Below are 69607 nucleotides of genomic sequence, written 5' to 3' on the forward strand. Positions count from 1 at the left end.
TAGCTTATCACTCTGAGAGAGAGAAGACCACCAATGATCACACTCACACATATATAACATGATGATGAATCACAGACATAACACCAATAGAACATCAAAGGATGAAGCTGGTCTGACCTGTTGCTTGTATTGCTCCATGGCATCCTCGAGGGCTGCAAGGAAGTCTATGTTCTCTTTCTCCAGCTGCTCGACCTGGGCTTGAAGCTGGGTGATGCTCTCCTCCCTTTCATTTTCATGGCTCCATTTCTCCCCTGTAGCCTCTGGGTCCTGGTCCTAAACCATAGTTATTATGTATCATCAGTCTAGTCTAAAAAATACAGTCAGAAACATAAAGAAATGCAAATAATAATAATTATGTGTTGTAGGGGGAAACAGTTACTATAATCGAACTAATTGATGTAATAAATAATTTAAAATATAATAAATAATCGATTTTGGGGGGAATTGTTTTCCTTCCAAAATGTTAAGAAATAGTGAAAATAGAAAGTAAGCTTAAATAAAAACATTTTTTAAAATGTTTTATTATTTTTGCAATTTTTTTGGATTGATTTGTTGATATATATTAAAAATATCAAGAATATATTTAAAAACGTGCTTCAAGATTATTCAATCCTATTTTAAAATTGCCTAGAGGGTGGGTCGACCGCGGACCACGGGCCGTGGTCACAAACGTAACATTCGGACTTGCGAGGTGCACCGTTGCTCCGATCCGCACCAAACTTGGCACAAGCACTGTTCAGGGGTCTGCCATGAAAATAGTCACAAAACAATTTGTGGCCCTGCAACAGTGTTTAACACTTCAAATGGCCATAGCTCGGTGAACATTTCTCTGATCCGCAATATAGGACTGGATTTGAAGGCCTGAAAATCGAGTCATTGATAGAATAATCGCTAAATAATTGATAGTTGGAGCCATATTTGGTGGTTGCAAGGTAGGAGTATTGATGGGTTCCCAGATTGGGAGTATTATGACTGTCACCTGATTCTTTAAAGCAATCCTTCCCGTCCTTAATGTAACACTGTCCTCAGTAGAGCTGTTGTCGATGCCGCTGTCTGGTCCAGAGGCAGTGGTCAGGCCGCTCCTCTCCTCCTCCACAGAGTATAGCCACTCCTTCACTCTGAGACTTTGTTCTGCACTCAGCGCCTCCTCGTTCTGCAACTCATGCAGTAACCTGAGTGGGGAGCAAGGTTATCATAGTTAATGGAAATTAAATTAAGTGAAATAAAAATAACAAGGCTTTACAAAAAAAGATAACTGAAACGGTATTGTATGTTTACAAAACTAACAAACAAAAATCTGAGAAAAGATTAGTAGCCTAGTATTTAGGGTGGATATGAAATCTTTTATCTGTGCCAGTTTTAAATGTGAAACTGTAAAACTCATGTCTTGTTGAGTTATTACACAATACTTTTTTCTAGCGTTAATAAGAAATAAATAGAATGTGCATCTGAGGCTGTCTTGCAACTGTTATTTTGGAGTGCTGTTTTTTTTTCCACTTTGTAGGTTTCTTGAACTTAGTTGTATCTTAAGCTGAGCAACCACTACCTAAACAAAAAGGAATCCAGAGGAAGCGCACCTGCTTGTTTCTTACATTTTTCTATCCTTTTAGATACTCAATACTGACAAATGCCCCATATTATTACAACAAATTAAAACTAACATTAAAAATTATAAAAACTAAACCTAAGCCTTTTCAAAAAACACAAAATAAACTAAACTAGCAAACCCTCTTTAAAATCGAATTAAAAGTAATTAAAAAGTGAAACTATAATACCCTTGGAGGGGAGGGCAGATAAAAAATGTAAAACATTTTCATGGATAACAAAAAGCGAGGAAATGAAAGAGAACGAGTTACATATGTTTACCCATCTGACCATACTAACATTATGGGAAATCAACAGAAATGTCCCTCTAGTTTCACTTTGCATTCAGCGCTGCCATACAGCACAATATGAGGCACCAAAATAATTTTAATCTTAAAATGTGTAACAATCAAGCTGTTTTCTTTTTTAGAGGCACATTACCCCAAATGTATACGAACAAATTCCACAGGGGTTAAGCAGATACTAACACACTAAAGAAGGTATCAATAGTATCAATTCAAGAGACAATTTGTATCAATACCACATAAACATAATAGGAGTTAAAAGATGGTTGAGTAACATCTTATATACAACAGTCTCGTTGCTGTCCGGCAGAATTTTTCCGCTTTTGCATTTTTTTTCCATACATCAGTGCTATTGAACACCTTTTACGTCTGTGTGTTGATTAAAAAAATATTGAACCAATGAAAAGTATTAAAAAGTGCTTCTGACAAAACCAGCTAACTCCATTGGATCCTCAAACTTTCTGCTAAACCAGCTTACTCCACCAAAGGTGGGTGGAGTTAGCTGGTTTTGCTGACTCCAGGCTCCACCCCCTTTTGACCTCCAACCTCATTGTGAGCTTGGAGGTCCATTTAGCTGCACTTACAATGATGAACTAACTCCACTTTTTGTTTTGTTTTAGTCATTTCCTGAAAAACATTTTGGAGTTAGCTGGTTTCTGCCGGACAGCAGACATATACAGTAGTAAATAATGTGGTTATGCTGTAACCTGTATGCAGTATCTGTACAGGTCCTGTAGTGGGCACTCTGGGCCTGCAATCTACTCATCTCTGCCTCTCCATGTCGAGGTCTCCTGTGTGGATCGGCATGCGAAATGATTCGGGTCTCAGATCGCTGACGGTTTTCCAGGGCTCGGCGAAGGGCCTTGATTTGTTGCTCCAGCCCCTCCACCCTGTCTGGCTCGCCCTTGCAGTTCACAGTAGCCCGGTTCTGAATGTTCCGAGCTCGCTTGGCATAGTTCAGTGTATTCAGACTCTCATCAAAGTCTGCGGAGGAAGGGCTGATGCAAGCAATCATCAGTGTTTTAGAGTTTCCTCCCAAAGAGTCTTTTAGGATCCTAAGTGAAAAAAGCCACATAATCAAACAAAAATAATAACCTCCAACACTGGTAAGATACATACAGTATATGACCACTTAAAACTTAATAAGTTGTTGAGCAGGGTCCCTCATAGGTCTATATTGTAATTTCTGAACAATGTACCTGGTAATCTTGGAATCTCTGTAAGGTATATGGGTGCCTTTCCTCTTGGGGTCCCCCAGTGCCCCTATAACATTTCCCAAAGCCAGCAGGCCACTGTTGATCTGAATGCTCTCCTTCAGCCTTTCCCCGGTGTTCCCTGTCCGCAGAATGCGCTCCGACCCTGCCAGGTCCACAAAGTGGAATTTGGAGTACAAGACATGTGGCCCAGCACCTGCAGTGCTCCCAAAAAGTCGCGAGCCACCCCGACGCTGGTCCATATGCACAGTGAAAATGGTATGGGAACGGCTGGAATGGGGATTCATTTGGGTTGCTCCTGTGTGCCTGGCCGTGTTTCCCGACTCCAGCAGGCTCAATACCTCATCGAGACCTTCCACTTCACACTCTTTCACTCCACATAACACTACAAGGTTATGCGCATGCACACAGAGACACAGACAATCATGGTTACTGTTGTTGACCTGCACAACATTTCATTATCAACCAAGTATAAAACATATGAAACTTGTTGACATTGATCCTTACCTATGTTGCCTTTATCCTCCCTGATGTTAATTTGCTTACTGGCAGTCTCCACTTCCAGTAAGTCCTTGAACTCCTCTTTGTAGACCTCCAGGTAGGAAACACGGACAGAAAAGTCTGTGAGGTCATTCTCATCAAGCAGCTTGAAGACCTCTGCAACAGCTCTGGGGATGATGCCCTGCTCTTCATCCCTAAATGAAGCTACACATGGAACAACATGGCCTTACTGTATATATTCATAATACCTAAAGCAAGGGGGTTTGTGCTACTTAACCTGAAGCAGAGTCAGGGTGAAATGCTTGATTTAACCACTTGCCATCCTGGTGACCCTATAAAATCGTCCCCAAAAACATTGTATGCTAAAATACCCAATCTACAAGCTCCTAATACGTTCGCGATGTGACAAGTGAGCTTGTAGATCACCTACTTTTGCTATTCGTCATATGAGCAAGTGCATACAGAGCTTAAATGGTTACAATTACAAGTAACAGTACAATGTTCACTCACTTGTGCTTTCTTTCAGTTCTGTGGCCGTGATCCTCAAATACAATAACTGAAAAACTGTGTTATCCTCCTTCTATTGGTTGTATCCTCTCTCTTTCTCTTCATTATGCATTTGTCCAGTGGACAGCATTAATCAAAACAATTTATCAGTGAAATGCTTAAGTGTGATTAACATAATGCATTTCAAATGATTTTTTTCATAACCTCTTTACGTAGAGCTGCATTCGACTTCAGAGCCTTCACCAAATGTCAATGTGGGTGTAAATACTGCCTTTGCCTCCCTTATTTACTAAAAGCAACAATAACCGCTTAGTTTAGTTCATTTAGGGAGATTCAACCAATCAACAAAAAAAAACACATAAATGAACAGTGGGGAAAAAGAAGGTCCCAATAGGTCAGAGAGAAAACAAAATAGAATTATTTTTAACACATCAATCAAACCCAGCCATGTATCAAACAACCACACCCTGGCCCACCAGAGAGTGGTGCCTTCAGGTTGCTTTCAAGTAGTATAATTTGGAAACAATCAAAGTATAAATCCTTTGCATTATGAGTGGAAAGGGCAGCGCATAACATGTTGAGGATAAAGCATCAGCGTCAGCTACAGTGTAAAATCCTGAATGTTCATTTAAATCTGGAAGTGAACAAATGTCACCAAATGTACTCATATTTGTACACTCTCTGAGTTACAAATGGATGAATTATCCCGGAGGATTTTACTATGCAAGTAGAATGCAATAGGAGGACAACTAACACCAAGCTTTGAACAAATATCGTCTCAGGCTGTTTTCTAATACAGGTGTTTACGCTAAGGAATGACCTCTAAATTAGTAATCACTGCCATCAGAGTGATTACAAATTCCATGATGGGGCTCCATGATTTCCTGCTTGCAGTTGGGAAACAGGTTAATTACACCCACATGCACAGGCTATTGCAATTACTACTCTAGAGCATGTGTGTCTGTGACACAGAGATTACTCCAATGCTCCAATTCTAATAACATTTGGATGAAACTTCACACATACGTTGAAGTTCGACCCAGGATCGGAGTCAGTATTCATTAATAACTACACTATTAATTTCCACCAAAGGCAATGTGAAGCAATGTGAAGAAGACGTTACAGCTTTTGGACTAGACAATATTAGGCAAATATCCTGATCTCTGTTTGCTTGACGGTGCACCCGTGTGTCGATCAGACGGGGCTAGGCTCCATCTCGCACGCATGCACGCACGCACAGAAAGAGAGCGATAACTACATTTGGAAATCAATCAATTCACACAGCAATTTTGCATCTGGCCTGCCCACTCAAGTATGTGAGTAGGCATCACTCTGAGTGTCATTCTAGCTATTTTTTTTACAATAGGCCAATAGCCATTTGGGACAACATGTTTTTTGTTTACAACTAGTGGTCTGTTTATTTGGTGCAATCAAATATAAAAACAACAACATCAATGTATCAACTTCATGCGATCGTTCAAGCAAACAGACCATTAGGTGAGAAGACGCACTAAGAGTGTGTGGGAGAATGAGAATATGTAAACTTACAAATATTGGCTTCTCCAACTGTGTACGTCTTGCCTGAGCCTGTCTGACCGTAGGCAAAGACTGTGGCATTGAAACCCTGGAAGAAGGCCTCTATTAGCGGCTGGACTGACACAGTATAAACCTCCTCCTGGCAGCAAGCTTCTTCAAACAGGAAGTCACAAAGGAAGTGCCGGTCATGGCCCAGAGTAACACGACGCTGTTCTTGGTCCACGGTAATACAGCTCTCGTGGCTGTGCAGAAGCTCTTTGGGCAGCAGCGGACGCACTCGGACAGCAACCTGAACAGCGGTGTCCTCCCCTCTGCTCTGCCCACTTGGCACTTTGGGAGACATATCTGCTGAGATTCACTCAGCGTTCTTCGCTGCGACTGCTATGAACATATCATATTCAGCCCACTAGAAAAGAAATACAGATATTATCAGTCACCAATGTCTTTTTTAATTATGTCAGGTCATGAAATGGCATTGACTGAAATTACTGAGCAAAGGCAGTATTAAAGATGGATATACAGTGGAGTAGTGATTCTCAAACTTTGTATTTATATTATAATTCAAAGACCCCCACTTTGGTTTGCATTAGGCCACAGACCGCTATAACCCTGAGTGTGTACAAATGGAACCAAATGGATCCCTATGGTCTGTAGTTCTGAGTGTACAAATAGAACCACCAAACAGAACCTTAAGGATCAATTTGGTGCCATTTCCACACTCTCTTGAGTTACAGACCCATAAGAGTCAATTTGGTTCCTAATCCTTTTGCTGGGGAACCCCTGGAACTCCCTCAAGGACCCCTCGGTCCCCAATTTGAGAACCACTGATGTAGAGAAGACAGCTCTTTTGTCATTAGATTGGAGATTGGAGATTGGCGGTCTGTATACCAATGTAACAGCATAGCACCACAAAATATACAGACATCTCTAGCTGCAGTAGCTAGGCAACAATCATTGCCATGGGAGCATCGCATAAGACCATGCCAATTAAATTTGATATGACATGGTAAAATCATGGCAGTTGACTTCCCAGATGAAATGGTATCATCTTATTCTACAGTACCTAACTTTTCCTTCAACATACTGTATGTGTACATGTTTTGTTTATTAAGTGTAGAAATAAGCAATTTTGAATGTAAATATTTCAGTCAATATAACTGAAAACACACACGTTGCTTTTGGTTTAGGGAGAACCAACATTTAAACATTATACATATAGCTTAAAGCAGTACCATGTAACTTTTTTATTAATAAAATGTAATCATGTCCAACCGTTATTGTAGACTACTAGAGTGTGGTGATACAATATAACTAATTGGGGTATTTTGTGTCCCTGCTCTTCTATTGAGACATTTAGATTGTGTCAAGGGTCATGCCCCCCCGGGTCATGCCCCCCCCCCCCCACCCCCCCCCAAATAGTTTCATCAACATAAATAAAGATGCTAAGATCACATAATGGTGACATGAGCCTACAACCAAAAATTCTCCTCGTATTCAAGTCATCACGGGGTAAGTAAAGAACAGAAATACAGTTAATTTATTGTGAACTCATTTAATCAAGAGCATCCTTATCCTTGCACCCAAAACAGCGACCTACTGGGTCACATAATATGACAGGTTACTGATGTCGGTGTAGCACCTAGTAGAGCCTGTGCCCTGCCCTGACCTCCCTCCCTGTCATAGGATACATACGTGCCATCGTCATGTTACTATTCTAAATGATGTGAACGGATTTACTTTAACGCATTTACAGCATCATTCATTTACGTACCGCCGTACGACAGTGTCGCTTGTCGAAGAGCGCTGATTTAAGCTTGTAGACCACCTCTTTTAAGTCAAGCGACACGGCGATACGATGGAGTATACATTGAAGTTTAAGATTGTCTTTGATCATCACGCACCATGGTCAGTGTTGTCCGCTTATTATAAGCTATTTTGGGCTTGTTTTTTTCTGTAAAGTTGCTTGTAAAGTTGATTTTGTTTAAGCCAGTGGTTCTCAAACATTTTCATGTCAAGGACCCCCAAATTAATATATATTTGTAGACCCAACCTTCTGAAAATATTTTGTGCCAGATCCCCCACACAAGATTTTGAGGATTTGAAAATATTCCATTTTCACTTTTACAAGATATTTCTATGAAAATAGCATAGCATATCTATAATCTCAGAACGAAGATCGGCTATTACCAAATAGCCAATGTTATATAGGGTTAGAGTGCTCATTTGGGCTTGTTTTCATAAACCTGCTTGCTTATTTCTCTCGCACAATCTGGCAACACTGACCATGGTCCATCATGATGGGGTTCGCCTGCTAACTAACAGTCAGCTAAGTTGGATGATGACAATCAATGTAACTTGTTAAATAGCTCGGCACCCAACCTGATTGTTGGTCTATGACTACACGACATAACATAAATCAAATGTGACTGACATACTGTATACTACATACATGTACTGTAGCTAATGCCAGTGGTGGGGAAAGTACTATAGCACATTGGTGAACGTTTGAGGTATTTTGACTTTACTTTACTACTCCACTACATCTCAGGCAATTATAGTACTTTTACTCCACTACAATTATTTGACAACTTTAGTTACTTTGTAGATTTTGATTATTACAAAACATACTCCACTTCAGCCCTATATATATGTCGGCCATTTGTAGCAGATCTACAAGCTCACGATGTCTCACGATGCGAGGTATTGTGAACTTGTAGATCTGCTATTTTCAAAAGATTTTTAATACATTTTGAACTTGTGAAATGGGACATTCTGCACAATGAGTACTTATACATAGTACTTTAAGTACATTTTGATGCCAAAACTTTTGTACTTTTACTCAAGTTTATTTTGAATTCCGGAGTCACTTTTACTTGTAACAGGAGTATTTCTAGTATGTCAGATATTGATACTTTTACTTAATCAAAAGTGTGAGTACTTTTTCCACCACTGACTGTATGTAGCTAATGCTAGTGAACGTACCTCTCCTGGGCTAACGTTAGCCAGTTAGCAGCTGTCTCAACAACAAAAGCAAAACAAGAGCATGAGGCGGTCTAATAAACAGCCTTTGAGTAGAAATGCTGCTGCCTCTTGCTTGTAATGCTGCAGCTAAACCGCACATTTAGGTCAATTAGTTGACTTATCTTCAATTAAAAGCAAACAATACTCACTTTGCTATGTTGCCAACAACATAGATCCTATAAACTGTGCTTCGGCTGCTGAAGAGAGTTTTTTAGAAGTTAGAAACAGGGGTGGAGCTTCACATTGGGGGTTGTTGCCATCTGATTTAGTTGTCATCTAGTCCAGGGGTCCTCAACGTTCCTTGGACTGAAAAACGTTGAGGACCCCTGGATTAAGGACCCCTTAGCTGAGAGAGAGTTGAAGCAGGGACCCCCACTACATATTGGATTAAAGACTTAACTTTTTCATATATTTCATGGATTCATGTTCATGTGTGTTTTCAGACATTTAACCACAAACTTGACCTTTCACTCTGTACAGTGCTCTGTGTCTGCTCTTTTTTTCCTTGTGTTCCCTCTACACCAAACCTCTTTGCCGAAAATAGCCGATTGATTGAATTTTTTATTAGGCAAAAGAATGTAAAACAACACAGTTACATTTATAATGCTTTTGTCTAAAAGGTCCGACCAAAAAAGTCCCGTTGGCGCTGTGAGCTTGTAGATCTGCTATTTTTCCCTATTCTCTTCAAAATAGGGATGCTAGTGTTCAATTCAAGTGGTTAATGTAAATAAACTCTGAGAAACCGTTAGGGGTCCCGGACCACCTGTTGAAGAACCCTGATCTAGTCAAACAGTACAGCCTGGACAACTTTGATAAGACATTAAAGCCGTTTATGCAAAGATTAACAGATTTTGCAAGATAATGACAGACAATAGACATGAGAACTGTCAATATGATATCCTTATTGATCAGTTTGGATGGGCCAGATGTGCTTAAACAAACACATTGTTGCTCTTTGAAAGACCACACATAATTTGAGTTAATCTTTTCAACAAACTGATAGGAGAGTTCTGATTACACATTCAACTAGGTGGAAAAGGTAGGCCTATTTCCTTTAGAGCATAGCTTGCAGTGAAAACTCCATATTAGAAATACCCTCTTTGGGTGTGTATAGCCTAAGTGTACAAGTACAACTGCCCTTAAAATAAATGAAATGAATATTCTCTTCAATCAATAATGTAAACAAACGGTTCCAAAATGGTTCTGTTATGGGAAGCAAACAAAGCATCATTTTGATGAATGATATCACATCGCTTACATTGTTTCTAGGTTTCGGAGAGACATGTGCTGTCAAAATTAACATGTATGGGCAGTGGTGGAAGAAGTAGGCTACTCAGATTTTTGTTAAAGTAGCAATAAAGTTATGCATGCAATAAAGTTTAAAACATTTAGTAAAAGTACAGAAGTATCGGCACCAACATATACTTAGAATAACAAACGTTTAAAAAAAGCCCATTTCACGATTGTAAATAGTAATGCATCATGTGTTCATTACTTTAATGTTGCAGCTGGTAAATGTGGGGCTATTGTGATGCTGGGTAGCTTAACCACAGAATTTAAAAGAAAGAAAGAAAGAAAATGTGCATAAGATACATAATACAGGTACAAGGTACTGCATTTAAGTATGCCAAAAAATATAGCAGGTGCAAATATACAGTTTTACTCAGTCTATTGGGCTTATTATCAAATATCCAATAATTAAACGTAAGGTTGGACAGGTCAATTTACCCCTGGATGCAAAATAATGCATGGGAAAAAAGTAAAACAATCAAATATCTAAAGTGCAGTAGGTAAGTATGGGTGAATGCCCTGTTTGTACATATTCACTGAATACAGACTCAGGGCTCAGCCCCTGTTATTCTTGGATCTAATTTATGTTTGGATAGCCAACCTCCTTCACAGAGGGTCCATTACTTGAAATGTATATTAGAAGTAAGTAATGGTAAGTAAGTTATATTTCAATATAAAAATGTGCTCACAAACAATACAGAATTTTCTTTATGAATGCATGGAGTAATAATACAAATAGACTCCTTTGTTAGTTTCCGTCCAAAGTCTCGATTGGGACTGTTATTGAGCAGTACATATTTTGGAATATTGAGGAAGACTATGATTTGTTGTCTGAGTTCTGTATTTACAACAACAAAATCACAAGTCTTCCAGAACATTCAAAACAGATTTGGGATATTTCACATTTATGTTTCGGGTAGATCCAAATGTCACCCTTTTATGGATTAATTCTTGAAAAAACAGGAAGAAACAGAAATTCAGAAAAAATACAATACAGTATTAATTCCTTAAAGTCAAAAAGTAATGAAAATCTTCTATTCTAACTATTGGATGTTTTGATGGAGTCTGTCCAGGACCACTTTTTTGTGTTATCCTTTTAGCCTCAAAGTCTGAGGCTAAAACATGCTGTTTGCATTTCTGACTAATAAAGTATTCTTTCTTTTTCCTTTATTTATTCAGGGAAGCCCATTGAGAGCAAGCTGTCTTTTTAAAGGACGCCCTGATTATAGCATGAAAACAAGTACAGTACAATACATACAAAATACAATACATAATGAAAAACAATAACAAACATTTGAACTACATTAAAACAAATCACAGATGCAAATAAATATAGGTTTACATGAAACAGGTGCAGTCACTATCTAATGTGTCCTCAAGAAGCACCCTAAATGTCTCTATGGAGACCAATCGAACCTGAAGTTTGTTCCATCAATCAATCAATAACCCTGGGAAGACTTAATAATGTCACACGGCTCTAAATCCCACTGCCCTTTCCATTGAGGGGGGCAAATTATGTTATTTGCTTTCAACTGTCACCTGTGTCCCACTACAGTGCTTGAGGAAATTGACTGTCAATTCCAGAAATAAAATTCTCAGTCCAATAAAGCACACCATTGAACAATTGGACCTTGTAAAGCAGCATCCCATACACAGTGTAAATACATGACATTACAAAGTAACAGATACAGTAAATTATATCTGCATGAAACGTAATGTATAGGCTACCTACCTACTCTGTTGCATGACAGTGTTGTGTATAATAGGCGTAAGGATACCCATGTAAAATACTGCTGCTAATATAACACATGTAGTGAGGTTACATGTTAGGGTTATTTAATACAGATCTTCACATTCAATTTTAATATAGGACTAGAGGTTCGGGCCACTATGCAGCCCTCACATCTACGTTGCACCGCCGATCCGACCGATATGTCTTGAGTCATACTGTCTGGGCTTTGTGAGAGTACCCATTGTACCCATCTGACTGTGGCCCTTTTGTGCGAATATATGGAGATCTCATCTATCTGTGCCCCCTTTATGCCCATATATGGAGATCTCTGTGTCAGTCCTTGTCCCCTTTATGCCCATATAGGAGATCCCTGATGTCATCAGTAGGCTATATGCCCATATATGGGCATATCGGTTGGATTGGCGGTTCTGGACAACTGGATATCCTATTGCCTATATGGACATATTGGTCGGATATCTGGACAACCACATATCCGAACGACTCCACGGCGGGCACCTCACTCCCTCCTGTCTTTGCCAATGCCTGCACTGAGTTTGAAGTCGGTCGGTTCCATGTATGCACATGCCCATATATGGGGCATAATCTCCACCTCCCGGCTGTTCCAGCCTGCAGCAATAATAAATGTGATACAATTGTGTTGTGAAAGGACAAGTAAACATTTTAATACATTATTACACACAATATATTATACTCCATGTCTTCTTTATAACAAAATATAAAACTGCATAGAAACCATAAAACATATGTTGTTAAAAATACTTAAACATTTTAACATACTCTCCTCAACCCCCTGATTTTAGGGGTAGTAAACGGGGTTGTTAGAAAATGGTAAAACGTGGGTTAAACCTATTTTCATTATAGCCTTTTAGAGATGCTCAGTTGCTTATTTGAAACCACCCCCAGAAACCACCCCCATATATATGTCGGGAGCTGTTTGGAGCTGTGGTGCTGAAAACAGAGTTCGGCAGATGCGGGCGTGCACCGTGCAAGTTAGAATAGAAGAAACCATGATGGAGCACTAGCCCATGCACCCACTGTATCACGAAATGTCAGTTCTGAACTGACTCAGTTTTAATTGCAAGTGTAGTAGCCTAGCCAGGTCAGACTGTTTACCTTTGCCTATTATTCTTCACCCTTTTAAACGAGCTAAAGTCTTAAAATGTAAAATGAATACAAATGACTGGTGATCTCTCTCTCTCTCTCTCTAAAGACATGCGCATACATTATTTTCTCCTTCCTATTCTTCTGAAATCAAAATGTAGCCTATACTTACATTCTGCAGGAAGGGTAGGCTACGTTGCTCATCAATGGATGTCGAACGATAACTTTAGTTCTGAGCACATATCTATAATTAAAAGTTATTTCAATATACCTACCGTAGCTACTTCTCTGGCATGGTCTCTCTCTGTGTGAGTGTCGCTGAAGAGGATGACAGCTCCACGTCTGCAAGGGTTTCCTCAGCCCTGCCACTTGAAACAGCTCGCTCGACAGGTGGCCTAGCTGTCAATCCCATGAAGTTATAACCAAATAAGAGAAAATACTTAAACAACCAACCAACCAAAATCTCTCAAGTATAGGCTATAAGATGCATCATACGTATAGATTGTCATATCATTTCCTGTTTTTCTAACTTATAGCCTATAGATGTTGCTCTTCATAATTCAATTCAAATATGCTGGTTAGATCAAATGCAGAGGACAAATTATAGGTAAGTTTGTAAATATAATTTACTTGAAAATAAATGCACTCTTCACACTTAATTATTGGCTTTGGTCTTATTGGGTGTGACTGGAATACCTTACAGATAGGCCTACATATCTATGTAATTATTGGCTTTTGAATAGGCTACCTTACAGATAGACCTACATCTCTTTGTCACTTTCCAAGACACACCATTTTTACAAAATATGGGAATTGGGAATATTGCATAAAATGAAAATATGAATTCAAGAGAATATCAATTTCAAACTTTGTGTTTGTGCTTTGTTTGTTAAGTGACAAATATATATATATATATATATATATATATATATATATATATATATATATATATATATATATATATATATATATATATAGGCCTATATCAATTTTTTTTTAACAAAAAGGCCTCTGGCTCCATAGACATACGTATATGTTCAGGGGGGTTGGTTGTTTGCCCTGCCCTGGTTGGGAAGGGAGCTACATATATATATATATATATATATATATATATATATATATATATATATATATATATATATATATATATATATATATATATATATATATATATATATATATATATTTGCCAAAATAAACTGCCATAAACTATAACAATGTTCTCTGATTGAATCATTGAATCATAAAAATGACACCGGTTTGATGTCTTACCACAGCTGTTGTAAACAGAAAATAACATAGGCTGTGTTAGCGGTCACACCAGTGTATTGATTTGCCCAGTGCCACTTGTGGCGTGTTCTAACATAAATCCACAGATATTTCTGGCAGAAGAACTAAAATTTAGTGACATCCCCTGGTGGTCCATGTGATGAATGTAGAAGGTGAGAAGACACACAGAAAGAACCCTCACTAACTCATGGCTCCTATAGCACTCAGCACTGCCTGATGTGTGCCTCTCAACACAATGTTTGTATTTTGAGACACACTTAAGTGCTGTGTTTTCAGCCACCAAAGTAGAAGATTGTGATATTATTATATTTTTAGCTCAAATAATGTATGTCTGAGGACAGCTCAATCATGCTATTCTGTTTACCTTTTTAATTTATGGCCAAAATATCTTACAATATGCTACTGTTTGAGACCATGGATCAGACACCGTCAATTAGTCAGGAAGAAAATGAACCTATTCAGCAGTATACTGTCTCTCTCATCATTTGTCTTTGTCAACTACAATAACACAGTCAGAGCCTCATTCACCTCATTCACCTCATTCACTCTCTGTTAATTGGGGCTATTGTTGATTTGATTGTTCAAATACTATGTGCTATAGAGACAATCACATTGAACATGAGGTTGTGGGGTGGGACTGATGGCATAAGGGCATTCTCTGAATGTTTAAATGGGTAATGTGTAAGTTATTTAATTTTCCAAGCCACAGTAAATACTGAGATGCTCCACAGCGTTATCTATTTGAATGTGATGGTCTAATACAATGAAAAGTAAAATCTAGAGATTGAAGCATAAGAAATGCCATGCTCCATCTTCTTTGAACTCCTGCACAGTAAAATCCAGATAATTAAAGATTTTTAACATGTGCAAATAGATCCAATTATCTCTGGGACCCCAATCTACATACATCTACATGGTCAGTGTTCATTTTACTCTGAGAGTGTAGGAGCAAAATCCATGTGTAGGCCTACACTCTGGGTTACAGAAGCATAAGGGTCCATTTGATTCCTAACTATCAATCATTTAGATTGGGATCCCCTGGAACCCTTTCAAAGACCCCAGGGGTCCCTGGACCCCATATTGAGAACCACAACACTTGAACTCCTCACAGGGTTGTCAGGACAGTCTGTCTTCGTTGCCTTGCCTCGATGGTGCACCTATGCAGCATTTCGAGTGACCAAGCCAGCTGTTCTTAGGGCTCTAAGAACATGCATGGTAGTGCAATGCACTTCTATAGAAATCCCATAGTGTCGATAATTAGACGTCACACCACTAAAAGCCAATGACTGTATGTGTTGTATGGAATGGCAATATTATCTCTCTTGCCACTGCAGCAGAGAGGCCCTCGGAATGTCCGCCATGGCTGATGCCCTCATCCTGCATGTCGGCTAGACAGAACTCAAGGCACAGTCTTTTATTCACCCCCATGATAGAGCGATGCTTGCATCTGTGCTCTCTCCCTATAGTCACTGCTTTATCTGTATGTTAGTAGTTAACCACATGGTGGACAGTGAGTTGTGTGCATCTGGCAAGGACCAAGGAGGCCCCCATGTCAATCAGAGCTTGGCCACGGGTTAAACCCCATATAATGTGTTGACTTGGGTCCCCCGGGTATCTATACTAGGTCCCCTTCTTTTTTTCCCCAATACACAAAATCTTTCTCAAAAACAGCCGATCCACAAGCTTACACTGTATCGAAATGTGATCCATTGTGAGTTTTTGCTATTTTCGCAGAATGTTCACCTATCATGACATGCCTAGAATAGGGACACTATATATAGGGTTCATGCAGTCCAGTTAGTCCCTCGGCTTGGTCTATCCAACCAAGTCGATGTTCTAGAGGAGGGAATGAGAGCCATCCTTCACACACACACACACACACACACACACACACACACACACACACACACACACACACACACACACACACACACACACACACACACACACACACACACACACACACACACACACACACACACACAATTTTTTGAAAATGCAAACTTTAAACAGGCAAAAGTCATGCCTCGTTTGGCCGAAAGTCGTGACACTTGCTTACACTTGTGCCTTGACTCATGAGGAACACATCTATCGCTTTGACCAGTAAGCTCCGCCCTTAGATTTTCCGCAATTTTGAGCAGTTTGAAAAACACTTAAACCCAGGATTTTTCAGCTATTTGCGTGAAACTGTATCATCTGTGTGATCTCCTTTTTCACAGTTCCTTGTCTGTTGGTCCAATGGCGTCTCCCTTAAATGAGTGCCTCACATTCTCAAGGTCGCCAGTTCAAGCCTCACTTTACACATGACTGTATCAATGAATATATGTGCAAATGGTGAAGATAACCTGAAATGCATATTTGAGAGTATGTTTTTTCAATGTATGACATACTTCATTCTGAAAATAGCCGATCTACAATCTCAAAACTTTTCAGATAGCAACGTGTTTCTGAGCTTGTAGATCGGCTGCTTTCACTGTTTTCGGTTGCGAGGAGACATACAATTTCTCTATTGGTAAATGGTTTGTGAACGAGTGATCTTAGTGTTGGCTTGGTTCATGACACAAGGCAAGAGTTTATGATCTTCAACAGACAACATCAGCCTGGACAAAGATATAGCACTATAGGTAGTGTTGCAGCCTATTAGTCCGAAGGTTGAGAGTTCAATTCCTGTTAATGGCAATTTTCATCTCTCTCTCTCATCAATCTCTCTCACCGTTTCCATGTCTCTCTTCAATCTATTCCGTTTCCATGGCGCGCTCTCTCTCTCTCTCTCTCTCTCTCTCTCTCTCTCTCATCAATCTATTCCGTTTCCATGTCTCTCTCTCTCTCTCTCTCTCCAATCTATTCCGTTTCTATCTCTCTCTCTCTCTCTCTCTCTCTCTCTCTCTCTCTCTCTCTCTCTCTCTCTCTCTCTCTCTCTCTCTCTCCAGTTTCCATGTCTCTCTCTCTCTCTCTCCAGTTTCCATGTCTCTCTCTCTCTCTCTCCAGTTTCCATGTCTGTCTGTCTCTCTCTCTCTCTCTCTCTCTCTCTCTCTCTCACTGGCCCCGTATTATCGCTGCTTGCAGCTATATTTATTCTTGGTTTTGATTACCATAGTTGCTTTCTCTAAAATAAAATACAAATCAAAATGAATCACTATGCCACCAAAGCCATTATAATGCCACTGTTTGAAGATACTGCAGGGCAACATACTTCAGTCTCTGATCAATGAATTATTTCTGAACAAAGTCTGTGAATATCTCTTCATCAGCCAGTAGGGGGCAATGTAGTACCATGATTTAGAAATACTAGTGGTACTCACAACACAACCAACATCCTATCCTATATTTATACACAGTCAATGGTTAGGAGAAATTACACACCATCAAGATAGATCTGCCTTCTTGATTTTTCTTTCCCCAAGATGGTTGTTGATGTTACTGATAAAAGTTCAGATCAGATATTAAAACCGGGATAAGAAAATGAAGCCTGAATTGCCATTCTTATTCTCACATGTCTTAATAACCTAGCTGTTTTACAGTATACCTGCTCTGCTGTGGGACTCCTCTATGCACAGGCAGGGTTTTGTTGCTCGGCCATACCAACCATACCTCACACAGACCTCCCATTGTAACAACTGGGCACTGCTACCATGCATACTATCCCCTCCCTTCCGGTTTGCCCTCTCCGGATGGCCCAAAGCCATGATCACTTCAGAGCCCTGTCTGCATCCATTCAAGGCTCTCCCAACCTGGCCACACTCCTTTGTTAACTTCAGACCAGCGCATTGGTATTTTCTTTCACTGATACCAATGGTGGCCAAGTCTCACCTTCAAAGACAGTAGGGGTGGTTTTCTTATCACTGCTGTAGAGTTTTGAGATATTGATTTCAGACCCTAACTCAGCGCTGGCACTCAGGGGGAGTTTTATCTACATCAGCGTGACTCAGCCACATCTCTGAGAGTCACAGATAAAGGGATGCAGATGGAAGCCCATACATAGAATGATGAAAAGAGTGAACGTAACATGATAATGTAGATGGGGATAGAAATGAGAGAGCAGTGGAGGGATGAAAAGCATAGGAAGGCACTTCAAGGCAGTAGACTGTAGACGCCACGGCAGGTTGCTCTCACAGAGCACCTTGAGTAAATGAAGCTGTCAGCTCTCCACACACAACGTATATATATTTATAAGCATCTGTGTGTGCTAGGCAGCATATAGTCAACAGATGGTAAAGAAGTATGATTCAGAAATAGATAGAGAGCGAGGGGCTATATGGTCAGATGGTGGTCAACAGCAGAGCTGTGGGGCTTCAGAAATTGGACATGCCACACCGCCTTTGTCTCCCTGAAGCACAGACAATGTGGAGACACACGCTGTCGTTCAACTCTCCTTTGCTTACTTGCTCCCTTTCAATGAGACAGAAGATGGAGAGATAGAAAGTGAAGAAAAGTAAGAGGTCTATTACACAGCAGGAAGAGAGCCACTGGGTCAATTTGGCCTACTCTGCACTACTCAGCCAGTGAGTGACTGGCTGGGTCAGTCTCCTTCTATTCAAAGTCCTCTATTCAGCCATCACTCTTGTCTCAGCCAGCATGTCAGCCACAGCATGGAACCCCTTCTGTGACTTCTTTCTCAGAACCACACCAGTAGGGGCTTGATGACAATGATGTGCGTTTGAGACTGTTGTGACTGACTGCCTGCATCACGGTTGCATTTGCAGTTTACAGTGATATATAATAATATAATAAACTTAAAAAGGGTTAGGGTTAAACAAACGTTTACATAAAACCAAAAAACAAACTGCAATCTGCAACAGGATCAAATTATGAAGGCTTTTCACTAAAAGCATGTTTTAAGAAGGGATTTAAAAGAAGACACTGATGTACCAGCACCTCAAGCAGGTCTTTCCAGCGCTGAAGGATTCTGACAGTAAAGGAACGGTCAGCCTTTGTCTTCAGCCTCGACTCAGGAACAACCAGCAGGTTCCTACTTGAGGACCTCAGGTTGTGCTGTGCACAGGCTCAGAAAGAGTTAAGGACCAAAATGCCAAAATGTAACTTAAAAGTAATCAGTAAAGTAAGGGATATGTTTTTGTTTAAAAGAAAATAAAAGGCCTGACAGCCCGATAGTAGTATCATTGCTATATATAGAGTTTTTGTTCATTAATGGGGTCTTCCCATAGCTCTTTATTAAACAGAAAATATATTTTCAGTGATTGATGTGATTCTGTTCAATCTCCTGATTGGATAGAATGTATTAAAATGACATGAAATTTTATTTTCTGGTCACTAAAGAGCTGGAGATATAATACTCCTGTTACTGAACAAACACTATAGCAATGATTGCTATTGCTATCGGAATATTGAGCAATTTAATTTAACACAAAAAAAATCAATCCTAAACAGAGATCATCCTAAAACTGCACACACAAACATAAACACACAGGCAGCACACACACTTGTCCTTTTATCCTTGTGAGCTATTTCGACTAATGGGCACGTTTAGCCCACTGACTGCGTACGGCTCACAGTATACTTTACATTCTGCTGACCAGAATTTACCAAAGCATACTGTGGGTTGTTTGATTTTTGAGGAAGCCACTGAATTCAGTTCATTTCAGTATTAAAACCAACTTGCAGAGATTTAAAACTTGCTTGAGATAGGTAATCTAACACACTACTGATCATTATTTTTTGTCAATGTTATCGTTGTGTTTTAATGAATTTTAAAGTGTGGATTGATTTCAAAGGTCTAGCCAAAAAAAGCCCCAGATGAAAGAATTGATCTATAAACAAAATTCAAAGAGCAAAGACTTACTAACCCCACAATGATGTTTAACCAACATCGACTTAAGTATTCATGTCAGTTCAGTTACATTGTAATGACTTTGGATAAAATGTAAACAAATATAAAATCTGCAAAATGTTTATATGTACGATATATTATGGCCAAAGCTGTGAATAGAGAATTACATACATTACTTATTGATGCCTTCTGGTGCATGCATGCACGCACGCACGCACGCACGCACGCACGCACGCACGCACGCACGCACGCACGCACGCACGCACGCACGCACGCACGCACGCACGCACGCACGCACACACACACACACACACACACACACACACACACACACACACACACACACACACACACACACACACACACACACACACACACACACACACACACACACACGTTTTTGTTCAAACATCATGTCAAGGACCCCCAGATAGATAGGTATTTGGCCGTGGACACCCTTTTGAAAATGGTTTGTGCCAGGGAACCCATAAGAGAAGTCTTGTCAAAAAAAATCTAAAATAGCAGATCTACAAGCTCACAACGCCCCTGTGGGTCCCTGGATCCCACTTTGTTAACCAGTGCTCCAAAACATCGCACCACAAATCTACACTTCCTCCTGAAGGATAAAGTCAAGTAACTCCAAGTCATCCTGCCTACTTGGCTTGTGAGACTGCGTGTGTATCGTGCGTATTCATGTGTGTATTTGTTTTTGTGTGAGTAAAAGGTAACGTCATTCATGCACTGTAAGGACATAGTAGCTCTTTGAGCAGAGCGTGTTAGGCTGGCTGTCCGCTGAACAGCACACCTCTGTACTGCAAGAGACCAAGTGCTTCCCAGACCACAGTTTGCATACATCAGAATTCTCTTACAGTATACTATACACAGTAAAATCCTCATACATGGTTACAAATGGATCAATTAACACAAACGTTATTACTGTGTGGCTCACAAGGGTCGGAGAACAGCACATTCTAAAAGTAAAATAAAATAAAAAACAGTTTGTATTGTTTTCATGGTGTTTAATACAGGTTATTATTTGTATTAGTAGAAAGCATATTATGAGCAGGGTTATATTGAAACAGAATATAAATAAAAGATACAAGAGTCCTCTTGAGATCACTTACTATACAGTATAACATTTTTATTTTAATGGCAGGGCTGCATAGCTCACTGTCTCAAACTCTCAAACTAGTTCTCCACACCCGTCCTTTTTCAGTCAGATGCCAGAATGGTGCTCATTGGACAATTCTCATTCCTGCTGCTGTTATATGTTATTTCTTTCTGCCATGATAATTGGTACAATACTTGATCCATCCAAAACCTCTGCTCTCATTTTGTATTCATTTTTTGTCTTCTGAGACACATCCCTTTCTTCACCTTTGTGTAAGTCTCCACATACACTGCCATTAAGACAACTGTTCCTGTATGCATTGCACACAACTGTGCAAAACAGCCACGCTGTTGCTCCACCTATTCAGGTTTACCTTGTCAAATTTAAAATGGCCATTACTCCATATTAGTCTATCACACATACCTGACCTACTGTAGTGAAGAGCCCACAGCCAAATGCTGTGGGTAGCATTTGGCTGTTTAAGCTGTTTAAACTCCATAAACTGTTTAACCAATGAACCCTGGTGTGAGTACTCATTCTCTTCCTCCACTTTCTCTTTGTCCTATTCCAGTTTCCCTCCCTCCTTTCTTCCTAGAAGTCATACTGGGACACATACATGGTGACTTTGGTGATGTACCTCCCCAGCTGGACACGTTTCTCCAGTTCAGTCATCTCCACTTCAGCCTCCAGCGTGACGGGGCCCTGCACCGGGCTCACTAACATCAGCTGTCCCGTCTGCCGGTCTGAACGCTGCACTGTGAAGTGGCGTCGAGCCTGCTTTCCTCCCAGCAGGGAGAAGCGAAGCGTGTCACCCATTGGACGCATGGCTGACACGCGAAACATGACACGGGGAGCAGACAGGTTCGACACAACAGATAGGTAGTGGTAGGAGAACGAGTTGGGAGTCTGAGAACACGCCTTGTTGTCCACAGGACAAGGGTTACGTTCACAACGTCTGGAAAACAGAGGGATGGAGGAGTTGAAAGGAGCTGCATGGAAACATCTTGCTCCATTGCTCAAGTGGGTGCCTAAGAAATGTTGGCAAATTCCATTTTCATTTATGTACATATTTATTTTCTGTCTAAGCAATGCTCTTTGTTTCTTTTAATTTACTTGTTCATCGGGCGTGCTATTTCATCTTTGGAGTTAATTGCTTAAATACTTACTGTTACATCCTTAAACAGGGAGATCATTTGTCATAAGAACAGAGATATTACAGCACTCACGATGGAGCGGTCTTGACATAGGTAGCATTGCGGATGCGAGGACAGTCCACACGGACGCATTGGAATCCTCCATAGGTGTTAATGCACATCTGGTCTCTTGTGCAGTTGCTCTGTCTGGTCGCACACTCATCAATGTCTGTGATACGGGGAGAAAATACGTGTCAATCAGCCTGTGTGAAAGAAAGCAATATAAATTAAACTGAAAGTACATTGACAGAGAAATTCTCTAGACAACTAGAGTGTAAAAGCCTCACTTGCAGCCCCTAGGAGTCATGCTGCTCCTTAAACTCCAAGTCCGCTACAGTAAGTGGTTTGAACTGGCCGAGCGGCCTATAGTGGGAGGCTGCTGCCCTGCCATTCTTAAGCCTGCTTTATACTTGGTTGCACATCGTTTCACGCACGAAAAGCTTGTAGCTTGTAGGACGTCAGATCCCTGAGCCCTCACTAATTCAGGGACTGAAAATCGTGGGATATTTTGTGCAATATTGTACCCTCTTACTCTTTGCGGTGAATTGAAATTGAGCAATTTCTGGTATTGGAGAAAAGTACAGTAAATAGAATCAGCGGTGTCGTTGTGATTTTTTTACTGGCAGGATAGTATTTTAAAGGGATTCTAGGCAACATTAAGCCTAAATAAAAAAATATATATATATATATATTTTGCATTTTCCCCCTCTATCAGCCACTATATAATGATGCTGGGGTGTTTTCCTGCATTGAAACACAGTCCTCTTTCTGAAATCCGTATTTTCCCTACTGTTTATGTTTGTCCGGGGCGTAAATTAACGCACGCATGTGCGCGCCCGTGCGCGTCCGTGTGAACTTTTTACTTTCGGTTTTAAAACGCTCTCAAACGTCGTTTTTGAGGCACATAATTTACTTTTAAGATAGCGTTTGGATAGAATTTAGTTGTTTAACTTCATATATGTGGTCAATTTATCATGAAAGAGCCTATTTAAAAATACAAATTCAGAGAACCAGCAGGGGCGGGCAGTAACACGCATTGGATCCGAATAAAGCAACCTATTTTCGGCATTGGCCCCTTCAGAAGTCTCCTTAACTCTATGGAAGTCCCTCCTGCGTCACCCCCTGGTGGTCGGGGAAACAAACTGCTGGAGGCGCGGTGTTTGTTTATCTTATCTTGCCGTCAATGCCTTTAATGACGTCACACGCTCGCACGCGCACGCCGCACGCATTTTGCGTGCACGCGCATGCACTGTACCGTGCCGTACCTTGCGCGGGAAGAAATTACTGGCCACACGCCGTCCTACCCCGCGTGGCCTCCACGACACCACTGAATAGAATAAAGTTGTCTCTTGTGACTGACTGACCACCCCACTGCGGTATAATGTAAACTTCATAGTTTACAGTACACATCATCACTTCTTTTCTTGCCTGTGATGACTGTTAGCAGCTGACTAATAAATTAGACAAGAAGACCCTAAAATAGGTTTTGCATTACAAAAGTTACACTGACTAAGCAGAAATTGCTCTGTCTTGCAAGTATTTTACCTTGGTTGAACATTGAAATTTTATGTTCACCGATCCTTTGTTTGAGGGGACAATGTTTTGTAGAGTAAAATGGGACATGGAAAAAAATATCCCAGGCAGGAGGCAGCCCCATGAAAGAAAGCCATCCAACAGTCTGTGGTGTGGAAAGTTCCCACTGTGCGGTGATGAATGTTGCGTTTCAGTGTGAATGTGTTGTTGTCTTGTCTTACAGAGTTTTTGTCTCTCTCTGCTCTTATACATGATCAAGTGAAGCATACTTGTGAATACCTACAGCAGTGATTCCTTAACATGCGGTTGTGACCCATTTTGTGACCAGTTTTTAAGGATCGCAATTGAATATATTTATTTTCAAAATTATAAAAAAAAGAAAAACGATTACCAGTAATGTTCACAATGTTTCTAAAGTAGTGAAAATGCCTCATCGCAACAAGCTCACAGCGTGTTGCGATGTGACACCATCGTGCCTCATGGTGTCACATCGCAACCCGCTGTGAGCTATTTTTGAAATACTGCTTAGTGCTTACCGGTAAGTGATTAAGTATTTTTGTACGTTTGGGTTCCAGGGAGACAACACATTTCTCTTTTAGGTCTCGAGCTGAAAAGTTTTGGGAACCCCTGACCTACAGTGAATGTGACAAATTATGAAAAAGAAAAAAGAAATTCAAAGCACACCTTTGCAGCTGCGTCCGTCACGGGTCACATTGTATCCAGCAGGGCAGGTACAGCGGTAGTTACCAGGAGTGTTGACACAGGCATGTAAGCATAGTCTGCCAGCCTGTCCATTATGGAAGAGCTCACATTCATCAATATCTGTAAAAACGCACACACCAACATGTTACAACCTATATATAGTCAGTGTCGAGTGAAAACCTCGCACAGTATGTCCAAAACCATTACTTTTCAGGAAATCGAAAAAGGAACCTGTGTTTCAATGGATGCAATGTAGTTATATACTTTTCATTGGCTCCATATGTATAAAACCCACAGACAGATTTAACCACTTTTAATCTCAATTTCAAACTATTTCTAAAATAGAGAAAATAGCAGATCTACAAGCTCACAACACGTCACATTGCGGGCATTCTTTTACGGGAAGGAAAAAATTGAAATATGGAAGTTTCTGACGATATAGCACCTCAAATTACACCTCAAACAAGTATTTAATTTATACTTAGTATAAATCAGGCTTTAGTCCTACCAGTGCAGGTGGCGCTGTCTCTGCCAGAGATTGTATATCCTGGTTCACAGGTGCAGTGGGTGGTGCCCTGGACCTGTGTACAACGTGATGGACGGACATACGGCCCAGTGGTGGCAGCTGGTAAGGTGGTGGCAGCAGCAGCTGGGGACGTGGCTGCAGACGTGTTTGTCAAAGTGATAAAGACTAAAGCCAGAGGACAGAAGACAAAGTGGGGAATGTTTCACATCAGGTCGTTGATTTTCAAATATTATGACACACCGCTTGTTATGGAGTCAGGCTACAGTACATTTTTATAAACAAGACCATCTCGAATAACCTTGTGGCTCCCATGTGGATCTCGGAGTTCAAATGTGGCCAGTCTGTGATGTCAGTCGTCTACTATGATGTATGTCTCCAAATTTGTGCAAGGTTTCAGCCCGATCCGACACACTTTCACTTCCATAATAAAAATGTAAATTAAATACTTAATACAATATATAGGAGAAAAAAAATGCAATGAGGTACTTCTTTGGCCTAGACATTTGGCGTTCATCGGTCCAGCGGTTTGCAAGATTTGCTCAGGGATACACACACACACACACACACAGACACACACACACACACACACACACACACACACACACACACACACACACACACACACACACACACACACACACACACACACACACACACACACACACACACTCTGACAATATGTACAATGGGTACAATGGGTACAACAGGTATTGCATAACCCGAGGGGACGTGCATTCCGAAAGTGAATTCTTCCCAATGGGCATCGCCCTAGTAAATAAAATAAGAGATGTCCTATGATAAAAAAATATATATATTATACTAATTATTATAATATATTTGGAAATATTTCACTTTAATTTATAATAGAAACCTTGCCCAAATTTTGAGTCATACTTTATAGATACGTCATAGACGACTGTCAGTCTGGCCACATGAAGTCCAAATTTATTTTTACATTTTAGCACAATAGCTGCTGCTTATTCTAAACAGGGTCTCTGGTAATGGTGGGTGAAAAAGTATGTTTCCGTATGTGTATGTGTGTGCGTGCGTGCGTGCGTGCGTGCGTGCGTGCGTGCGTGCGTGCGTGCGTGCGTGCGTGCGTGCGTGCGTGCGTGGGTGCGTGTGTGCGCGCGTGCGTGTGTGCACGCACGCGCATGTATGTAAGATGATGTACTGTAGGGCTGTCAGAAAAGATAAATAAAGGCCACACAGGCCTGGTAGTGTTTGAGCTGGTCAGTAAGAGACAGGCCTGTCATGGTCAAGCTACATTTAAAATCCACATGGGCCAGCATCTAACTCTTTACAGTACCATACTGTATGTAATGAAAATAAACACAGAGAAACAAAACCAAACTGCGCCACACTGATTCAGTGTGCACTCTGTGTCCGGCCACATCAGTGAGCTGCCGCTCAAGCAACCTTCTCTGATGTTATTTAGACTTTAAGAAATAGACTCTACTGACATCTAAATGAATGGCTCTAAATATACTTTTTAGAGAGGGAGCATCAGAATATTAAATTACATCAAATGTCTTTCTGGTACAAGTATTTGCACATCATTTAACCACTTAAGCTTGACACTGTCGTACGTTAGAGCTGCTATTTTCACTGTATGACACGTACCGGTGTACGACGGAGTGTAAATTAAGCATATAGGCTCAGGCTATTTTTGAGATATTTGGCCTATAACAACATGCCCAAAATAGGGACACCATTAATGTGTAACTGCTTCATACACAGTACTGTATGTCCTTATAATAGAGAGTTCTGTGCAACTCAATGCCTGGTGCCTGGGGGGCTTGATTGCCATTGGCATAAGTGTGATCTGAAATTGCATAACAAAACTACACTAGCTGCACGTGTTGTGCATGCCGTCATGCAGTAAGTGATCCCCTGAGGGTGGAGTGTAATATACCTACATGTTGGCAAGGGGCTCTGACAGGTCGCTCCAGCCCAGCCTTTGGCACAGGTACAGGTGAACTGGTTCACCTCATCCACACAAGTTCCTCCATTCAGGCAGGGTGAGGATGAACACTCATTAATGTCTGAAAGATGGCAGGGAGGGTTATACCAGGTTACATTTAACTATGTGTGTGTGTGTGCATGCGTGTATGGAGGTGCAATACAGTGAGAGACAGACAGACAGACAGACAGACAGACAGACAGACAGACAGACAGACAGACAGACAGACTATGATAGGTAGAGTGCAGATAAGAAACAGAGAGAGAGAAAGCGAGACAGAGTAAATGAGTCAATGTTTGAAGCCGCCAAAACAGCCTTTGAAGCAATATCTTGAAATTTGGCAAGCTGTCAGAAGAGACGCAAGTCACAATATCACATATCGCTGCATTGAATAACCTCCCTGGATGACCAAGAAAGTGTATGAAAAAAGGGAAACATGATCATGCGATGCATGTGAAATGGTATCTTATCTAGAAGAGAGGAGGGAAGGTAAAGAGAAGCCACACAGAAGACGATGACAAGACTGTGAGAGAAGATTGGCGGAGCAGATACAGGGATGAGTGATGGGCTGAGGTTTAGAGAAAAAGAGAGGGAGATTTTATCAGAAGGGATGGGAAAGGCAGCACACAGCAAAATCCTCAGCATGACCCACATTTCCTATAATGGGAGCGAACATCCGGCTAAAATAGATGTTCTACAAGCTCACGACAAGGCCCAAAGCGTTGTAAGATTGTAGATCAGCTATTTTTAGTGGAGAGATTTTGTAGAGGGAAAAAGTAGGGGGCCTATTATTATATAGGGTTTCAGTGGTTAATTCAAGTGTTAAAAAAGGTCAACCTTTTACACTAACGCTGAGGATTCTGCTGTGTAGCGAGTTAGCGTCATCTACCAGGTGGTCATGTGACTCACTACGACAGGTGGGCTGCTGGCCGCTCCAGGTCAGGCTTTCCTGGCAAACCCTGCTCTCTGAACCCAGCAGTTCGTAGCCAGCGTCACAAAGGAAGTGCAGCTCATGGCCCACGGTCTGGGCCTTGCCCAATTTTCTGCCGCTGACGGGCGCATCCAGTTTTGGGCAGGTGCCTGATGAGAACGTGGTGAGTCCGGTGGGTGGGTGGTTGGTGAAAAGGAAGAACAATTGATCACTTTCAACCAGGCATCCTTATTTTGTGCATGTCATAGGTGAACATTTCCAAAAGTTTCACACATTTTCAAAAAACGTCAACATTTTATCTACTTATATAATCGAGGATTGACTTCCGCCCCCCCCCCCCCCCCCCCCCGCTGACGCCATACCCACAGCTCTGTTGTCGAGTAAACACAACACCGACACACCACATCTCGCCACCACAGTAGCCACGGCGTGCGCGCAGAATTTACGGGTGGCGTAGGCCACCTACAGTATCATTGCTCACTACATATTTTCCACCTCGCAACATAATTAATTCTACTCACCACATTACGACCCCAACGGAAGGGGAAACAGTTCCGCACCGTTTACCGTGCGCACCACCGACACCGAACGCCGACGGCTTTAGCCGAAACAACACGAAGCGGCCGCCATTGAAACTCCGCAGCTCTCTGCATCGCCAGCACAACAATACAAGCGCGTCCTTCGCTTCACCAAGCAACAAGCAACCACCTTCATGAAAAAAAAAACAGCCGAAGGGCTCCGCCATGTTCCACAGGGGTCCGCGGGGGTCCCAACACTCCCAGGAAAATAAAAAATATATATTTGTTTTTACATTTTTTTTTTTTTTTTTAACTTTTGGTATTTTTATCCCACGATTTTGGTACTGGTACCCTGTGAGTGGACCTCTAGTGTTTAAAAAAAAAGTAAAATAGCAGATATACAAGTTCACAACACATCACATCATGGCACATTGTGAGCTTGCAGATCAGCTATTTTCCCTGTTCACCATACAACTACGTAGTAGGGCATAGGTGGTGTCTGCTTACTGTTGTTGGCTCTGGCTGGCTGCCTAGATGCACCCTGCAGGAGGTTGATCTTCTTCCTCAGAGTACGAAGGCTCTGCAGGTAGGACGCTTCATGGGCTGAGAGAAGCTTCTGGACCTGCTTCAGTGAGCTCTCCATCTCCTGGCGACTGGGACAGTCCTACAGTAGAGGCCAGGGAAGAACAATCATGTCAGGGGCCGTCTTTAAATTACTGTAATACTCACACTCGTTCCAGAACGGATTTTATAGAAGATTCCCCAACTTTTCAGCTGGGATGACAATATGTGCATCAAGTACAATACAATATGGCACGCCACGATATACTGTGTATATAGGTTTTAACTTTAGGTATGTTTGAGAGACAGTAGAGTTGTTTCTAGCGTTTTGAAAACCTGTAGTCAAAAATGTCCTGTTGCTTGATATTTAATGCTGAATTCAATGAGATCCTGCCAGACATTATGGATGTTTAATTCACTTGCATTTGGTACGAGAAAAACATATAATTATTTCTGGATTCAATTAACTTTGACTTATGAAAGTTAATTATCACTTGGGCTCATTTTGGCATCAGCATTACACATTTCAGCGTTGAAGGTTGTGCATAGCATAGCAGCATAAACCCACCCATGACAGCATTTGGTTAAAATCTGACAGATTACTTGATCACATTGCACTCAATCACCTCTTTCCTGTCATTCTTACCTGCATTAACCACATGAACCTTAGCATCCCTATTCTGGGGTGAACATTCAGCTTGTAGGTCAGCTAATTTCGGCAAAGAGATTTGGTGTATAGGGAAAAAAAGAGCAGATCTAGTATAGACCCGAGGGGGGCCCTTGTGGAAATCAACTACAGATGAATCGTACCCATGACATTCTATCGATCAAATGTTGTGTCCTCCTGCACGCTCTGTGTGGAGGCTCCTGATTGTGGTGGAGGAGCTACTCAACCATCATGACCAGAACAAACGGTCTAACCATCCGTCCGACGGTCTGCAAAGAGCTTCCAGATCATGTCCCACCCGTTGTAGACCTGCAGTCTTTGCTATTTGCTACTTAAAGGTATAGGGTTTTACAAACACTGCTGTTTGTGATATTCTTTGGTGAAAACCAAACGTTTTTTGTTAAAAGGCGAAATAACCATATTCTGATTCATTACTATAGACATTTTCAGGTGGGTTGCACATTTTCAGCCACTCATGAGAAAGTACCCATTTATCAGCTTAAATTGTCTAGTGTTCCAGTTCCAATTGTCTGCTTCTTTCTTTGTGTCATCATCACTTACAATTTCATTTGTTTATCCTGTATCCTGTTCTCTCTACTGATTGGATGAAATTGGTATCCCAACCTGAAAATGTGTTTTCTGTATACCAAAGACTGGAGAGACAAGGAGACTCCTGTTACTGAACAAATACTCTATAGCAATGAGTACTCCATCAGAATATAGAGTTATAATATAAGAGCTGTTAAAATAATATATTTTGGCCATGAGGACAGGGTCTCACTATACTGTGTCCTTCAACGGTTCATGGTGATCTTGAACTTTTGCAGTGGATTGGACGATTCAATGAAATAATAAACCCTTTAAGCACTGACGTAATCCCCCTGGCTGTCTGACCTTCACATGACCTGAAATGTAAATATACAAAAAAGTCATTATGAGACAGAGAACTAAGAAGGGATTGAACTGTTTGGAGGTCATAATCTGCAGTACTCTGGTATGGTATGTTTTGTGGCAAAACATTGTTAAAAGGTGCAAGTATGCCATTGTTTGCAAACAGCATATTCAATTTATCATTTTCTTAAAAAATAAATTTAAAAAATGGTGGTGTAAAACTCATGTTACTTACTAGTAATTCATTCAAGTATTATTGTTGTAAATGTAAATAGCATACAAAAATATGAATATTAGGTGTTATCCAGAGGCTTACTGTAGGGCTGAGCCACCCCAAAGGTCTGATCCTAGAATAGCCCTATAGCCACTAGAACATCCATAGCTGGATACATTCCTGTCAACATCAAACAATGCTACAACAACATACAATGTACAGTAAGTGCGCAGAAAGTCTGGTTTGCTATCCCTGTCATTCACAGCAGCAGTAATTGTTTTGACATTCAATGGAATGAGGGCCCTGCAGGAAGATTATCAAGCACCTTTACATAGTGTTATATAAATCACTGGTACTCAAAGTGGGGTCCGGGGACCCTCAAGGGTCCTTGGGGGGGTTCCAGGGGGCCCCCAGCAAAATGAGGAACATTTTAGCCCTATTTCTATTTATTTATCAATTTTGGCTATTTGAAAATAACAGATCTACAAGCTCACATGTGTTTCGAGTTTAAGAAGCACTGATATAAATGTTAGTATGTCATTTTTTAAGCATGGGAGAAATCAGCTATACATATCTACTGTATTTCACTCACAACAAGCTGTCGCTTGGAGTTTGATGGGGCAATGGGCGGGGGTTTTGGGGTCAGTCAGTGTGGTATAAACAACACCCTTAGGGTAAACATCACCTGTATTAACAACCTTCCTTCTGATTGGCTCAAAGAGCTAGGGAGTGGTAGTAGCTTGTTTTCCATCTAATTCCTTTTCCTTCATTACTCTGTTTCATTCAACAACTTCCTTCTCTGCCTCCTGCTCTGTCCTCTCATGCGTATTTTCACACAGCAAATTAGTGTTTTCATCCAACAAGAGTTATGTAAGAAAAGTCAATATTTGTCGAAAACACCTTTCTGATTCAGACAGAACTGGGAACTGGAGAGACTTCAGTCAGGTGGTGGGGGGGTTGGTGTTTATGAAAAAGTGTGAAAGCTCTCTTTCTTTTTCTGCTGCATAACATTTCATGTGGCTTCAAATGGATGATGTTGGGGCTGGGCAATATATCAATATTATATCGATATTGTGATATTAGTCTGGATACTGTCTGCGATTTTGGATATAATATTGCGATATTATAGCCTTGGATCAAGACTATCATGATGTATTTTATCGATTTAGAAATTTGCATATCATACGAAAGCTAAAGTCCGACTCAGTCTTGATCCAAGGCTAGTGATATTTCATCATTTAAGCCATATTTCTTTTATCAAAAACATGCAAAATCGCATAAATAGACGAATTTACAGTACAGCTTGTGATGTGTTGTGAGCTTGTAGATCTGCTGTTTTAGCTATTTTTTTAAAGAAAAAAAAAAAGTTATCGTCACAATAAAATATTGTCGCAATATCGATATTGTCCCAGCCCTAGATGATGTAGAGTGTCACTGTCTACCGGTTTATCACAACTTGGGATTTCTCTACACTTGGTATTCGAATCGCAGAATCTAAACTAAAAGTTGGTGGAACTTTCAATTAATCTTCGTCCTTGAACCTCTACAGTAGCAATGTTTTATTGCTGTCTTCATGCAAGATCAGAAGCCAGCCATATGGCTTAAGACCTTGTATTGTGAATGTGTACTTCCACGTACTGTTGTTCTCATGTCTTACTAAATAAAGTATATCAATCAAAGCCTCAACATGAAATCATACGAAACCTCTGACAGACTCATACGCACGCACGCACGCACGCACGCACCCACCCACCCACCCACACACACACACACACACACACACACTTGCTTTGGTTTGCATCTGGTATGGGAGAATTGTTTTGGTATTCAAAGACTTGACTTATGATTTCTAATTAACCCTTGAGCTTATTTTGGCAGTCTTACACATTTGGGTTGAAGGTTCTCCTGGCCCATTCGCTTATCAACATAAACCCACCCATGACAGCATGTGTGTGTGTGTGTGTGTGTGTGTGTGTGTGTGTGTGTGTGTGTGTGTGTGTGTGTGTGTGTGTGTGTGTGTGTGTGTGCGCGTGCCTGCGTGCGTGCGTGCGTGCGTGCGTGCGTGTGTGTGTGTGTGTGTGTGTGTGTGTGTTTTGCCTCTCAAATTGAGAGGCAAAACATTTACCTAAATATATTTTTTGATCATTACAGTTCAATTTGAATTTTGTTTTCTTTTATATATTTTTTAATAAAATAGCCATCGAAATAATATTTAAGGTAAAAGGAAAAAGTACTCACATTTTGTACTTAAGTAAAAGTATCATAGCTGCAGTGTAAGAAGAAGAAGCAAGAAGTAAAAGTCTGGTAATAAGAAATTACTTGAGTAAAAGTACAAATGTATAGGCATCAAAATATAGTAGCAAAAGTACCAAAAGTAAAAGTACTCATTATGCAGAACGTCCTGTTTCACAAGTGTCTAAAAAGTATAACAAATATTTTGAAAATAGCAGGCTCATAACCCTTGCATCGATTTTCAAATAGCCAAAGTTTGAATAGGGCTGAAGTGGTTAATGTATGTTTTGTAATAATAATCCAAATCTATAAGTAAGTATAGTTTTCAAATAGCCTAATTGTAGTGGAGTAAAAGTAAAATATTTGTCTCTGAGATGTAGCCTAGTGGAGTAGAAGTAAAAGTATACAAAATCGGAAATACTCCAGTAAAGTAAAAGTAGGCTACCTTAAGTACAGTGGCTACTTGAGTAAATGTACTTAGTTACTTTCCACCACTGCTCACTCACCTGTGTATATGCAGGGTGGATGTGACAGAAAGACAGGGCCATGACGACAATAACTGCCGATGCAAACATTTTCTAAATCCCAATCCACGGTGCAGGTTAAAGTCAGTGCTCCGCCGGTGCAGTGAATGAGTTCCCACTGGGAATATGCGTTTTTGAAGATATTAGAGTTGAGAGAACGGTTAGTGCGTCCTTCTTTGGAAGTGGAAAGGCTGTTAAAGGAACTGCTGCGGAATGTTATGGGTTTACCCCTGGAGAGCCAATCAGGGAAGGAGACTCACTTGAGACAAATATTTACCGCATAATTTCCCCTTAACTTTTTTTAGAGCGCACTTACATTCACACCAACGCCGCTTATCAGTGCTCTGTTTCCCAAACAGTGGGTCGGAACCCATATGTGGGTCCTCGACCAATTTGGGTTGCGAGTAAATACCCCTTTATTTTTGGTTTCCTACATTTTGTTTTGAATTATTATTATTTCAAAAGAATAAAAAAAAAAATCCCCCAAAATGCAAAAAAAAAACATAAGTCGAAAACTATTTTTTTAAGATGCGACGTGTTGTGAGCTTGTAGCCTACTTATAGATCGGCTATTTTCACTGGGTCCTGGGGAGACAACATTTCTCTTTTGGGTCTCGAGCTTAAAAGTTTGAGAATTTGGACTTGAATTGGTGGAAGCTGGTGGAACTGCAGGTGGAGTGCATAACAGTAAGCCTACATTACATTATTAGCCTTTAGGCATACTGGCGGCTCAACTACATGATATAGGCTACAGAACATTTCAACAGCACATGCAAAGTGATTTATTGCTGTTTGCATATATTTTTCAAAAAAATCTCCCACAGAAATAATGAATCTCAGTAATAAATTGATTTGAAGTCAATGAGGGTGCATGGCTGCATACATGTTAATGTTTCTGTGCAGAGGTATTAGGCTACAGTAAGCAATGGCATCAATGTAACTTTCCACAGATAGAGAAGCTGTGCCCTCTGCAGGAATATGTGCAACCATGCATGCATGTTTTCAGAGTTGAGACTTCGAATGGGGATGAGGAGGTGGTGGTTGTGGTTGTGTCAACTGCTGTGAGACTGCGCGCGCGCGCGCACACACACACACACACACACACACACACACACACACACACACACACACACACACACACACACACACACACACACACACACACACACACACACACACACACACACACACACACACACACACACACACACACACACACACAAAGCTAGCTGCATTATCATCTATCAGGCAGGTTAGTGATAGTGTAAATGAACTGATGTGAGGCTGCTGATGTGTGTATTAGATATTAGGTTGGCAATGCAAGTGGTTGGGACTCAGGAGGCAGAGGTGTGGATCAGTGCTGAGCAGACACTTTGAAATGTGTGCAGTCCCTAGATGGACACAGCTCAAAGGATTCAGAGGAAGCTCTTGCTTTGGGCGTTGCTTTGAGCTCATTGAGAATGTGGGGGCAAGGCAAAATCTCACCATGGATGCCTGGGGATCTTTGGATTTAGACATCAGAGACATGAGGTCCTTCATTTGGCTGTGCAGAGCACCTGACTAAAAAGATTAGAAATAAACGAGAGGGTAGGCCTACAATGTCTACTTGGGGTAAACACTTTATATTATAATCTTCATAGAATAAGATTTTGTCAAAATTAACGAAAAACACACATTTTCTCTCTCTTCATGAATTAAATTAAAAAGCCAACTGATCCCAAATCCTCTTGCTCATCTTACCCCATAGCTAGTAGCCACAATCTGAACAAATACACAGCAGAACAGAGTAAATATTATTTATATCTGATATATAACCTCAAGTTCTATAAGCATAAACACTGCCTGTTGCAGGTGTGATGCCACCTTACAATGATCTACTACCCCGCAGATATGATGGGAATCAATCATTATACCGTATCAAGAACTAAATAAAAATTCCTTCACATTGCAAAAATCATGATCCAAACCATCACATAGCTGCTGTAATATTAGGAACAACCTGTAATTGGTACTGCATATTGTTTTTGCATTCCTTGAAACAAGCATGGATAATTTTACCCAGTGGCTCGGCTTACCCTGTTCTTCCCCACAAGAAGCCTAGAAAGAATGAAATGCCTGTGTGCATGGAGATAGCATGAGCTAGGGTTAATTTTGACAACATATTTCATTATTCACTGCAGCTCAAAGCAAAAAAAAACAACAACAGTTTTTGCTTTATTTAGACATGAAAATGAGGGCAGATACATTTTGAAGGAGCATGGAACAGGCCTCCAGCTGGAATCACATGTGGATGATGCACTATCCAGCAGTGATGGAAGAACTATTCACATGTTTTACTTAAGTAAAAGTATCAATACCCTATTGTAGAAATAATCTGTTACAAGTACAAGTTTGGTATTCAAAATTTACTTGAGTAAAAGTACAAAAGTATTGGCATCAAAACATACTTAAAGTACCAAAAGTAAAAGTACTCATTATGCAGAATGTCCCATTTCAAAGGTTTTCAAAATGTATAAAAATCCTATAAATAGCAGATCTACAAGCTCAAAACGCGTCGCTTTGCAACATATTGTGAGCTTAGATCAGCTATTTTCAAATTGCCAAAGTATATGATTATATAGCTCTGTTTTGTAATAATAATTCAAATCTACAAAGTAACTAAAGTTTCCAAATAATTATAGAGTAAAAAGTACAATATTTGCCTCAGAGATGTAGTGGAGTAGAAGTACAAGTATTGAAAATTGGAAATACTACAGTAAAGTAAAAGTGCCTCAAAATTGTATAAGTGCAGTACTTGAGTAAATGTAATTAGTTACTTTCCACCACTGCTATCCAGACACCAGACATGCTTTTTTTTGTTTTTGTTATTTGAATTAAACTCACACAGCCAATCTCACTCATCCTGTACTGTTGTTTGAAGTTATAGTCATCTCCAGTGTCTCTGAATCAAGTGATGACTCACAGTGACTCATGCTTCCACCCTGGGACCATCATCATACACTGTCAACTAAACAGACCTCTAGAACCACCCATACCTTTTCATACTCACACCACACAAACAATGTGTAGTCCTTCGCTATCACTTCATTTCTGCTGCCTGCTGCCCCGCTCCAGTGAGCCATGAAAGCTGCTTTTTTGCCATTGCCTATTATTCAGTTACAATCTCTAACTCCATATTCCCCTGCCAGCCTGCCTAGTAACCTGTCCTGTGTTGTATTGTCTTCTGCTTTTGTGCTTCATTTGGACAGCAGACCTAAATCCCTCTGAATGAAGTCCCCCAACACACAACAATGAGCTATCACAACAAACACACTCACATAACATAACATAACTCATAAAGTCATAACAGTGATGATTAATCTATAACTTGTCAGCACTGACTGGCACCAATAGTCATTGTTATTATTAGGCTACTCAACAAACACAATTATAGCCCCATGATGGCAACGGTTAATGAGAAGGAAATAGTATATGGGCAGCTTTAGGCCTCTGTGTTGGACAACATAAATTGCACACATTTGCAATTTACAAATGAATACAAATTGCTACATGTAGGCCTAGGCCTATAGGGTTTTTACTGGTGCTCTTTAGAAAGATGTTATTTCCATGTAATGATAACTCCCTGGAGAATTGATTGATTGACTGACTGATTGATTGATTGAATGAGTAGCCTATAGCCTACTTTATTGCTTTAACCCCCCCCCCCCCCCCCCGCCCCCCCCCCCCCCCCCCAAAAAAAAGTATCTAAAAAAACAACGTCACCCCTCATTGGCAAGGTGATGAGTTAAATTCGTAGAGATCATAGAGTAAAATTTCGCTATTATTTCATGCAAAGCTACTTTAAGCGAGATGAAGCTATTGAAATAGAAGAGGTGGGGGATAGCCTGCAGGGAGGAGGCACTGGCACTTGTCCACAAAAGATAAGACGTAACAGTTTGAGCTGTTTAGTTGAACCATGGGGTCTGTAACTGGTACCGGGTGTTATAGTCTGTTGGTCGCATCATGTCTGCTGCTGATCCCGCCGTTCATCAACGCAAACCGGATTATTATTGTAGAGAAAGCGCGCAATGTGAAGCCACCTGCTGCTAGCGGTAAGGAAATAAGGTTCGATAGCCTATGCAATGCGCTGTCTGTCTTGTAAAATCCTCATACAGAGTAGCCTAACACGGTGGTGGAAAAAGTACTCACATGTTTTACTCAAGTAAAAGTATCAATACTGCAATGTAGATATATATATTGATATTCTGTTACAAGTAGAAGTCTCGTATTCAAAATGTACTTGAGAAAAAGCATCGGCATCAAAATATAGTAAAGTACCAAAAGTAAAAGTAGCCTACTCATTGTGCAGAATGTCCCATTTCACAAGTTCAAAATATATACAAAATCTTTGAAAATAGCCGATCTACAAGCTCACAATGTATTGTGATGTGAGCTTGTAGATCTGCTATTTTCAAATGGCCAAAATATTATAAGGCTGAAGTAGTTAGTGTGTTTTGTAATAATAGTTAAAATCTACAAAGTAACTAGTAATTAAAGTTTTCATATAATTGTAGTGGAGTAAAAGTACAATAGTTTCCTCTGAGATGAGTGGGTAGAAGTAAAAGTATTGAAAATTGTAAATACTGAAGAAAGTGAAAATACCTCAATATGACAGTACTTGAGTAAATGTACTTAGTTACTTTCCACCACTGCTAGTAACATCCTCAGCTACAAATGTGTATCAAACCCTAGAAATTGATATATTCACACTGATCGAAATCTCTTAATGTTGCACTTTCAAGTTTTCAGTCATACAAATATACACAGATGCATAAATGTTTTGCTTTAATCTAAATCTAAAGTTTAGCCATGTCTAAACTTAACTCTAATTGGGGATTTGTAGTCTTTAATTCCACAGTGTCATCTTATCTTATAAATGAGGGATTTAAAGATTGTCAACTCAGATTTTAATATTATTTCAATTTCCAGTCCAACACATATGCACTCAGGCATGCACACATGCATGCACGTTCACATGCACGCAGCGCACACATCAGCCCACATTTGCATTTTGTTGCCATGGGGATTGAAGTGGTCAAGTAACCCAAGAGCGTCTTCTCTTCTATTCTAGGGCTTGGGGTGAAGGAGCACTCTCAGATTGTTGCTCAGCACAATAGACTCCGCAGCCGGGTCGAACCCATGGCAGCTAACATGCAAAAAATGGTTGGTAGCCTCTCTTCAGTGCCTCTCTTCAACACACACATGCGTGCGTGTGTGCGTGCGTGTGTGTGTGGGTGTGCCTGTGCGTTGGTTTGTGTGTGCACTGTATTCAGAGATAAAATACTTTGTCCAGCAGGCTCTCAATCACTTTCCAAATGGTGACAAGGAAAGCAGTGTTTTGTCTGTCCAGGACATGCTATCCCTGTTGACATGAAATGTACTGTAGCCTGGCTGGTGAAACACACCACTGAATTTACTGACTCCTGCTCACCAAGGTCACCTGAAACAGAAACAGCCCTTTCTCTTCTTTCCCATGCCACCGTCCTCCTTCTCTCTTTTGTGTATTTCTGTGCGAATGATGTAAAGGAAGAGACACAGGCAGATGGGTGGACAAAGAGAGAACCTCCTGGCAATTATGACAATTACAAACCAAAGACATCTCACTTAAGAGTATAAACAAAAGCCAGGCAGTGAAAGTGGGTCAATTGTTCTAATTAGACTTTGTCATAGAATCTCAGTATAGCATTTTAGAGGCAAATCGTGAATGCAAACATTCACACACATTCTAGACAGAAAGGCCACTTTGTCTCAAATAATTAAGCTAAAGTATGGCTGAGAGGGGTTCCTCTTGGGGTGTAATAATGATAGCCCAACAGTGTGAAACAGTATAGGCGACTGTGGTATCATGGACTGTTTGTTCTGCTGTGCAGCAGGCTGGCTGATAATGTGTCCTAATAGAATAATGCTGCCAGGTGCAAAAACACTGCGGCTTTGGGAAACGAACCACACAGATCACTTTCAATTATGTGATGAACTCAGAGTAATGATTTGGCAGCTTTCTGTCTTGAATAATGGAGTCTGAATGAAAGTGGGTTTACTACTCATGTTTCAAATTGACATTTCACACATTTAGCTCACACAATATAGAGTAGGATAAACTTAATTCCTAAATCACCACCAACAGGCATGACATAGTCTCCATATACTGTAGCACCTAGACAATGTGCTATATACGACATGAAACTTCCTTAATCATTTAGCCTATAAATAATTATAAATGTACAGCATATTAAATATACTGTAAGAGCCAGGTATGCTTTTACAATAGAAGAACCACATAAGTTGGGACTGGGAGCACAGTTTGTTTGTATATGGTTGCCTATATCCAGTATCCAGTGTAGGTGCCGGGGCTGGGGCGGCAGTGGCTCAGGAGGTAGAGTGGCCACTTGGGAATCGAAAAGTTTCCGGTTCGATCCCGGGCTCCCACTGTGTTTCTGTCAAAGTGTCCCTGAGTAAGGCACTGACTAACTTCCCCTGACAAGCAGCCTTGCATGTTTTCATCTGCCATTGGTGTGTGAATGTAATGCACATTGTAAAGCGCTTTGGATGGAGGCACTATATAATTGCACCATTTTAGGTTATACAGTAGCCTAACAGCAATACAGTAGAAAAAACTACAAAACAAATGAAACTAAACCAACAGCAGCTTTGATGTGCAACACAAGTGCTGAGCTGGATAAAAACCCAGGATGTAGCAGTATACACTATGTGGTCAGCACATACCAGCTATGACGAGTATGATCCTTCTTTTAATGCATGAACTGATTAAAAAAAAAGAAATGAGAAAACAGGCACTGGAGACTCCTGATAATGTGGACCATTTTATCGTTCTCCAAATCCTGCTGCCTAAATAAAATCCAGGCAGAAAGCTGTCTGTATCTGATCACAACTTTTTCTCTAGCACACTTATCTCTCTTACTTGCATTTGATTATTACCAGAGGTAACTGGATTATGGTGCTCACAACACTGACTAATGTACTGTGTATCCTGTGGGCCTATAATTCAAATTGTGTGCCAGGGCCATGCTGTCATTTTTCATAGATTACATCCTGCAAGGCCTTACAGGCTGAGCTCCTTTCTTCGACTGCTCCTTAGCTTTAAAGAGCTGTTAAACTGATAAGGTGGTAATGAGAAAAAGAGGACTAGGATGAACATTCTGCATTCACAGCTGCGGTGTTAGAGGTAATTTTTCTTTGAAATCCCTCTGAGGACTTTCAGATGAGCCGAAGAGGTATATTAAATAGCTTTGCTGATAAACGGTATAAAGGCTAAGGGCTTTAGCTGCATTTGTGATTATCTAAAGTATTTCTTTTTCCCATACAGTAAGTGGTGTGGCAGAATTGCGATTGCGAAGTGATTATTGTATAGCCTTTCAGGCTCCCTTTCCTTTCGTAAGGAAATAAAATGCGAAATCATAAGCAATCTCAGTTTAATCCTCAGTGTTAATTTATCTATTTGTACACTCTCAGAGTTCAATTAACACTGAGGATGTTATAGTGCACCGTTGGAGATTTGTTGCATAGCTATAACAAAGCACTGTTTTATTTGCAGACTACATTTTTATCAACAAAATATGTTAAGAGTTTTGCTTGAGCCACTCAGCTGGTACAGTACTACACATAATCCTGAGAAATGTTCAGTAAGGGATTATTACAGGTACATTTGTACACTTTCAGAGCTACAAATGGTTAAATTAACACATACTGTAAGAATGTTCTATGTATTGAGTAAGATCTCATTTTCAATTCACTTTCTGATTCAATCAATTCCTAGAGGTGATACAACATGATGTGTGTCAAATACTAGTGTGTGTATTCATTGCCTAGTGACCTTATTCCCCTCTGGTGGCATCCAAGTGTGTGCTGATGACTTTGTCTGGCTGATATCAGAGAGCAAACTTGAACACTAGACTTAAACCTTGAAGGGGCTTAACGTAGCTTCTTGAGTAGTAGTATAGAACAAACATGGGAACATTCTCATTCTACTACTCTGGCACCAAAATGTGGTATGCCCTGACACCATCCATTAAAAGATGTAAATCACTGGTTTCTTTCAAAACTAGCCTGAAAAAACATCTATCAGGAGACCACAAGGGGAGGTAAATGCAATTTCCCTAGAAAGGAGGTGTCATTCACTGCCAACGTTTTTCCCTTTTGTCCTTAGTGTTTTGCATTTGTTGATGACATGTATTAGTGTGATTTTTTTTATCCTAGGTTGATGAATTTGATATAGGACCACACCACAATGGAAACAAGTACCCAGGACTTTTTTGTGTTATCCTTTTAGCCTTAATTTCTGACTGTACCTCGTGCTGTTTACTTTTGTCTAATAAAGTATTCACTAGTAAAAGACCACACCTCTACTTAAGTTTTACAATTTATTGAAACGTAATAATGAGACGAATGTGGAACGGGATGAGGAACCCAAGGTAGGGCGAGACTCAGGGTAGGGGCGTAGTCTTGGGAGCTGATGGGGGGCGGTCGGTCATCTCTGCTCCATCTCTGATACGGGTGATTGTGAATGGGGAGTGGCTAATGAGCGAAGGTAGGTGTGGTAGACAGGGAAGCGATTGAAAACGGGGAGTGGCCGTGATATGCAGTGTATACAACTTAATTTCAATCAAAACAATTAGCTTTTTACCCCTTTTTCTCCTCAATTTAGTCGTTATTCTCCACACACAATTGTGTGGTGTCACTGCTGTTGTATCCTACTGACTCACTTGCCAGTGAGGAGACCGCATCCGGGAGGATGTAGAGAATCCCTGCTGACAGGTCCCGCCCCAGCCCGTAGGAATACGAGCAATGACAATTATCATCTCCTTGCCTGGCTTCCCTCCCCCAAACATAGACGCTTGACAAAGCAGGATGTACCACGTGGATTTGAACTCACAACCTCCACGGTGGTGGGCAGGCACTTTACCACTGCATCCCCCGAGCGCTTGCTTCAAACATTTTTAACAGACTTTAATGACATGTGTCATTTTTATGCTGCTGTGTGTTGGGGGGCAATATCAGTAAGAGGTATGCTTGCAAAATTGACTAGATGTTTGACAAGAAATTGACAAGAAAGCAGACTCTGTGATTGGAATTAGGCTGGTCCCTAGACACCATGGTGGAGAGACGCATAAGGGCCAAAATCTCCTCCATCATGGACAATGCCAAACACCCCTCGCAAACAGTTCTAATACAGCAACGGAGCACCTTCAGCCAACTGCTCATCATAATGAGGTGCTCCACAGAACGTTTTAGCTACTCTTTTGTTCCAGCTGCAACAGTTATTATAATGTGTAGTGAAGCATTGGAGATGTGATTTTAATGAGTAGAGGTGTGATTGTTTTTGATGATTGTATTGGTTTTGATGTAGCTTTTTCAGTTTTTTTGTCATATGTCTTATTGCTTAAATTGCTTCTCGTATGTGGTAAAATGTTATCTTCATCTGAAGGAGTGGAATGAAAAACTGTCCCTACTTGCGGAGGAGAGGGCTGCATCATGCCTCACCAAGTCCACCCTTCATGCCCCCCCCTTCCATCACATTGGCTGGAATACACATCTCTCTACACATGGTGTCCTTTCATTCTCTGACGTGATTTCCTCATGGTTTGAGGAGAGGCAAGACTATCTCTACCTGAGTGGACAGTGTAAACAGAATGCCACCTGCCTACATTATACACAGGTACAACAACAATGAAGATTCACAAGCTGTTTCAAACAATACACTAATGTTCACTTATACGTGATTGGAAATGTGTTTGCTGAAATGTTTAGGCCAGTTTCCAAATTCTATTTTCTTTTCAAACTCACCATTGGACTGAGTTTCAAATTTTCTCTCATTGTACAGCTGGTATGGGCCACTTCCAGTCATGTGGGCTGTGCCAAACAATTCTGTCCAAGAGAAGGGGGCCTCTGGGAGCTGTTTGTCTGTGCGTATGGCCCTGGGTGAGGACTAAATCACATAGGGCTGCCATTTCTCCACAAAATTGAGTTTGTTGTATTTACTTGAATCTCCACCCATAACATAACAATCATCAAGAAGTCTTTAGCTTTATTGCCAGTGTCAAGGCAGATCCAAAATCAAACCACTATGTCACCTAAGAAGAATGGGCTTGAGTTTATTTACAGTAGATTCCAGTTTTGGGGGATTCTATCATGCATCTCTGTCAATAACAATGCAATCTCCCGCTATATAAGTGCACCATTTACCTTTTATTCTAATAGTAGTAATTGTTATACAGTGTTTGTTCAATAATAGGGGTCTCCCCATCTCTCCAGTTCTTTAGTAAATGGAGAGTTATGGTCAGGATACCAATTTTATCCAATCAGGAGAGAGAACCCTACAAAATGTATCATCGTTTTATAGTGTTCCATTTCCAGTCTGCTAATTCTTTGTTTCATCACTTCCAATTTCACTAGTTTATCCAGTATCCTGTATGAGTTCTCTCCTGGTGGGATGAAATTGATATCCAGACCTGAACTTCTTTTTTTTTCTGTTACTGAACAAATGTATAGCTATTTAACATGTATTAAAATAAAACAAATCTTATGAATGAACACTCATAATTTAACAGTGTATGTGTGTAATGTTTGTTGCAGGGGTAACTGGGAAGTGAATGGTCGGCTGGTGGTGCCCTACAAGGCAGGACTGTCCTGCTCTTTTTGCACCTCTTTCATGTCTGGCTGCTTCAGACTGTGGGACCATGTTGGAGGACTGTGTGGTGAGATAAAAAAGACAGAATGTGCTTTAACCACTCAAGCCCTTTTTAAGACACCCGGTTGAAAGTGGTTAAACTTACAAAAAAAAAGTCTTCAAAGAACAATGACCTTGGTGTTGTCATTCTTGTAAAAATGAATCCATTGAGAATCTCTCTAGATCAAAGAAGAAATTAATCAATTAACGATGCTTCCCTGGCTTGCAGCTGTGCACTTCCTCAAGAATTTTCCTTAAAATTTGAAGTGAAAATCATCACCAGTGATACGTGCCATGATTTTTAATCTTAGTACACTGTAGATCAAGAACTGCTTTACATTTCAGTAACCTCTGAAGGTTACTATATTTTACACATTTGAAAACTTGTGAAACGGGACATTCTGCATAATGAGTACTTTTGGTACTTTATGTACATTTTGGTACCAATAATCTTTTACTGGTAATTTTTTTATAATTTTATTCCGGATTTTTACTTGTAACAGAGTATTTCTACATTGCAGTATTGATACTTTTACTTAAGTCTTTTTTTTTTTGTACTTTTACCAGCACAGGTGGTAGATGTACTGTAGATGTAGATTAGATGTGTATTTTCATTGCATTCTGAATATAATAAAATTCTGTTTTCTGTTTACACTGTTTAGAGAAGAATCGTAACATGTTTATTCTTCAGTGTGAATAAAGTGAAGATAGTGAAATCTCTGCTGGAACATGTATACTGCAATTTAGAAAATGTTGTGAAGAGGAATTTCATTTCATTGTCATGAGACTTGCCAAATCTTTTAATTTCTTTATACGTTATATGTTTGCACATGTGCACGTGTGCTTGTGTGTGTGTGTTTATGCGTGTTTGCTTCAGAGACTCCAAGGAACCCATGCCGTATGAGCTGTGGCCAGCATGGTCGTCTGAACATCTCATCCTGCAAGTGCCACTGTGAGCCAGGCTTTACTGGACGCTTCTGCCAGGGTACTACTACAGTACAGTGATTCTCAACCCTTTTCATTTCAAGGACCCCCAGGTTGATATGATTCCTATAACTGGAACATCAATCTACATGGAAAATCCTCAGTGTTAATCTAAAAAGCCCAGTCCACACCAAAGATTCGCAACTCGTTGCAACTTCTGAGTAGGTGCAGTTTTGGGATTCTGTTGCAAGTGGTTGTAGTTACAACTTATTGCGTTGTGAATCATTGGTGTGGACTGGGCTTAGCTCTGACGGGTCCATTTCGTTCCATTTGTACACTCTTGAGAATTACGGACCTGTAAGGGTCCACTTGGACCCTCTATATATACTGTATGGCACAGAGTCATGAACATAATACAACATACTGGGTTCATTGTTTGGATTTTTATATGTAAAGTGGCGTGGCATCGTTCTCCATACTCACTGTATCTTTTCCAGTGCGCTGCAGTGTGCAATGTGTACATGGTCACTACAAGGAAGAAGAGTGCTCATGCAAGTGTGATGTTGGCTACGGAGGGGTAGAATGTGCAGGTGAGTACAAGTGTGTTTGTTTGTGTGTGTGTGTGTGTGTGTGTGTGTGTGTGTGTGTGTGTGTGGGGGGGGGGGGGGGGGGGGGGCTTTACTTGATATGATATTCTGTAGCTCATCACTGAGTACCCTTTCAGTTTACAAATTACAAACCTAGTAAATTCTACTTTTGTGTTTGGGGCTGCCCAGCTCCTTTGAATGTATTGTATGTTTGACTGATAACCTGTATACCGGTATTACACATTGTGGTTACATGTAGATGGTGTCAAGCTGCAATGATGTCAAGGTGTTTGGTTTGACTAATATGTCCAGGATCAGTTGAAACTGTAAAGTATGCTTCTACTGTAGATAGTATACCGTATACTTTCTGGTTCGACTAACAGCAACGTTAACATTCCTTAAGGTGGTTTTGGGTCTATTTTCTCATCAATGACTGACTCTTAGCCAAAGTTCAGAGCTGTAATGGTCTGAATGGATTTTGCAGCATTACTTTGCCAAATGTGTCTAACTTTTACTGCCAGTCTTAGCAACAAAAAAGAAAAAGACAAAGATTCATGTCTTCTCACTCTGTGTGAGCCAAGACGGATGGTCACCGTCATTATTTCTCCTGTCAGCTGCTCAGAGCCTCACCATGTGTTGCTATTGGTGTCCCTACAGAGAAGCAGCAGTTTCCCTTCCACAGCTGTGATGTCAGAATAGATGGAGAGTGCTTCATGGTGTCTCCAGAAGCTGATACATACTACGGAGCCAAGAATCACTGCCAGGTAAGGGACAGAGGTGCGTGTTGTCTTTTGTGGGACTGGGACGTCTAGGTTCTACTGCTGCCATGCATTGTTACTACCACCTAGATTAGTGTGTTTAGAAAGAGTACACTGTCTTTTTCATCTTTTATTCCCCTTTCTTTTCTTTTTCTTTTTTATCCCCAGGAACGAGGTGGTATTCTTGCTCAGATCCACAACCAGAAGGTGCAGGACATTTTGGCTTTCTATCTTTGCCAGCTGGAGGGGAGCAATGAGGTCACCAACTCAGACTTTGAGACGCGCAACTTCTGGATTGGTACAATTTATTGTCTCTGTGACCATTGCCATCCAAATATAAGCCATTTGGAATTTTCTTATACTGTATTACTTTCCAGAAAACTATTCTACCATAACAGAAATAACAAACCAATGGTTGCGGTCATACGAAAATCTGACTTAAAATAACAAGCTTGCATTTCTGCCCCTCAGGTCTTACGTATAAACCTCTGAAAGACTCATTTCGGTGGGATACAGGAGAGATTTCTGGATTCAGTAGCTTTGCCTTTGGACAACCTGACAACCAGGGGTGAGAGACAAATTCACAAACTGACAGACTGCACTACATACTGTACTGATGCACAAAAGGAGCAGCGCCATATATCTATTCTCATAAAAAATGGATGTGGCATACATCTCATTTTCTTCCAGCAGGAATAGTGTAGAGAAAGTAAAATAGGTATTAGAAAGTGAGCATTCCTGTATCGGACTTTGAAGCTTAATTATCTATCGGCATCTGCTGCAGCACAGCGCATTGTGTTGAAGATTATAGATCCTTGCAAGACACTGCAGTTGAGGTGGTGTGGCAGTGTCTCAGGAGGAATCAGAACATCCCTGGTACAACCTTGACTCGTCCAAACTTAAGACCAACCTGAGAGAGAGAAAGCGAGTGAGGCACAGAGTGAGTGTGTGAGAGGGAGAGGGAGAGGGAGAGAGAGAGAGAGAGAGAGAAAGAGAGAGTGAGAGACTTGCACACTTCACAAACGCACTTATTTTATGAAACACGCTAATTTCTGGTGAAAGAACATCATGAGTAATACGATGACAGCCAATCAGGCATTATTCTATTTATAATGGTGGATACAGCTTCTGTTGCTAGTTTTCTTTCAATAAAAGATCGATATATTTTCGGCCAAAAATATGCCCCAGTTATCTACACCTAATAGTTTTTTCTGTACGTTCCATAGATTTATATTGAAGTCTGTTTCAGTCGATCGCATTTTTTTTAGTTTTTTGCCAGAAATTGCACAATAGACCTTTTCTTCATAAAAGACGTCTGGTGTTAACATACCCTTAAACGATCCTTTGTGGAATGAACAAGGTCATACATGTATCATCATTGATAATATCCTGAGGTGCAGCTTGGAGGTTGAGCTGCAATCATTAATTACACCACCAGATGTCTCTCTCTCTCTCTCTCTCTCTCTCTCTCTTTCACTGTGTCTGTCTGTCTGTCTGTCTCTCTCTCGCTCTCACACACGCACACGCGGACACGCACACGCACACACACACACACACACACACACACACACACACACACACACACACACACACACACACACACACACACACACACACACACACACACACACACTCACTCACTCACTCACTCACTCACTCACTCACTCACACACACACACACACACACACACACACACACACACACACACACACACACACACACACACACACACACACACACACACACACACACACACACACACACACACACACACACACACACACACACACACTCACTCACTCACTCACTCACTCACTCACTCACTCACTCACTCACTCACTCACTCACTCACTCACTCACTCACTCACTCACTCACTCACTCACTCACTCACTCACACCCATACAACCACATACTTTCTCACACTCCTCTCTTTCGGTGTAGATTTGGGAACTGTGTAGAGCTGCAGGCATCAAGTGCCTTCAACTGGAACGACCAGCGTTGTAAAACACGAAACCGATACATCTGCCAATATGGTAAGGATCTTCTGGCAATTACTGAAATAAACTGTTGATGTAGCAAAGGAAGGACAGCTCTGTCTTATGAGTTTTATGGCCAATTAAAGTGCAAAATGAAGTAACTAAAATCAGTGAAGGCCGCCAGCGATGTTTAACACACATGGTCCATCTCTGTGAAAATAGATGAGGATAAATTGGCAAACACAGAAATCCCCCCCCCCCCCCCCCCAGTGCTCTGAGTGAGTTGGTTGAAGACAGAGATAGTTACAAATAAATGAGCATTCCTATCAATAGTCATTGCTCCTTCAAATCAGAAATCCATTACAATAATGTGAGGTCTTGTACTACACAGAGAATGAAGACAATTTTCTATATTGATTAAGTTGTAAGTTGCAAATTGCTGCTCACAGCCATGCATGGATTACATTCTGCATTGCCAATCCAACTGTACCTATACATCCATTTTAATTTGTCTTTCCTTTACCGTCACCCATCAATTAATCATTAACAACAAAAATGATTGCCATGTTTGCTTCAACATCAACTGATTCTAAATGTTACAGTAGCATTCCTCAGTGTTAATTTATTGATTTAATAAATTCAACACGTCTCTCCATTTTGGGGCTGATGTGCGATTAATGATGGTGCTCCAGTTGGAAGTCCGGTTAAACACTCACCTACTGTACCACCACAGAGGTCCACTCCAACCAATACAATTGCCAATGTTCGCGGGTGGGAAGTCGGCAGGATATTGTATCCTTGTCACTGCACTAGTGACTTCTACTGGTTGGTCGGGATGCTATTTCAGTGAGGTGTGGAACTAGTCAAGATACCACAAACCTCTGCATCATCTGCATCATCTGTGTTACATCCTTCGAGACAAAACTCCAAACTGTCAGATGAAAAGGAGTAGCTGTGTCTCAATTCAGGGGTTGGACCCTCTGACACGCGGACCATTACGTCACAGAGGCACGTCAAGTCCTGTCCCATTTCATAGGTTCTGCTCGTGCCTTCGCGCTCTTCGTAGAACGTGGCCTACCCACCCTACCGAGGCATTGCACTTTGAAGGATGCACCCTGAATTGAGACACAGAATGTGTGTATCGGGGGAGGCATGTGGTTATCTACACCATCTCCAGACCAATATTGGCATTGGCAGTGACAGGGACCACAGTAATCATGGGGAATTGGCATAGACTGAATTGTTGTTAATTCTTGGTTGTAAGGCCTTACAGTCCATGTCTGTCTGTTCTCACTTTCTCTGTTCAGGCATACGCATACGTATGTCTTTTTACTGCCTGTTTTAATCCACTTGTCTTGCGTTGACAAATCTATTGGTCACCGTGGGCATTTTTTAGAGACCTATTAAATTACATTGCACAACTCAGTGTGCACCTCAGGGATGTTTCAGATCTGCCTTTAAAACCTTTTTTATTTTTTGGGGTTGTTAGAGTGGCTCTTGTTATTTCCGGCACATGCCGTATTGAAGCTTTGGTGTGTCCAAACAATGAGTGCATTTCAGTTTCCAACATCGACGTAGTGTTAAATGTTGCTGGGAGTACACAAAGCGATGCGTCCCTCAGGACATCTTAATACAGTGTTTATGTACGTGCATTTATAAAGGAGAGACACAGCCCACTTATTTAAATGAGGCACTCAGTCTGAATCAATGGCACTTTGTGCTTATGGTGAGGAGCCTTTTAGGGATCGATACGTCAGCTCTGTAGTGGTTTGCAGTGTTTAAACACACACAATCAATCACACATACCAATTAGATTGTTCAGTGTGATTGAGTTTGTGGCAGCTTTTGTTTGATTTTGTTTGGGAGTGTGTTTGCAGGTGTCAGGTCTGTAATATTGTATTGATCATCCAGAGCCGTTTGAATGGGTTCAGTGTCACTAAGATGACATCTACTGTAATACTATGCAGCTAGCCTTTTGAAGAGCTTATACTCTCTCTCTTTTGCAAGTCAGAATTCAGTAAATGGCAACTTTTCTATTCTTTTCAGAGTGAGAAGGGCTCCTTTGTAGCCCAGGGATCATTAAAAACATAGTCAAGAGGGCCAAGGCATTCCATTATTTTGTCCAGGCAGGATAACCTGTATGGAGGTTATTGAACAAAGACAATCCGGCTATATAAGCTGGACATACGGTCCACATCAATCATTTTTTACACAAAGCACTTCAAATAAAAGCAAAGTTTCATTGAGCAACAAAGGGTGAGATGAAAGGACTGATTAATGGTACTCACAGGAGTCATTTCAAGCCTGCATCACTGGGTTCGGTTAATTGGCAATAAAATGATAAGTGGAAATCATCCAGCCTGAAGGAGGTACACACCTATGCACACTGTGTGTGTGTGTGTGTGTGTGTGTGTGTGTGTGTGTGTGTGTGTGTGTGTGTGTGTGTGTGTGTGTGTGTGTGTCGTGCGTGCGTGTGGGCATATATATATATATATATATATATATATATATATATATATATATATATATATACATCGATTTTCGATGATAGGAACTGAATGCACTCATTGTTTGGACACACCAAAGCCAGCATGTGCCGGAAATAACAAGAGCCACTTTAACAACCCAAAAAAATAAAAAAGGGTTTAAAGGCAGATCTGAAACATCCCTGAGGTAACAGAAAAATGACTTATATATGTGGTTTACCCAATAGAATATGTGTCCATATCCACAGCAAATTGGGCCAGCCTCCACATTGAGTCATTTAGCTGACACTTATACAGCAGTTATGCTTAATTTATATTCCATTGTATGACGCACATGAGCTTGTAGATCTGCTATTTTTGAAGTATCAGGCTTTAGTCTCACCATCAGTGGTGAGACTATACTTACTATGACAATAATTTCAGGTATGGTCGAAACCAAACTCACTTAATATCATCAAGATACATTTAGTGGTGTTGCTAAGTTGCATAAATCAAATGTTGTCATTAATTGGTTAAGTGAGCAGACAGGTTGGGTTTAAATTGGACCTTAATTACATAAATGTATTGCTCTCACTTCTAGCAACTATTCTGCTGAATTTCTCAAGCCATAATTAATAACTATGATTACCTATGTCAATCATGATCACGCCCACCACCTACTACCAGTGCAGCACCCAATCTGTCAATCAAGTGTGTATGTTCACGTCAATAATAAAAACACGAGACTTGGCATATAAGTCACATATGGCCCCTACAGGCATCATGTTCAACTTCTGCTTATCCAGCAGAACCTTCGCTGTCATAATGTGTAGTTTGTTAAAAAGGAAATGTATACCCAAATAGAGCTTAATTATGATATGGGATTTATGATATGAATCACAATGTTTACTCACTCTTCGTGTGTGTGTGTGTGTGTGTGTGTGTGTGTGTGTGTGTGTGTGTGTGTGTGTGTGTGTGTGTGTGTGTGTGTGTGTGTGTGTGTGTGTGTGTGTGTGTGTGTGTGTGTGTGTGTGTGTGTGTGTGCATGGACAGCTCCAGAGCATATAGCCCAGTGGGAACTGGGTCGGTGATGGACCAGAAGTTAAAGGAGCACCATGAATTTAAAAAATAATAATAATATTTGATATCATATTGTTTATGTCCCTCAAACGTTTTTCAAAAGGTTTGAGCCTAAATCAAGCCTCAGATATACTCATTCCAACTAACTTCTCTCTGGCTTATAAAGCGCTTTCACCTGCAATACCACATTGTCCTGTTTGGCACGGGGCGCTATTGAGCCAGTTTGTATGCATGTTATGTCCTGGTTCTGTGTGGAAAAAGTAAAAAAAAAAAAATAAGAAAAAAAAAAAAATGAAAAAAAGGTTTTTTTTGTTGTTGTTTTTTAGTTAGAACTGAAAAACGGGAGGAATTGTTCCCAGACGTGACGTAGGGTGGGGGAACAAATCTGACGGACTGTTTTCAGACCAATTTACATAAAAACCACAGATAGCCTATGAAAGCCTGCATGCACGAAGTCGGGTATTTGTTGGAACAGAAGAGAGGTGGGGGAGACCAAAAACACACAAAAATGAAGAAAAAGTTAAAATTCATGGTGTAGACCCTTTAAGGACTATGGGTTTTGTGATAGGGTGCAATGTATGTGATATAATGAAGGTTTCGCTTTGTTATGTCAAATCAATGTACCGTATTTAAGTGTAAATAGGTCTTTGCATTTAGTCACACTGTGCAACATTCATTTTAGTTGTCTTTTTGGCGACAGCTCTGGTCCACCTATATGTCGTTAGAACTGTGATATATCCAGGATTCAATTTGAAATAAAATCATGGAAGTACCACTCCAAAACAAATACTGCTGGGTATATTATGGAAAACAGTATGTATTCATTTGAAAATGATTAAATAAATACATAAAAAACACAACTATGGATTTGATACAACAAACACTAATCTCAATCTTTTACCACTTTTCAAGAAAATAGCAAAACATTTTCTACTCTTAATAAGGGATTTTGAGTGCCCAAAATCTAAAGTATAATCTTTAATTTATTTATTTTTGTTTTTGTTTTTTCGTCTCTGATTTCATTTCTTGCCAGCTGAGCGATAATGTACTGATCACTGTCAAGAGCAATAACTACTACCCCAATCTGTTTTATTAACAGTGACACTCCCCTGCTTATCTGACAAAATATAGCTTTTATATACTTTTTGGGGCTATCCTTGGACATGAAGAAAGGGTTTATATTTGTCAGACTTTATTAAAAATCTTTACCGTCTCCAGTTATAATTTCAACGCACCTTTCTTTCTTGTGTTGGTGATTTAAATAGTTAACCTACTACAATTATGGGAATCTCTTCCAACAGCTATGAAAGCAAATCAGAAATGTAAAAAAACCTCTTACACTGGTGCTGATATTGCAAAAGGCTGTTTCACACTGGTGTGTAGCGGCGGGAGGGAGGGGGTATATTGTGGAATATGGGTCAGGTCAATGTTTACCTGTGGCTTTAAGGAGCAACTTTGAGGTGCCTCCAGGTGACAAAACAGCACATGAAGAGATTTCTGTGGGCAGAGGACGATGAGGCGTCTGGCAGATCTTGGGAAAGAAGAGGAGACAGACGGACAAAGGAGGCACAGACTGTGAAATAAAGTTTACCCAGACCTCCAGTGCTGCAGTGGAATGATGCAACTCAACACAACAACTAGAGAGGTGTGCTCAGTAGAGGGCAAATCTCTTCATATGTAAAACAATTTAGCACAGGACAAATTGTGCATGACAGCACTTGCACACACACGACCTAAGAGTTCAGCACCATGGACAGCGATCATGTCATTTTAGAACCCACTTCAACCAATAGGCTCTATGCACAGCAGCCATTTTGGAGAAGAATTGGGCCTCTTCTTACTTCCTTCACAGGTGTTACCAATGATACTAATGAAGGCTCTGTTCCATTCTGGTCAAACAGAGTCAGGGGGCTGATATTGTGCATGTTGGCTCACTAGAAATACTAGTGCGTCTCAAAGTGTGGTCCAGGGACCCTCATGGTTCCTTGAGGGGGTGTAACTCTGAGAGTGTACAAATGGAACCAAATGGACCCGGGAGGGTCCATTTGGTTCCATTTGTACACTCTCAGAGTTATGGGGGTCCTTGCAATTAAAAAGTTTGAGAACCACTGTGCTACACTAAATGGAACAGAGCCTTCATTAGTGTCATTGGTAACACCTGTGAAGGAAGCAAGGAAGGGGCCCAATTTCTGTCCAATATGGCTGCTGTGCATAGAGCCTATTATGCTGGAAATGTATAACATGTGATGGGCCTGCCTGACATGCCAGGGACCCACGCAGTCCTAACATGAAATCAAGGTCGATGTGACGGGACTCCTCTGGGAGTCCCGGGTCCAGGGTCCCTCAGCCCCCCCAAAGCTCTGTCCCTGAATATGGTGCAACCTGTGTAGACACGACAGGCTATATGAAGACTACAGTAATCTCTCAAGACAGATCCGCCAATTTATTTTTTACTGAATGGGTACTCAGATATGTAAGAGGCTTGTTCTGGTCCATAGCATCATGGGACAGGTATCCCAAAGCCTTGGAGAATGAATGCGCTGCCATTGTTGTCTCACCCCCTATAGTGGACCGGAGGTCCGGGGGGAGACAAACCCATACTCATTTTGTTTGTGGCATGCAGCCAATCAAACACTGGTTTAAGTTTTTCTAAACCAATCACGTCGCTTATAAAGGGCCATTGAGGGGGTTGGCCAGGGGCGTGGCTATCTCTTGCTCCTACCATCTACTGCTCCGCCCATAGCGATTGCGATTGGATGCTTCCCTTCATAGGATAATCATAGTACCGCCCAGAGGGGTGAGGGAGTGTGTGCTATGAAAAATGGTATGCACAGAACCATAAATAATAAAAGAGTATAGCCGCACACTTGTAGCTGCCGATGCAAAAAAATGAATTTCGGACAGACTAAACTGCCTTCGAAGAAGGAAAGTCTTTTGTAATAAACTAAATCTGTTCGTATAATTAACCACTTAAGCCCTATTTTATATTTTGTCATGCAACAGTGTTGCACAACAATTGTGAAAATAGCTCACAACGCCTTGCATCGCGATGTGTTCCACCAAGAATGTTTTTATTATCGATTAAATCAATAGTTCGATTAACTGTTGCACTTTTTCTTACGTTTTGAACCATGCATACAGTATGATGTCACCTTTACAATGCAGTTAGCAAAGGGGTCAGCTGCGATTGTGTCAAATATAGATCATGTCAACAGAGGAAACATATAGAATGAATCTATTAATCTAATATGTGCCTATCACTGTACACATTGTGTACAGTTTTATGCCGATATGTTAAAGTGCACATTTCTAATGAACTGTGAGTTAGAGCTAAAGAACTGTGTGTGCATGTGTGTATGGGTTTGGTAGTATGCTTAGAAATACCCTCAGACCTGGTGCTAGCATTGCTTCCTGCTGGTCTCATGGTGCCCTCTGATAAGCTGGCGCTGTAGAAGGGTTCAGAATGGAGCTTGTGCCAGTGGAATTAGCTTCCATTGTCATGGTAATGACAGTGATACTCCTGCCCCCGTCCAACTCAGACCAGCTATTGTATGGAAACAGGAATGCAATTTCTTCTGCAGCAGCAAGCGGAAGCCGGATGACAATCCTCTGTGAGAGTGAAAGGTCCCTAAATGACTCTCCATTCAGCTGAGTCTGAAGGGCCAGTAGCCAATTAAAGAGGGAGCTGCGGAACAGTGGCACCCCAAAGACCTCGGGCTTTCTCTGCACGCACATTAAGGACTACACACACACACACACACACACACACACACACACACACACACACACACACACACACACACACACACACACACACACACACACACACACACACATTATGCCCCATCAGCCCTTTTCCCTTTCACTTAAAAACATATCTACAAGCCTTTTTTCTGACAGAGCAGATTCTCTCAGCATTGTAGTTGCTGTATAACTCAATCACTGAGTTTTATCCAGCGCAATGTACTGCAGACACATAAATATGAGTTAATGATTTGAACATGTCTAAACATTGGATTTGGGGATTTTTGTGAACCAAAGTTGGGAGATGGGCATAGGCCCTCCTTTTGTGACACATTCTCAAACACTTTGGCATGATTACATTATTTGGTCCTGTTTACATTCATCCCCTGAATCTTCCAGCCATACAGTATATGGCAGTAAAGGGCAAAGCAGGTTGGAACGTTTTGGACGCCACTTGCTTTACAACACCGCGCTTGAAAAACAGCGGTACATGTGTTTAAAGCAGTGCCACTGATAATCACCTTCCACAATGATGCTGATTACGGAGTTTCGCTTCTGACAAAAATATTCTTGATTACGTTTAGTCAAGGCAGGTTCCTTTCCAGCTATCACATGTTCTTCTTATTTTGCCCCTTTCTATGCCACACACAAATTCTCGAGCTTCTTTAACACTTTAAAACCAATTCGCTTTATTGGCCAGGGTCCCCCTCTGTTGGCCCACTCCTTTTTTGTTGCAGATGCCGAAGATTTATGGTTGCATGTGCACACATAAGAATTGAATTCAGAATGTTGCATTATCATATATTAGCAATTCAAGTCTCAATGATGGTGGACAGATGATAGCTGTTGAATTAACAAGCCCTTTATTGGCCAGTGCCATACATAAACGTGTATGCTGCTTGCCATACTATGGTATAACATGCTGCACAAGAAATTGTATCAGTTCAGGAATGGACTGTTAAACTGTAAAGGGCCGTCAGCACCAAACATTATAACTATAATGATAACATATAAATTATGTTCACCACTGTTGTCATTATAGTTAGGTGTAGAATGCCATCCACCTTAGTTGGAATGATTTTTAAAACTGTTGGTGTGAACGGCCCTTTACTGGGGAAAGCACATCCAGACAGTGGCAAATTACCGTGAGTGTGTGTTTGGGATGGCTGATTTACCCAGGTGTGTAGTCACATCTAGCTCTAAGTCCAATTAGTATGACTCAGGCCAGGTGACTACTTAAATCAAGAAGGTATATTTGTCACTACTCATACAAGTACAAGCAGCGAAATGCAAAATACTGTGAAACATCAACAAAAACAATGATAGTGATAATAAAGCTAAGAGTTAAGAATAAAGATAAGACAAAGCTAGGAAAAATAAGGATAATACTGTAGCAGCTATAGCAACCTCACCATAACAACAGAAGAGAATGTGCAATAAAGAAAACCATGTATAACAGATACCTTGTTCGCAGCAGCAGCAAAATCAACACAATAAACCAAAACCATTGTGCAATATCGGTTTGAGCAATCTATACAGGGATAACCACAATCGAGTGGCACAGTAATTTTTGTTTTTGTGGCTCTAACAGCTGCTGGGTAGAAGCTCTTCCTGAATCTTGGGCCCCGCAGGCTATGACACACCTCAACCACATGCCAATCCGTATTCACAAACAGTCCCTTCCTGGGGTGTTTCCTGACTTCCATGATCTTTTTTGCTCTCCTCAGGCATCTGCCAAATGGCCTACATTTATTTCATACAGTGCCTTTCACAAAGTGCTTGCAAATGAATTTCACATTCACCCATTCAGACACCAATGAAATTCTGCAAGACACCAACCTGCTCATCAGGAGCAGTTAGATGTTAAGCCACAGTGTCCTGTCCAAGGGCACTTTGACACGCAGCCAGGAGGACCTGGGAATCGTACTGGGAACCTTTCAATGCCAAGGAAGCAACCTGAGCTACTGCCGCCCCTTCCACATCTGCTGTCGTAAATATCCAGCAGGCGCGCCTAACACACCACCTTCTGCAGAACTCGATCACATCCCGGCAATGGCTATTTCCATGTCGTGTCAAACCATGATGCCCCCTGTCAGTGTGCTCAGGATGGTTTTGATTGATTGATTGAATACTTTATTAACAGTTTGCAAAAAAAAAGGTTTCCAGTGACACCCTGAATTTCAGCTACTGCTTAAGGTGGTACAGAAGCTGAATTTCCTTAGTGCATACTCCAGATTAGGTCCTCGGTGATGTCACACCAAGGTTCTTGAAGCTGCTTACTCTCTCCATCCATAGTGTCCCATCGATCAAGAGCAGCCTTCACTCATCGTAGTAATGTAATAGGATTTGAATGTAAATAGAATTCAGCTTTGTAAACAGGGCATTATCATTGTGAATTCTAGTGATCCTATATCAAAATTGGCTTAAGGGAGGACGGGCAGGTGTTATGCCAGAATCTGTCCACTGCCAAGAAATATCCGGGCCGCCCCGGGAGCGAGCAAGGAGGCGGATCCTGTAAGGGAAGGGTGCGGATCCTATAAGCCCTTAAAGTATAAGGGGCTATGAATACCAATAGAGAATTGCATAACACAAATTCTCCTTAAACGTACAACTTATTCAAAGGAAGAATCAGAGCATAACAAATGAAGCTGTTGATGAGGGATTAAAAAAGATGCAGCAATATTAGGATTCGAGTGTCTCTATTTTAACTCACCTTTCAGGATTCATTCCTAATATTACCACCAGGTGTGAATGTTACAGGAAAATGGCCATGCCAACTCCACAACACCACAGTGAGGCGAGACAGTGGGATAGAGGCAGAGTTCAGCACCAAGGACAGTGCCTCCTCCTAGGGCACGTCATTGAGGGGTGGTACGTGCCACTTTACCTTCTAGCTTACCTGAAGTGATGACACCTGCCCTCTGTCTGACTTGATGAGGACAAGCTGCGCTGAGTCGGTGCTGATCAGGCCTTTCTACAGAAAATCCCTCACTCTGCCTCAGTCTTCACTGGCTCTCCTCTTTGAACTGAGGGGTGCTCAGGCGGTAAGCGAGAACTTCCACTATTCCTGCATGATTGTGATAATGGTGAAATACATGACTGACATTTTGCCTCATTAGGCAACATTAGGACTTTGAAGGATACATTGTGAAATGTGCATGGACAGAACTCCGGACCGGGAAGAATTTCTGTTGACATTGTTTACTTAAGTTACCTCGGTTTGCATTACCCCCATTCCCAACTGCAATTATCCCCCAAATAAATGCATTTGGCTTTTGCAATACTGTCTCTTGTGTGTTGGTTTGGTCAGTTGTCACAGGCAATACAGATTGCCAGGAAGTGTCGACCCACCTTCTCTCAGACCAGCTGAGTGGTACATTCATGAAAATGGCTTTGCCATGAATCTGTCGGGGGACCACACATATTCAGCAGTTACTTATTACACATAAGGACATCATTTGCTGCTGAGCATATGCACCAGTAGCTGAAAACCAAGTGGAAAACATATATTAATCTATTTATACTACAGAAATGGGATTTGACTCAAGCTTTCATCAAGAGACTTTTTCCCCCTTCTTAATGAAAATATGGCCCTTATCTGTTCAAGCAGCAGTTACCCAAGGCTGCAATCAGTAGCCAATTAGAGCCCTTGAAATTTCACAGAGGGCTCAGACATACTTTTCTACTGTACAGCTGCACTAAGGAGGAGGGTGAATTCATGTGTCTGTGAGGTAGCGAGTGGTACTTTGCACCAATCACGAAAGGACTCACACTGGCATCAGGGTTTCATCACCTGCCTCCTTTAAAAAGTATGAAGATTTTCATTGGCATTTTCATTTAGAATTGTGTTTGAAAGTAAATACCTTTAGGCCATTCAAAGAGCCTCAAAGATAAGGTATTGACTTATCATTTTTGTTCAAGCACTAATACATTTTTAAGTTATTTTTTTGGCTCCCTAAAGCATTTGCATAACAAACTAAAGGTTTATTAGGAGGAAAGGGAGTCATCAGGCACCACTGTCCAATAAGAACAGAGTCGGATGTTATCCTAACCAACATTCTGTCTATTCAGAGAGAGACAGTGAACATTCAGCTGAACTCCACTCAGGATTATCTTAAGATCCTTTATCTGCACTGTGTTCCCATGTCTCCTCTCTCTCTCTCTCTCTCTACCTCTCTCTCTGATTCTCCCTCTCCTCTCTCACCTGCTTTGTCTTTCTTTCTCATTTTCTCTTTTCAGCACACTCAGTGCTGAGCAGTGCACAGCATTTGGATGCAAGATGAACTTTGATAAGAGTTAATGAGAAAGCGGCATTGTGCTGGGACAGAATGGCCCTGGCTGCACTGAGAGCCTCCTCTCTAGGCAATGGACCAAAGAGAAGACGCCCACTCTAGACTGATAGAGAAGGTAGGAAGTAAACTTTATAAATTACCTTTTGAAACAAGAGTTGCTGTTCAACAAAAGCATTAATAAATCGAAATAAAGTAAAATAATGAATAAATAAAAAATGACTGAATAAAACAAAAGTTCACCCCCCCCCCCCCCACACACACACACACACACACACACACACACACACACACACACAAACACACAATACAAAATACACAATGCAAAAGGTTAGCATGAAACAAGTGGGTTATTCACAGCTTCTTAAAACAATCCACTGACTGCGTTTTTATAGCAAAAGGAAGAGACAGTGGGAGCTACAACTGCAAAGGCTCGGTCACCCTAGAGTCTACATTTTAGGACAGCCAGCAGACCAGAGAGTTCCCAGTGTCCAGGACCAGGGATGCAACAATTATCTCTGCCAGGAGATCATGCGTCTGTGTGTATGTATATGTATCTGTGTGTCTCCAGCTAATCTCGCAACTTGCAAGACAGATCTTGCAATATACATTGAGGATCTGTCAGCACTAAAATCCCAAACACTTATTGGATTGAATGTAAACACAGGAGCACCCGGATTGGACTGAAAAGTAGCGTAAGGGGAGATCGAAACCTGATTTCCTGTTATGCATGCAGTAAAACAGGCGTGCCCCCAGAGGTAAAACAAACCAAACTTTTTTTATTTATTGGTTTCCCAGATTCGTCTCCAGGTAATTTTGCACACTACTAGCCCTGTCAGTGTTATATTTCTTGTGCACACTGACAGCAGGCCAATGACCTCAATTATTTCATTTGTTTCAAATCAGTCCACGACAACTGTAATTTTTAATGGACCCTATCATGAATTCGATTTTGGCAAAGGATTTGAAAACTCCTGTAGCATTTTGCCCTGTTTTTAAAGAAACAAGGATTGGAACATTTTCTTTACGTGAAACTAAATGTTCATGTGTTTATCAAAGAAGACACCTAGTTTATTTATTTTTCTTTTGCTTGCTCAAAGTAACATTTGGTCCTAAAGGACCTTGTAAAGTCTTTAGCTACTGTATAGCTTACTACTGCGAGGGGCAACTGGATTGACTTGAGTCAGACGCATGCACATATTAATTCAATGTCCAGAGCAAGTTGCCTTTGGATATGTCAATCCATTTATTGACCATCGGCAAAGCAAGCAGTTGAAAAGCTGCTTCTTTCCACCATTCACATCCGTAAAGATAACAAAAACTCACTTATACAAAATACACTGAATGCTGCCAGCAACACATGGCATGACATGGCACGGTCAAAAACTGTGTGGCCTTCCCCCATTGCACACCTGGTTCCCATCACCCACTGCCAGGTATTAATTAGAACCACCCACTGTGATTAACATGACACCATCGTCATTATTACCAAGACCACAACCTATGCACCATTCATTTAAACATAATAAAACCCCAAAAAATGATTTTGGTTCCAACAGACCTATTGTATATTCTGGGAAGAGAGGAGAGGAGAGTGCTTTGTTTGTATGCTTGTCAAATTCATTATCATAGTATCCACCAAATATTTTTTTCAGTGAACAATCAAGGGTACTTGATATGACACTTGACAAAAGGACTGAATGTCTCTTTCAGCCATTCCACAAATTATACTTATTTCCCTGACATGCATTTGACCACCAAAACTAATCCTACTCCTAGCCTAGTCACTTATTATAGTGTTTTGTTCTAGTGAAAGCGTTCACAAGACATGATGAAAGGATAATTGATTTGTCATGACATGTATGAACTTATCACCACCAACTGCAACCTGCTGGGGAATCCCAGAGGGTAAGATTTCCTGCGAATTGGAATTGAGGCTTTGTTTTGTTTAAACTGACTGACGATATGAAGATGTGTAGGCATTCAGCTCATCTCAAAAACATGAGAGATATTTATGCTGCTCTTCAAACCTCTGATTAGAGGCATTTATCTACAAGGACAGGAGGAGGAAAGGACAGAGTAGAGCGGAATATGTTGTTTTAGATAGAGGGGAGAGAGGGGGGAGTGAATGTATCCACATGGTGGAATAAAAAAAAGTGTCCATCAAATGTTTGGGGCTGGCCAATGAGAGGGTAAGAAAATGAGCAGAGGCTGTGTGGTGAAAGACAAAAGCAGGAGAGAAATTTAAGCAAATGAATAGGAATAGATGATGTTGAGTGCTGGGAGCGCAATCACAGAATTATGACTGGGGAATCGGGACAGGAGAGACTGAAGACTGTAAGAGACAAGGAATACAATTACCGATCTGTTCAGAAGCTGTTGACAGTGGAGGCACATTCACCCTCATCCACTGATGAGAGTGCTCCCTAACACTGAGGGGACGAATAAAAGAGGGATGAGGCAAAGAAGTGAAAAATCTTGAGAAGGGTGCTGATAAATGAATAAACGGAGAGGAGGGGCGAGGAGAGGGCTTCTCAAGGCTGTCATATCTTAATTGAAAATGACAGCTTCAATTAAAAATGTAATCATTCTGTCCATTTTCTAATTAAAAGTGAAACGGCTGATAGTTTTGTCTCATTAACTTCAAAGAGTGGTGCAGCATGACAGGAGGGGAGTTCATCATTTGCTGAAAGGAAGTGTAACCAGAAGAAGAGAAATGGTGCAAAGAAGCAGAGGAATAATTTCCTGTGTGAGGATATACCTCCCAATCAGCTCCAATGACATACTGTCAGAGATGACTTGGGGAGAGAGAGAGAGAGAGAGAGAGAGAGAGAGAGAGAGAGAGAGAGAGAGAGAGAGAGAGAGAGAGAGAGAGAGAGAGAGAGAGAGAGAGAGAGAGAGAGAGAGAGAGAGAGAGAGAGAGAGAGAGAGAGAGAGAGAGAGAGAGCTAAGTGGATTACATTTGTTAATTAAGCAACAATAGCCAAGGCACGATGAGATACTGTGCATTAGTGTCATGGGTCTATAATGCAAAGTCCAAGACTAGTATTACATGCAAAACCACTGCCTCCTGGTCATCGGTGCTTTTACAAACCAGCTACTCAACCCTGTTTTTAGAATATGACATTTGCTATGTCAATATAAAATTGAGGCTAACAGAAAAAGAAAAATGTAGTGTGGCTATACTGACAGTAAAGGCAACCTTTACTAAGCTAACTTGTTAACGAAGCTGACAATTCCTATCACAAAGATAATTAACCAGTTAAGCCCTATATATTTAGTTGTATGATAGCGTACATATCCAATCTACAAGCTAATAGAAACACTGAGAAACCAGTGTCAGACATAGTAAATGTAATTGTTATTTTCGTCCCAAGATAATTACATCATCTGATCTTGACATTTGGTTTGAGCCTGCACCTCCTCCACAAGGACTGTTAGTTTGATTTACGGAGAAATTACATTTCCGTGACTTTTCTTCCATGACGCTGTGAAAATTACCAGTAGCCTGTGCTGAGCTCAGTACACTGCTCTTACCAGTAGCCTACGTGCTGATCTCAGTGCACTGCTCTTAAAGGTAATGAAAAGTGAAAATTTGATTAGCCATGATTGGGCATGACCTACTGATGATACCACTTCTCGGGATGATAACCCTTGCCACTTTGCCATGTGTACAGTGTACACTCCACCCTTCTCCAATTCGGAAAATACAAAATGTCTGTTCATATCGGCTCGACTGATCCCCCCTATTGTTATTCCTTGCCCCATGTCAAACCTTTCTCCAAAGTCTTGTGGTGATGTGTGGATGCATTCTGTAGTTACGTTCCTTTTTGTGACAGGTCACACCTACCAGGCTCGCTATTTAGCATACAAAGTTAATCAGTTGTTGCTTGCCCCATGACCAATCGTTCCACACAGTTTTGTGCAAATCCATTCTTAAGTTCCATGGCAATCTGCCTATTAGATATTAAGATAACTGTGAGATATCTGTGCAAGTGGATATTTTGGGCTAAAGGGTAAGGTTCATCCTCCGGGAACAACAAAGGTGAGCAGCAAATTCCATAGCAATTGTGAGATAAATATCTTGTTTGGGTCAAAAGTGTTGGACAGACGTAAAGTACAGACAGACTAACCAACTAACATTGCCACCTATTCCAGCAACTATCAGAATATGAAAGTGAATGTAATGCTGTCATGGTTTCAAGAAAGTTAGGATATCATTTGTTAGGAAAAGAGTGAATTTTGAGCATTATAGTTGCACTTTCTATGCTAGGCCATGGTATTATGACAGATGTGAAAATGACATAATAGCTATGATTAGAATCAGAATCAGCTTTATTGTCACATCACAGGTTTACGGGCTGAATACACTGGATGATTGCCTTTTGTGTGCACTTGTATGCACTAGCTGTGAGGCTATAGACTTATAGCTACAGTACCATATCAAGCTCTAAGAATTTCCACATGATTTTTTGGAGGAGGGACAGTTAAATTCCAGAAGACAAAGCATGGGTTAAGAAATATAATTGTTGCTGGTCTGGTCATTTTGGCATTTTGGCTCTTACCTGTACCATGGCAGAACTTTACGTCCAGCTGCGTCTGCACTGTGCAATGAGTTCAGTAAAAAGCACTAAAGATCGGCTCAGATCAACATTGAAAAAGGCTACATCAACCCTTCTCATCTGGGGAAACTCACCTCATTCTCATTCAGGTGGCAAAAGCCAGCTCTCTAGTGAGGGACTGCTATTATTTGAGGAGGAAAGAAGAACCCTGTGGCAAAATAAGCAGGAATGGAGCATAAAGTTACAGTATACTGTAACTGTATACTGAATGGAGCATAGAGTTATAACTGTACAGTATTAGACGGAGCATAGAGCTATGGTATATGGAAATGTATTGAACAGAGTATATTTACACTTGGGTGACTAAGGGGTCAAAATGAACTATTTCAAAATGTTGAACTCAATTAACTTTGAGCTGACAGATCCTAGAGAGCTCCCCTTTCTTGATTTGTGTCTCTTTAAAAATTTTAAATATTTTATAGTAGTATGACCATGTCAAAGTATGACCATGTTAAACTGTACCATGGCATGAAAGCCTATTATTTGTGGTCAAATGACCCCCTGTGTCCCTATTCCTGAGCTTCACACGCCTTGTGAGATAGTGGCACATTTGCATCCATTTAGATCCTATTCTAATGACAGCTAATCGATAATTTACAGGACGAAAGGAACCCTACAGTGCAGAGCTGAGTGATGGAGAGATTGGTGCTGAATCAGAATTTAGCCTGGAGATCATGTACTTGTTTTAAATAAAAAGTTTGATAGTGAAGACTGAGTTTGATCGTGAACAAATAGGCTGCTGTCATTAAAGCCAGGTGAAAGTTAAGAGATATCATTTCAAATTAAGGCAATTTACTGCATGTTCCTAATAATAATAAAGAAAATACTGGAAATTAAGGTTTACATTTTGTTTAACCACTCAATGTGTTTGAATTGCATTTAATTGCACCTTGAACATGGTTAAATCTTATTTCTAAAGTACTTCACTTAATATGTCTATTAATGATCATATATTTCATTCAAATTGCTATGGATGTGAAGAGCTTTAATTAAACAATCTTCTTAGACTCAAAGGTCATTTGACCCATGCGGTCAGTCACTGTACAGAGCATAGAGTTACAGTATACTGAGACTTGCATCCCCCTGGACCATACCTGCACTGTCAAATTGACCTTTACAGCCACATGAGAACCCATGGTAATGCAGAGGTGGAATTCATAATCGCAAACAACTGACAACCACAATTGCACGCGCGTGCGTGCGTGCGTGCGTGCGTGCGTGCGTGCGTGCGTGCGTGCGTGCGTGCGTGTGTGTGTGTTTGGGTGGGTGCATGTGCGAGGTTGATTTGTTGAACAAAAGACAATGATACAGTACACTCCACCTACACATCATCATTTGTCATCCTCTCCACCTAGGATGACAAACGGCACGATATTACTCACATTGTACTAATATGTGCATGTGTGCGCACACGTACACACACACACACACACACACACACACACACACACACACACACACACACACACACACACATGCGTACGCACCAACTGTAGATAGAAATGTCACATACACGCCTGGCCCTTGACAAAAATGTCACGCTCCACACAATCATCAACATGCTTTAGCCTTACCGGGATTGATCACAACAAAGACAGAAAGGGTAACATTAGATTGTTAAAATAAAGCTGCATTTGAATAATAAATGTACGTTCATAAAGAAAAAAATAATAAGCTCTTGCATGCTCTTTTGACATGCATGAATGCCATCACATGTGATAATGATACATCAGTATAGTTTTAAGGGATCTCATCACATCTTTTCACAGGGCCCTGAATTCTTGCCAACGGCCTTGATGAGGATCGTCTGGTTCAAGACTTTAAAGCTTACAATGCGTTGCTACGTGTACGCAATGCATAGCAAGTCTAGACTGAGGGAGAGAGAGTGAAAGACACACGCAGAAAGACAGAGAGAGCGAATGGGAAATTAATGAAAAGAATGGCATTATTTTTCACTCACATTCATTATGTTTTTATTCTATTGTATTGATCTGTATAGAGCACAAGTTAACACCGCTGTTGTAGACCACATAAATTATAGGAGCACAGTACGGGCCATGCACAACATAGTTTGAACTCCAGTTAAAATCCTATTGACATTAAAAAAACAAAAAAAATCTGCATTTTGGGCTTTGCAGAGTAATATAAATGAACCCTAGCCGTAACAGTTCATTTCAGAATTATAGTTAGTATATTACTTACTATAATTTGTAGAAACAGCAGGGTAAAAACAACACACAAAAAATAAACACTAGGTCTACATGAGCAAACCACTGGTCATTACGGTTTTACATCTGTGCATGTGTATGTGTGCCTTTGCATGCATGTGCAAGTCCGGCAGACAAGTGTGCTTTTGAGAACAAGCCACGTTTAATATGTTTAGTGTTGAAAGGTTTAGAGATCTAAGGTCTTCACTAAACAATCAGCCACCTGGAACCTAAAAAGACAGACAATTAATGTGTGAGGTTGGCAGCAAATTGGTCTTACAGGACTATAAATGTCTTCCACCCACTTAGAAAAACTATTTTCCTGCTTATTAAATGAGCTTCAATATCCCCCCATCCCCCTTCACTGTTAACCGTCCTCCTCTTGCAGAGATGAGATTAAGAGTAAATGAATTGAGGGAGATGACCATGCAAATCTCTAGTAATGATGTGTCAGGAGAGTGCATGCATGCTGTGTGGCGTGCGTTCGTTCGTGTGTGAACGTGAACCCTATGTGACATGTGTGAATGACTCGTAAGAATCTCTGCCACGCCCCTCATAATCACTCTACACATCTTCATTTGTTTCTGTTCTGATTTCTATTAAGCTTTCTATTTCTATAATTTCTATGTTTCTTAAATGTTGTCGTATGATGGTATCACACGCCGGATATTGCTGATATTGCTGTTCAAGCCAGGTGACCTAAGTGCAGAGGATCATGAGTCAGCTCTTGTTAGGGGAGAGGAAAGCAAAAGAGCATCATAGAATGTTAACCAGGTTTCATGCTCTTGTCCTTTTATGACACACTGTTATATCTCTTACTTACCAGGCACTCTGCAGTAAATGCAAGACCTGTTTCTTGGCTGAGCACACATTTAGTGTTAGTTTAACTCTGAGAGTGAAACTAAAGATAGATCTGTAAGGGTTCATGTTTGCACTCTTGCAATGGCAAAATGTACACATGATTTTGCAGTGCATTTTTCTTGTCCAACATGTCAAAAGTTTGGAAATTGTTGTTAGGCAGCCAGTGTTACCACTGTTAGTAATTTATACATTGCTGTTACTCTTGTATAATGCCAACATCTTGTTATTGTCCTACGTCAGTCTCACATCAAATTGTGGCTGTGAGACCCTAATCCGTGACTTCATCACCCTCCCGTCTCAACTACTGCAATGGAGTCCTGTCCAGGGTACCTATTAAAGCCCTGTACAGGCTCCTGTATGTGGAGAGCACAGCTGCCAGGGTTCACACCCACCCCAAACCCTGGCAGCACATCAGCCCCACTCCACCCCTCATCCACCTACACTGGCTTCCAGTTAAATTCCACATCACATACAAACACCTACTCCTCACCTGTAAATCTCCTCATGCCCTTGCCCCCAGCACTTGTCTGATCTCCTCCATTCAATTCAATTCAATTCAATTTTATTAAAGTGTCAAATCACAACAAGTTGTCTCAAGACACTTTACATGTAGAGAAAAGAGACCCGACATCCCACCCTGAGCAAGCAATTTTGCGACAGTGGCAATGAAAAAGCGCTTAACTGGAAGAAACGTCAGGCAGACCCTAGGCTATAGGGTGGCGGCCTTCTGCCTCAACCGTGTCGGGGGAAAGAAGAGAGAGAGAGGGAGAGACAGAAAGAGATACAGTGCAAGTAGTAACAATAACAATAGTAGCACATATAATAGTGTAGGATAGTATATGATAATATAATATAGTACAGCAATAATGTGTATGCAGTATATAATGGTATAATATAAGAATGTTAAGATAATATACAGTATAGTGTAGTGGTATAGTGTAGTGTCCTCCATCAACACCCGAACAGAATCCTCAGATACGGGTCTCCACTCCTGCACCAGCTTGCAGTTGCAATCTTTTGGCGACAGAGCTTTCAGTGTGTCAGTCCCCACCCTCTGGAACTCTCTCCTGACAGAGATTCGAAATGACAACCTTGTGACAACCAGAACCAATTCATGCATGTCCTACATACTGCAGTAAAGTGATTCTGAGCGATGAGTTCTGATCAGGTGAATACGTACAGCATGTGCTGGAATGTTTTCTTCTACTAAAGACTCTTGAATAGAGACAGCTGTGTGTCGAAGAGCATTAATTGTCATGGTGCAGAAAACAACAACCCACAATGGACTAAGACTTCTTCCTAAAATAAGAAAACTGTTTGACCACCTCCTATGCCGTCACAGCCTTGTTAGTATTTTTTTAATTGTTTAAATATTTATAAAACCCAGACTTAACCACTTTCACTCTCACTAAAAAATAAAAAATAAAAAAATAAAAACACATCGCATTGTGACATGTTGTGAGCTTGTACATTGGCTATTTTTGTTAATTTTGTGTGACACCATAGTATGACGAAGTAGGGCATTAATTTACAAAAAAACATAAAGATTTGAAATATGGAGATAAGGTTTCTGCCTGACAGCAACGATATCTATTGGAGCTGGCAAAAATATTATATATCTCTATTGGCTGTGGCCTGTGGTTGTCGTGTTCAGTGTGATAGATGAAGTACATGTGAAGGCTTTGGTCAAATGGGGTTCTATAGCTAAGTATGGACCACTTATGATCAACCTGTCCAAAACATGCTGCTGCCACTTTTACCCAATACCCCAGTACTACAGTAAGCAAGAGGAAAATCTCAATCAGTTTCACACACACACACACACACACACACACACACACACACACACACACACACACACACACACACACACACACACACACACACACACACACACACACACACACACACACA

General features: G+C 40.8%; 3 protein-coding genes across 4 annotated transcripts in view; 1 reads left to right on the forward strand and 2 right to left on the reverse strand.

The window, feature by feature from the left end:
* kif7 (kinesin family member 7) overlaps nt 1-8877 on the reverse strand; it is an 18184-nt gene extending 9307 nt beyond the window's left edge. For both annotated transcript variants that reach the window (XM_084059988.1, XM_084059987.1), the window contains exons 1-8: nt 8818-8877; nt 5660-6053; nt 3611-3808; nt 3089-3488; nt 2597-2944; nt 980-1172; nt 118-273; nt 1-12 (exon numbers count right to left, since the gene is read on the reverse strand). The exon at nt 1-12 is cut by the window's left edge and continues 150 nt beyond it. In XM_084059988.1, coding sequence (XP_083916114.1) covers nt 1-12; nt 118-273; nt 980-1172; nt 2597-2944; nt 3089-3488; nt 3611-3808; nt 5660-5990 — 1638 coding nt within the window. In that variant the 5' untranslated portion in view covers nt 5991-6053; nt 8818-8877. The remainder of the gene's footprint in view (nt 13-117; nt 274-979; nt 1173-2596; nt 2945-3088; nt 3489-3610; nt 3809-5659; nt 6054-8817) is intronic.
* A 12025-nt stretch (nt 8878-20902) lies between these two features.
* LOC311044544 (fibulin-7) lies at nt 20903-33632 on the reverse strand. Its single transcript, XM_084056213.1, has 8 exons — nt 33439-33632; nt 28875-29031; nt 27828-27998; nt 26875-27000; nt 24938-25120; nt 24412-24549; nt 22228-22363; nt 20903-21956 (listed from the first exon to the last, which is right to left on the reverse strand). The coding sequence occupies exons 1-8, from the start codon at nt 33505-33507 to the stop codon at nt 21593-21595; spliced, it is 1344 nt and encodes a 447-aa protein (XP_083912339.1). The 5' UTR covers nt 33508-33632; the 3' UTR covers nt 20903-21592.
* Nucleotides 33633-37410: 3778 nt separating this feature from the next.
* Nucleotides 37411-51981, forward strand: LOC311043704 (C-type lectin domain family 18 member A-like; the record flags this gene model as incomplete). The annotated part of the gene is made up of 12 exons (XM_084055053.1): nt 37411-37546; nt 38566-38657; nt 42937-43167; nt 43333-43430; nt 44085-44206; nt 45056-45163; nt 45600-45692; nt 46347-46453; nt 46616-46745; nt 46919-47015; nt 48391-48482; nt 51944-51981. 12 exons carry the CDS (start codon nt 37411-37413, stop codon nt 51979-51981), a joined length of 1344 nt encoding a protein of 447 aa, XP_083911179.1.
* Between the last annotated feature and the right edge of the window lie 17626 nt (nt 51982-69607).

Source organism: Gymnoscopelus microlampas (assembly GCF_963454915.1).
Source record: "Gymnoscopelus microlampas genome assembly, chromosome: 1".
NCBI classification, from domain to species: domain Eukaryota; kingdom Metazoa; phylum Chordata; class Actinopteri; order Myctophiformes; family Myctophidae; genus Gymnoscopelus; species Gymnoscopelus microlampas.

Bases quoted from the DNA above. Each gene is read 5' to 3' on its own strand.
- LOC311044544 (XM_084056213.1), bottom strand. From the start codon at position 33,507: ATGTTTGCATCGGCAGTTATTGTCGTCATGGCCCTGTCTTTCTGTCAC. The intron at 29,032-33,438 runs GTGAGTGAGCAG...CCTCTACTGTAG, and splicing joins TCCACCCTGCATATACACAG to GACTGTCCCAGTCGCCAGGA. The intron at 21,957-22,227 runs GTGAGTGCTGTA...TCTGTTTTCCAG, and splicing joins TATGTCAAGACCGCTCCATC to ACGTTGTGAACGTAACCCTT.